The 71,483-nt window shown below is 37.4% G+C and overlaps 5 protein-coding genes across 9 annotated transcripts; 3 read left to right on the forward strand and 2 right to left on the reverse strand.

The window, feature by feature from the left end:
- The first annotated feature begins 2,800 nt into the window (after window positions 1-2,800).
- On the forward strand, window positions 2,801-4,486 carry LOC103708142 (protein CASPARIAN STRIP INTEGRITY FACTOR 1-like). The gene is made up of 3 exons (XM_008792926.4): window positions 2,801-2,993; window positions 3,736-3,791; window positions 4,069-4,486. Exons 1-3 carry the CDS (start codon window positions 2,918-2,920, stop codon window positions 4,207-4,209), a joined length of 273 nt encoding a protein of 90 aa, XP_008791148.1. The 5' UTR covers window positions 2,801-2,917; the 3' UTR covers window positions 4,210-4,486.
- Window positions 4,487-14,213: 9,727 nt separating this feature from the next.
- Window positions 14,214-15,376, forward strand: LOC103708145 (abscisic acid and environmental stress-inducible protein TAS14). The gene is made up of 2 exons (XM_008792928.4): window positions 14,214-14,534; window positions 14,990-15,376. The coding sequence occupies exons 1-2, from the start codon at window positions 14,313-14,315 to the stop codon at window positions 15,179-15,181; spliced, it is 414 nt and encodes a 137-aa protein (XP_008791150.2). The 5' UTR covers window positions 14,214-14,312; the 3' UTR covers window positions 15,182-15,376.
- A 2,218-nt stretch (window positions 15,377-17,594) lies between these two features.
- LOC103708146 (protection of telomeres protein 1a-like) lies at window positions 17,595-26,173 on the forward strand. 5 transcript variants are annotated; one of them, XR_604253.4, is made up of 10 exons: window positions 17,595-17,882; window positions 18,726-18,862; window positions 20,183-20,372; window positions 20,602-20,669; window positions 20,761-20,849; window positions 22,382-22,660; window positions 22,750-22,826; window positions 24,531-24,589; window positions 25,443-25,587; window positions 25,732-26,159. XR_604253.4 is itself a non-coding variant. In XM_017843066.3 (10 exons), the coding sequence occupies exons 1-10, from the start codon at window positions 17,699-17,701 to the stop codon at window positions 25,773-25,775; spliced, it is 1,299 nt and encodes a 432-aa protein (XP_017698555.1). In that variant the 5' UTR covers window positions 17,595-17,698; the 3' UTR covers window positions 25,776-26,173. The 5 variants fall into 5 exon arrangements, 2 of the variants coding, with proteins under 2 accessions (XP_017698555.1, XP_008791152.1); XR_003385914.2 differs by having other exon boundaries at window positions 25,392-25,587; window positions 25,716-25,888; XR_003385913.2 differs by having other exon boundaries at window positions 25,392-25,587; window positions 25,732-25,756.
- Window positions 26,174-38,112: 11,939 nt separating this feature from the next.
- On the reverse strand, window positions 38,113-59,280 carry LOC103708147 (26S proteasome regulatory subunit S10B homolog B-like). The gene is made up of 10 exons (XM_008792933.4): window positions 59,028-59,280; window positions 46,034-46,153; window positions 44,754-44,890; window positions 44,434-44,595; window positions 44,156-44,242; window positions 43,998-44,084; window positions 43,712-43,849; window positions 39,619-39,810; window positions 39,409-39,507; window positions 38,113-38,501 (listed from the first exon to the last, which is right to left on the reverse strand). The coding sequence occupies exons 1-10, from the start codon at window positions 59,125-59,127 to the stop codon at window positions 38,427-38,429; spliced, it is 1,197 nt and encodes a 398-aa protein (XP_008791155.2). The 5' UTR covers window positions 59,128-59,280; the 3' UTR covers window positions 38,113-38,426.
- Window positions 59,281-64,753: 5,473 nt separating this feature from the next.
- On the reverse strand, window positions 64,754-66,566 carry LOC103708148 (myb-related protein Hv33-like). The gene is made up of 3 exons (XM_008792934.4): window positions 65,980-66,566; window positions 65,775-65,904; window positions 64,754-65,677 (listed from the first exon to the last, which is right to left on the reverse strand). Exons 1-3 carry the CDS (start codon window positions 66,110-66,112, stop codon window positions 64,981-64,983), a joined length of 960 nt encoding a protein of 319 aa, XP_008791156.1. The 5' UTR covers window positions 66,113-66,566; the 3' UTR covers window positions 64,754-64,980.
- Between the last annotated feature and the right edge of the window lie 4,917 nt (window positions 66,567-71,483).

Genomic DNA, 71,483 nt, shown 5'->3' on the forward strand with positions numbered 1-71,483 from the left:
GGCACATAGCCATGTTTACAATGGTAAATCTAGACACATTGGTCTAAGACATAGTTATGTAAGGCAATTACTCACTGATGGAGTAATTACCATTGATTTTGTGAGATCCTGTCACAACTTGGCAAATCCATTAACTAAAGGACTCACAAGGGATTTGATGTGGAAAATATCAAAGGGGATGGGACCAAAGTTTATGGAAAATGATCACCAATGATGGAAACTCAACTCAACCCTTGTAACTATAAGGCTTTGAGTTCAATGAGCAAAAATACATCATATCTTGTGATCGAAAGCACTACTAAATTATTAGCCCAAGATAAAAAGTGCTTGGTACCTGTAATGATAAAGTGGAGGTGTACATTATGTACTTAATAGGCTTATAATAGTTTTTCTGTTAAAGTGTAGATTTACTGGGCACTTTTGATAAGCCTACCTATATGAGTGTCAGTGGTGGTGCCGCCACCTATGAGACCTAGACTTTGTCTCTAGAGTAATCATGAAACCATGATATAGACCTAAGGCTAATCCACAGGTCGGTTTTAGAACAACTCGAAGAGGAAAAAAAATTATGTGTGAGATATGTCCGGTTGGTCATAAAGGTTCACTAGTTCAAAGCTTGCCTACCATGCTAACCTGATTAACTTTGACATGTTATCGCTAAGTAAAGGTTCAAGTCCACATGACACTTTTATGTATGCATAAGTTTTTCTATTTTGGCAAAGACTCTTTATAATTTTGAAAATGGTGGAGGATTTTGGAAATTTTCAAAATTATATATCTATATATGTATATATATGTTTTGGGTGTTAGTTTTTCTGAAGGAAGAAGGTGAAAAGATGTGATCCTAGAAAGGTAGTTAAGGTGAAAAGATGTGACCCTAAAAAGGTAGTTGAAGATGAAAAGAGATGACTCTTTGAACAGACACAAATGATGGCTGTCTGAAAAGTGGTGACTATTCAAACAAGTATTGTGACTGTTTGAAGGGATACAAAGAACACTATAAAAGAGTCTTTCTACTGCAGAAAAATGAAGACAACACATTCATTCTTTCCTTCTCAAATTTTCTCTCTTTTTAGTCTTGCCATTATAGCCAAACTCTTAGAGTTTTTAGGTTTGATATTGGTAATGCAAAACGCTATCAAATAAACAGATTTTTCTAGACTCCATTATATTCTGAAGATAAATTTGCTGTTTTCTTTTGCACACAAGTGGTGGCGGCAAATATTGTCTTAAGAAAAACGACGTTGTAACATGCCTTGAAGCGTTTTTCTTTCTTACTTTTTCATTCTCTGGTTCCTACATTGCATCTACACCCTGTAACAAGTATTTTGCACATTGGAAGTCTCATTCACATATCGACGAAATTATAACCTGATTTATACGCCAACTCCTGTTTTGTGATATGCATGCTAGGCCTTGAATGGGTGCATATAATAATAAAAGCAAATTTAATAAATTTAATAAAAAATAAAGCAAATTTAGTTGCAAACCTTTAGATGGGTTGAAGGAGATCGATCCGAAAACAAGAGCATGATGTGCATTCGAGTTGCGACCAGTGCTATCGAGACCAACTACAACGTGAAGTCTCTTGTCACATCTCAGCATTCAGCATATCGACTTTCCGCTTCCAGAAAAATGCATAAAATCTTAAGTCAGTCTTTTCGGTACGTTGATTCGGTGAGCTGCACCTTGTCGTTCCTTTGGGTTGTTAGGTCATTCTTTTAAGGCTGTCAGAGTCGGCCACGCTCAAATGTCATGTTTGAGTGTCAAGTGTGCAAGAATCAACTGGCTGGGTGGTTAGGGAATTCTATTAAGGCAATCAGTATGTCATTTTTGAGTGTCAAGTGTGCAAGGATCATCGCTAATTTTTACAATTATTATTATTATTTTTTTGCCTATCCTCTTGGTGATCGTATGCATGTATAATGTGATGCCTAAAAATTTATTAAAAAAAAGGAGCCTTGTTTTAGCAGGCATTATGTATGCATGTATAATGATAACGATGGTGATAACGGTAATGATAAAGATGTTGGCGATGGACATATTATATATAAAAAAAATTTATAGTCTTTAAAATTAAAACAAATTGATAATAGTAAATATAGCATATTCAAATGCATGTCCCGCTGAAAATTTTTGTATATGTGTTGATAGTAGCCATGCATTGGGGCGCTATTAAGGTAGCAATGGTACTCAAGGAAAAAGGAGGCAGGGATAAGGTTATCACTTCAGAAGAAAATAATATTCTTTATTTCAAGTTCTGTGTTCAACCAAATTTTGAGCAATTCTTTTTTTGAGCAATCCATCGCCACTGAACTTCAGATCTATGCAAACTTCTCAGTCCATTTCTCCTACTCTGCAACTATAAAGCAATGCAAACTTCTGGCAGCATCTGCTGACTGGATTCTTCTCCTTTGATCCAAGATGGCATATCTTTCGATAAACAACAAAACATGACATCTGGGAAGTGCTCCACTGAGATGTAGTGTATGTTGTCATTAACATATGGATGATCTTTTTTTTGCTTCCATTGATAATGTATATTAATCTGGGATGGTCTCATGCAGAGGACCACCAAGGTAATAAAGGTTCATTTTGTTGAGGGGGCACCAAGACTACACCCACAGGCAGAGGACCACCTGTCAAATGACCTAATCTTCTAGGTGTAATCAAGCATCCCACTAAGACTATTGACTATACACTCAGATGCCATCAAGATAGTGCTTCCTGTTCCTTTTTATTTCCGAATTAAACAATCATAAAAACTAGTTAGACCTGTACTGCCTCTTATAAAGAACTGCCCATCCAATTCTCATCGCTAGGACACTCACCCCTAGTCCATTTTGTTGAGCAATCATCCTTTTTCCTCTATGCTCTTTGAAACAGAGGAAGGAACATAGAGGCAAGTCTTCTGAGAATGGGTTTGATGGCACTTAGGAAAGCCACTCTCCTCTTCATCATCTCAGCATCACTTGTATCGTTCTCGCTTGCAGGTTGTTCTTGTGATGCTATTATCAATGTTTGCTTCAGTAGCTAAAGGGCAGTGCAGATGTTTCACTCTTTTATTACTTTGTTTTTAGTTGCTGCAATTCTTGGATATATTTACATAATTCTATTCGTCCGCCAAACTGCATGAATGGAAGGCTAATTCTAAACCTTGTGGAACTAATTTTTGAGTGCCATGAGTGTTTTAACAGTATTTTCAGCCATTTCAAAAGATAGAGAAATGAAATATATATATCTTGGTGGCAGTCAAAACTCTAATTATGTTTTTTTTTAAAAAAAAATTCTAAATATGTCCATTGCATGGGTTGTCTAGAAGATTGGAACACTTAACTATAGTAAGACTTGTGCTGTAGACACTTTTTTTTTCACAGATTACGCAAATATTCATGCTTTGATCAGCACACTTGAAATACTAACTTCTTGTTTTGTTCATAATTAGACTATTCTCTATCATTACTTAAATGATGCCATAGCAGGCTTTGAAATAGGCACTTCTAAGATGTAGAATGCCTTGAGATTACCCCTCTTAATTTTTATATATTAAATAAATAAAATATGTTTTAACTTTTATATATTTGATGGTTATTCTTATTGCATTCATTTTACTATCCTTGAAAATGTCAATACGTTCTCCAGAAAGCTTCTATATTTGCATATCATAGTACATAAAGATCTCCACATAAATACTTTTGAGCTCTTTCCTAATTCTTTGGGACATTGATTTTGCAGGCAGGCAAAAAAAATTAATGGATGAATCCACTGCACAAGTAGGAGATGTGGCTAAGGTGTTGTATAGAGTTCCTAGGGATCAATTGCTTTTTGACTGGGCTTCTTCGCTTCTAATAAATACACTAGATTGTTAATTATCAGGTCCATTCTTAATTCATTCATCAAGACATTAATGAAGTCTAAAAGATCCTGAGAAAATTATCACTTTCTTCTCCTAATTTCAATCAATAGATATCAACAAAACATTTATTACACCTTTTACTTTTTAAAATCTTTTTCAAAAAAAAAAAAAAACAAGATACTTCGTTAAATAACCTAAACAACTCATTGCAGGATGCACCCAAAGAGGCTTTGGACAGTGAAGAAGCCATTGTTGTTCATCCCAGGATTCTCACTGTTAAGACAAATGACTATGGGAGATACGATCCTGCTCCAGCTCTTAGAAAGCCTCCTTTCAAGCTCATACCAAACTGATGTGACGATCTCCATACATAATATTAAGATATAGCTAACTGAGTGCTTCAAGCTTCATCGCTAGACTTATTACATGAGATAGTCACCACCATGAATACTACTGTGATATAGATGTGCAGTGGTGTATAAGCAAGGGAAGAAATTTTACTAACTTTATGTAACATATACCTACGTATGGTGGTTCAACCTTAGACATTTTATCCTTGTATGTGTAATATTATGTATGCCAAACATATAAATATATATAAGGGATTTTGCTTTAGTGTTTTTATTTTCTTTATAGTTCTTCCTTTGAATACTAAATTGCAGCCCTATCTAAACAAAAATATTATGGAGATGGGTTTTTATGAGAGAGAGGGATTATACTATGGTAGAACTTTCAGAATGGGAGATATTTCTGCTGTCCATGGTGCAGCAAAAGCCTTCTCTCCCAATAACAAGTCTTGTACATTTCCGAGGCAAATATATAGTCCATGTGGCCTAGATAACAGGACTTATATCATTACATGAAATATACCACACCTCTCACGTATCTGAAATCATGCAGTAGGCCAAAATTTGGCTTTATTAAAAAAGACTAAATATATAATTATATTAACACCTAATCAACTGGTTTGTTTCACTTTGTATGAACTATGAATTCAATGGTTGCAAATGATAAAGGCGAATAGTATTGCAACAAATTTTCTAAGATTGAGGACTCGTTTTGATCGCAGGAAGATTTTTTTCTTCTCTTGCCCCAGATGCACAGCATGATTTGTCGCGCCCTAGATCCAAAGTATGACATGGCCGTACCACCGAGGGGTACAACTCACGATAACATGAAGCCAACATTACATTTAGCTATCAAATACATATCAAATATAATAAAATAAATAGGAATCTAATTTTATTATTAATTAAATAAGAATCAATATTTGTTTAGAGCGTCTAAATCCAAACTTAAATACTAAACACATAATCTTTACGATTTAGAAAATTACTAATTATAAATTCATAATCAACAGAAGAGCTAAAGTTATGCTTTGCTATATACATTGCCAAGCTTGCTAGCACGAACTCCAAGCTTGGACCATCCTTCGTTTCGATCGACCTTTTTGTCTAGAGAGAGAAAAAGAAATATAAAGGTATATAAGCGACACAGCTCATAAAGTAAACTTTTCACTATTTTATCGGATCAAGCATAAGTTTTTTCATGTCAATGTATCATTTAAGAAAACTAATAGATATTCCAAAATAAGCATTTTATAATACGATATAATAAAACAAGTCATAAGCAAATCATACATGCATAAATCATTCATATTTCATAAACATAGCTCTAAGTTTATTTTTCAAAAAATGCAACAATCGTTCTGCTGCCATTTAGCCATATCATAGTTCAAATTATTGCTCACAGATATTCGCGCTATGGTCACTTTATACCCGTGATAGGGCCAGTATTCGTAATCGAAATATATTCATATTTGTATGCCAACTTTATACTCGTCAGCGGAGCCAATATTCGTATGGATGCTAGCTTCGGATGTCAATTTTTTCAATTCAAGGGATCATATATAGCTATCTAAGAGCTTTTAGAAAACTTATATATTTTTCTTAAAACATACATATAAATAGATTAAAATATACTAAATGACATGATATTTTATAATAAAGCTATTTTTATTAAAACATTCATAGAACTATTTTTTATGATAAAGCACGATTTTCATAACACATATGCTGATCCATAATTTTAAAAAAAGCATAATATTTCCACAAGAAGATTTTATGAACGGAAGATATGATCATAAAGAGTGCAAGATCTACTTACAAGTTCAAAAACTAGTAAGTAGTATAAGATTTACTTACAGATTTTGAAAGTTAGTAAAGAGTATAAGATTAATTTACTTACAAGTTTGAAAGTTAGTAAGGAGTATAAGGTTTACTTACAAGTTTGAACATTAATAAGGAGTATAAGACTTACTTATTTCTTTCGTCTTAGACTGTTAAACTTCACTAGGCTATTCGGTTAACCCTATAAAAATATTAAAAGCAAAAAATAATTTCTATTTGATAATTTTAATCGAATTAAAATAATAAGAAACAAGGACGAAAGTTTGATGATTTCGAGTGGGTCACGCATGAGCAATTCGATCAATAAATCATAAAGCATGGACTCGATCAAGACCAAGATTAATCAGCATGGTTTATCAATGAAAGTTTCAGGAATATTCAACAGGGTTGGGGCGATCGGTCTAGTAGGCAGCTCGGGCACGAGGGCGGAACCAGATCCTTTTATAGGAGTCAACTCAGGTTTGTAGATCAGATCGACATGAATGATACTAGGTTCCTTAGATCTTCTAGAGAGAGAAAGTAGAGAGAGGAGAGAGAAATTAGAGAGAAGAGTAGAGAGAAGAGAGAGGAAATAAGAGAGAGAAAGAGGGAAGGTTCTCTCTCTCCTCCTCCTCTTCTTCTTCTCTTCTTTTCTTTTTTCTTTCATTCTTGGTAAAACAGAGGAAGAAGGAGGCTGCTGGTGGTTATGGACTTAGTGGTTTGACGAGATGGCGGCCGGAGGTGAAGACATGAGGCAGAGGGCGGCCAGTAGCGGTGGCATGCTCAGAAGAAGAGAGTCGAAACAAGGCACCCTATTTCGGATCCAATCCTAGCGATTTGCCAGTTAAAACCAAAGCAAAGTCTGCTAGATCGCTAGGAAAACGAGGGAAGCAAGACGAGGAACATTTACCTTGGTCCGGCAAAGCCTCCGGCGGCTCTTTCCATAAGAAATTGAGGAAGAAAGCTCGAAGAGAGGGCTTGGAATTGGTTGCTATTCTTGATGATTCCGGTGAAGAAAATCCAAGGAGGAGGAAAGTTAAAAGGGCGAAGTCCCCAAGTTCTAGATGAACTCGGAATGCTTTGGGAATGCTCGATTTTCACCGAAATAAGCACACTGGCCTTGGGCCTGGCAGGCCAGCCCAGAGGCCCAAGCCCTCACATTCTTTCCTTAAAAGAGTTTCCTCTTCAAAACTTAACGTTTCTTAATTCTTAAACAAATGGAGGTACTTAATCTTTGATCTAATATTCCATCATGCTTTTGCTGCGCAACTCTGATCTAGACTCTAGAACAATTTGTATTAACTCTAACTTCCTCATCTAAGTGATAAAATTCTTAAACAAAACATCTATAAGGATAACTTTCTTAAAAGAGATGACAATACCTAAAAGTTGATTCAATTCTCCAGATATGCATTTCAAAGAGGTAGAAACTTAGAAGATACTAAGAAATAGAAGAATCAAATTATACATGAATATTTATAGAGTTATCTAGAATGATACCTATCACTGCTTGATCACTTGCACTAGCATCCTGCTGGGTCAAAGTGAACACCCGCGCATTTTCTTTTTGTTTCTAATTGGCTAGTTGAAAAAGATATTGATGACTACGCTTCAACAATTATATCATTGGTATGACACAAAATTACAATGATGGTGAATGTAACAACCCATCTACCCAGCAAATAACTGAATCCTCGTCAAGCTAATAGTTAGAATCTATTCAAATCTAATCACAAGCCCCATGATCAGCCTATGATTAGCTCCAATGGATTCATGCTACAGTGTCCCCTAGTCGACATAGGTTATAGGTCAGATCTGCTCTGATACTATTTGTAACAACCCAAACCTCCAAAAAATGGCTAGTCGGAAGGTTTTATTTGGATTTTTTGATCTTATATAAATATCTAGGATCTATCCAGCAAATAATTAATATAAAACTAAACATACACTGCGCATATTTTCACAGTAATATATATATATATATATATATATATATATATATATATATATATATATATATATATATATATATATATATATATATATATATATTAATGGCGTGGAACCACACTTCCGCATGGAGAAAAAGCGGAAGGGATCAATTGCTTCTCTGGAAATGAATTCTTTACCAGAAGCTGTCATGTAAAAAATCTAATACTAGAAAAATACAAATACCTATAAAAGCACCAATTTATATGAAAACGGCTCTACCGAAAACCGCAACGGAACCCAACCTTCTCTTAACGGAGAAGGGAGAAAGAAAGGGCCCACACATAAGAGCGCCTGTGGGACTTACCCGTTCGGGAAACCACCCGCCGCTCTACCTTCCGGCCTTCTGTCTCTCGCTGGGAGCCATGGCGACATTCTCGTGGGCGTCCTTCTGGTTCCGCACCGGCTGATGAAACTCCTTTATAAGAGCCCAGAGGTTGAGGTTGTGGCGATGGATTGGATTCTGAGGCACCATGGTGTTGGGCTTGGATCGATTCTATTGCTTCTCTTCTCTAAATCCTCTTCGCGGTTAGTTTTTTTTCGAAGCTTTCTATCTATATATCTCCTATCGAAATTCATTCAAGAAACTTAAATTTTCAGGGAAAAAGAAAGGATTAGCAAAAAGAGTTGATCTTGTTCTGAAAATATTGTTATATTTTTTATAACGTAAATAAATATCCTTTTAATATTTTGCATTATTCTTTTATCGACTTTTTTTGCTGGCTGTCATCAAAAAAAAAAAAAAACATTGATTAATGATTGCTGGCTCTACCAGTTGCTTGCGCTGTCTCGATTTTGTTAGCAATTCTCATTTGATGTAATTGTAATATTTTGTGCCATTTTAATATCTAGATTCCCTTTCTACTTAAGATCTCATTTGATATTTTGATGTAATATTTTGTGCCAGTTCTTGTTCTGTTCATTCTTTTGATACTATACGTGAAATTTGGCGATTGCCTTCTTTTGTGGCACTCTGGTCCAGAATCAATAGCTCACCAAATTTGTTAAAGCTATGAGATAGTTTGTTATGGCATAAATAATAACATAGTAAACTGGACCAGAATTTTCCATGTTCTTCTTGAAGTTCTTTTTTTTCCTGGTACTGATGTTCGTCTTGGAGTTTGATGAGAATTTTTTTCCCAACCTCTTTTTACATTGTGGAGGCATACATGATTTTGGTTATTTTGGACAGAGATTCTGTTTCTACAGATGTAGTCTGTGTTAAGATGATCTTTCTCATCAATTCTCTTTAGATGAATTGGTCCTTTTTGTTTTCTTTCTTTCATCCCCCCCCCCCCCCCCCCCCCCCCCCCCCCCCCCCTCTCTTCATCAAGATCAGGGGGAGGGGGGTGGAAATCGCCTTGTTGCCGTTTGAATTGAGTGAATTTCTGCACTTTTCTACCTGTGGTACCACTCCATGATTGTTTATTATTTGAGTCTGCATGAATATAACTTCTTTGGAGTTCTAGCTCCATGTATTAACCTTCATGTTGTTATGGTTGACTGATTTGCATCTAATGCATACAGGAACAGCTGGAGATTTAATGGAGTTTCTTCTCCAAGAATTGGTGCAAATGATGTTGGCTGTAAATATCAAGATTACTTGAAATTATGTGAGGTTCCTTTCACTCTGGAGGGTTTTAGTCGTTCTTTTTGTGGTTTCTAGTTTGAACATCAAGATTATGGGGGCCAACTGTTGTGTGGCTGCTCCAAGGGAGAAACCATTGTTTTCCTGTTACAAGATGAGTGGCAGTCATTCTGCTCATAGGAATGCTAGATGCTCCTCTGGATGGAGCTTTCTACGTGGCAACCGAACTCATATAATGGATGTTTTCAACAACCATTCGGAGTTTTCTCATCACAACAGTGGGAATATTGACTCAGAATTTAAGCATCGCGTAGAAACAGATCATGAAGGTCTTCTAGCTGGGAAGACACCGGTAGCAGCTTCTCAGGCACTCAGACAGCTGAACTCTCCTGATAAATTGAGCATTGGTTGTAGCTCCAAAGTGGCTTTCAAAGGTAAAATATTTGGACTGTGTTCTATATCATTCTTATCTTTGCTTGGTTATCCTTTCTCATAATATTTTCTAGATTATCAGATATTATAGCAGCCTATAATTCTTTTTTCACTGGTTGATTGATTCTAGAAATTATATCTTAATAATTAACCCAAGTTATATGCAAATATCCATTAAATATTCATAACTTATTGAAATATCTTATTAGTTCCTATTGCTTTGCCAATTTTATGGTTGGTCCATCTCCTATGCAAGTTATCTTTTGCATGCATGCACTTGTAAGCTGGTTGCACTACTTTTTATTTGTTCTATTCTCTATGTATAGCTCATCTTGTAACTCTAATCAACCATCAACAGCTGTGTAGCTTGTACATGGAAGAACTATGTTATACAAAAATGAACTGTATATGTCGAAATAATAGCTGGCAATGGCATGTTTATGGTGATGAAGATCTAAACTATAGTTTTTCTGCCTTTTGAGGTAGGGAAGCATCTCTTTTAATAATATTTGCTTACTGTATATTAGGGAAAACATTCTTGTGCTGAGAAGCTTCTATCTATAAAATTTTCTAATAGTTACATAATGTTTTACAATATGAAGAAATGCTGTTATATATAAAAATTTTACCCTAATTTAACAAAATAGCAGAGCGGCCTTTACCTTTAACTCATGAAAGAATTTACAAATCAGTAGATTCCAGAACTTAGAAGTGATTCTCACTGACACAGGTTGTGGCATGTAGTATGGATTTCTTCTAATCCATACAGCTCATGTCTAGAAAGAGACTGCACGAGTTCCACTTATAAATGTCAAATTATTTCTGGTCAGTTGTTCATGCTCGCCAAACTATGACATGATCCTCTTTATATGGTAAATACTATCATAATCTATCGTACCTAGGAAATTTTGAAGAGCATAGCTGGATAACTAATCATGTTTAATACTCTTCTTAACTTGTTTCTGTAGAATAATAAAGTTTCTGCTGCAACTTTAGTGGATAAATGTTTCATGTTAATGCGATCAATGCTGCATAGAGGGTATAATTTTTCATGCACTCTTTGCATAATTCCTCATCTAATATTCTTATTCCTGTAACAGATGGATCCATCAGAAGAAATTTACCCTTCAAGGTGAGCTGGAATAAAATGGAGACATTTATTAAATATTTCTATTCCTTCTTTGCTGTTAATTTTCATGATTGAAGCTCAATTAAGTTTGCTTTGATTTTTTAACATTGCATTCTTTTAACCTAGCATAGGAAAAAGACTCCAGTAGATCACAAGTAATTGCACCATGTATTGAGCCATCAATTTCTCCATCTACATCAGCTTCTAAAGCAGGCCCATCATCTTTGAAGCAAGCCAAACATCAAGTACGATATCAAGACATAACTCTGATAACATAGTTCCACCTGTCAAATCTTTAAATGAGGACAGCTCTCTTGAAGGAAGGCAGTCTTTTGTTCTTCCAGGCAATGACTTATCCAATGATGGATCCCAGGTTGGGTCTTTTGATGTTTGGCCTTCAGTTGATATCTCTGAATTGATGTCCTCTTCCCAAGGAGAGACATGTTCATTTGGAAGCGAACACTCAAGTTACCTCTGAATTGATATCTCAGCTTTCATCAACTTCCCTTTATTCTGATTCACAAATGTGCGGTGTATGCTCAAAGGTATTGAATGATAGATCTTTGTGGAGTAGCCAAAAACTGGTTCTGAACAAAGAAATATCTGCAGTGGCTATTCTGATCTGTGGGCATGTCTTCCATGCAAACTGCTTGGAAATTATAACGCATGCGACTGATAAGTTTGACCCGTCTTGTCCAGTCTGTATGAATGGTGAGAAATTTGTATTGAAACTAGTGGAGAGAACTAATTGGAAGGTAAGAAGCAGGATCTGGAGGAGCCAAGTTGCCAGCATTGATGTTGATGGTGATTTTGTTTTTGATGGCATGCAACGTGGTGCTAAAGGTCATTGGTTGCGAGCTAGCTCTAACATGAAGAGCTCCTTTAGAAGACCCTTCCTAAGGTGGTACGCCTCCACTAGTTCGCAACCTATAAGGTCAGAGTCAGAAAGGGAGCCTTCAAGGAAGAAAGCATTCCGGGTAGGACATAGGATGAGATCAAAGAGCAATGTTCTATAATGTAGGATGTGCCTTCCTTGCTTCTGGTTCATTGGTTATATATAAGTAGTATGAGAATTGATGGCATCTGTTTTAGGCCCTGCAATTATAATGTCTGTAGCTGTTATTTCTGGGACGTTCTGGTTTCTCTTACTTTTATTTTCAAGTGCATAGCTGGTGGTCAGAACGGTTCCCAAGCTTGCAATATTTTGTGAACTCAAAAGTAGGGTGGAAAATGTCCGAATAGTAATTCTTCATCTCTCTCAGGATATGCATTACTCTTGATCCTCAGTAAAGAGTCATCCATACAATACTAGGAATTGGCATTTAAAAAGAGATGGCCAGTGATGAAACCATGTTATTTACCTCCCAGTTTGTGATAGAATTCTTCATGGTACTTATGTAATTGTTTTCAGTTTCTTTCTGCCTTCCTCCTCTAAATTCCTAATCTCCAACTATCTAGTAATTGATTTTGCTATCGCTCTAACAATCAGGAGCAAAGTTACATTAAGAACTCCTGCAATGTTAATCTTTTGCATATTAAATATGATGCATGAAGTTTCATTATTTTGAGTCCTTTTGCTGCTTGAGGGATTTCCGAACCTGGAGATTTTTTGTGAGCGTTGTCGACAAAATGGTTAGAGAACTGTCAAGCGGTACCGGTTCTACTCAACCGTGCCGGAAGCCGGCTAAGCCAGATAGGACGGCTGCAGCATTCTACTTTGAAGCGTGATTGTTTGTCTCCTTTTTTTTTGGGGAGATTTGTTCAGTTTATCTCTACGGTAATACCGGGTCTTACCCGCAATGGGACAGAAACTTAACAAGGCCATCCATCTAGGTCTTTGGGAAAAAGAGGTCAATGAGTCGAGACCTCAAGACGTGATCCTCAATAAGTTGATCCCTCAGAAAGAGGGTTTATTAACAGTCCAGTTTCTGCGGGCGCCCAGGTCCAGAGGAGTTAATTCACTATTAAAGAGTCCAGTCTCATGGGAGCTGAGGCTTTTGTTTGTCCTTGTCACCTTGTTTCTTTTGTATTGTGTTTGCTGTCAGGCTTTTCATTTCATCGTCTCACGAAATGAAATGGTGGATAGTTCCCTTTTTTTTTCCAAAAAAAATCTATAATAATCCATCTTCTTTTATGACGCAATCCACCTAACAATTAGACAAATGTAGATTTATTGCATCATATAACAAGATTATGTCCTTGCAATTGTTTCATTATTTTTATTATTATGAAACATTATAGAGTGCAACCGCCTCAAGTTTAACTACCTCTCTCTCCTCCTCTCGTCATGCCAGAGACTATACCTAACTTGCTAATCCAGAATAAACAAACTAAATCACTATTGTTGCCCTCAAACCCAGCTAATACCGTTGAAAATAGATTAGAAATACGAGTATAGATATGTATCATATGCTACAATTTATATTCATCTTTATTTTAAATAAATGTGGATACAAATTGGATATTAATGCTACAGATAAATGCAGATATAAATAAAATGGTTGAACTTTGATTAAAGATATCATGCATTGCATGAGAAATAGATTAACTTAGCACATTTAATTATTAACAGTAATTTTTTTAAAGTCCTTGAGAGCTATATATGATTAAGTAGAACTAAAAATAGAACCAGATATTCTGGAATGGAGCAGTTTTTAGTCTGCTGTCAAGCTTCTTTTTATCTATTATCTGGTTTTCCATGTTTTTAGTCTGCAATTCTGGACCATCTTTTCTTCTCTTATTTTGATGTACTATTGCTTAGCCTATCAGGTTTCCATTCTCATCTCACGACTTCCTCAAGACCACTAGACACGTGGCCGACACGCCTACATCCATATCCGCAACTCCCACCGCCCTTCCTATTTTTGGTAGATCCACCGCCCTTCTTTAACGTATCCGATGCGCTGCGGACACCACTCTCTCACGCGTGTCACCTCGGTCCGCATGCCCCCACCCTACGTCGTCACGAGGCGCACACGTGTCTGCAGCTCGATCGCTCCCGCCATACCTATCCAACGATCTCCACCTCTATAAATCACCACTCCCTCCCCTCCTCCCTCTCCACTCAGAAGTCAGATCTTCTGCTTCCGAAAAAGAAAAGGTTGCAGTATTATTAGTTTTAGCGGTCGGTCACATACGAGAGAAAGAAAGATGGCGGAGATGAGGGACAAGTACGGCAAACCGATCCCGGAGCATCAAGGTTACGGTGGTGCGGGCACCGGCGGGACTTACGGCACCACCGGCACCACCACCACTCCGCATGGAGTGGTGCATGGACAAGGTGGCGGGCAGCAGCAGCAGGTGCACCTAGGGAAGGAGGAGCCCCACGGTGGACGGCACCACCGCTCCGGCAGCTCCAGCTCCAGCAGCTCGGTAAGCTTAATAATTAACTTTACCATATTGGTCTATAGATAGCTTTCATTTAAGCTGACAGTAAATAACAGATGCTACATAGGGGTGCAGTTCATAGATTTCCACTCTCCACTGCAAAGTGGAAACACGTTAACCGCCCTCCAATGCACACCGGCCTAAATCGTCACAATCTCAAAGTCCGTTATGTTTTGCGGGCAGGACGAAATAGTGGATCTAAATCGTAACACGCTTTTGGGAATTAATCTATCGTACGTAGTAGCGATTTTCCCATGTGAATACTCACCCTATCCCTGTCTTCCTACACACTGTCTTATATTCAAAATTTTGGAATTGTGAGGTTGTTTTTGTACTCTTCGTCTTCTTCCTCTCCTCCGTTCTTGCTATTTTATTCGAACGTGTTATTTATCTTGTTGTGTTTACTGATCTACTTGTCGAAAATATATGTGGGCATGCAGTCGGAGGATGACGGGCATGGCGGACGAAGGAAGAAGGGATTGAAGGAGAAGATAAAGGAGAAGATGCCGGGCGGCGGGCACAAGGAGGAGGAGCACGGGCAGACTGCTGAGGGCCAGCACGAGAAGAAGGGGATGATGGAGAAGATCAAGGAGAAGTTACCGGGACACCATTCGGAGGGCTCGCCGCACTAATGGTCCTTCGCTGTTGTCCAGGACCAGGAATAAGGAAGACACGTGCCAGTGCACGTGACATTCAGTAGTGTTTGTTCTGGTTGTGTGAGTTGTGATGGCGTTCGTGCGAGTCGAGTTGAGGTAGTATTATCTGTGTACCGTGTATGCTTGATATAATTAATAAAATACTTGCTTGCGTATTATCATAAAAATTAATTATGAAGCTCTCTCTCTACATTGCATTTACAGTTTGGATGTAGACCTCAGGTTAAATAATCCAAAGTTTTAGCAGCATGGGCTTTAAGGGGTGGTTGGTATGTAATATAGAGTTAATATGGATGGAGATGATATGATTATTATGTTTGATTGTATTTTACATCGGATGAAAAATGGGTTCGGGCCAGCCCGAGGCTTATCGGGCTGGCTAATCCCTGAGCTAGGTCCAAAAGAGTCGGTACCAAATTTGGATTTAAATGTTGTGGAGTCTATTTATTTTTGGGATCAAATTTGGATATGTCATTGACTCGGCCTGGGTTTGACCTAAGCTCGAACAAGGCTCGAACGGAGCCTGAAGGTCTAAATTGAAGTCCGAATTAGTTTATTCTCTGTATATTATTATTTAGAGAGAATAATGAGAAAATAAAGGATAAATTAAAATGAGTTTAGCCGAAAATAATATATTTTATATTATTTATTTGTGTTAAGGAGAGAGTTTAATTTTTAACTAGTTTATTTATTTGCTAAGTAATATTATGAAATACTAAATTTCAATCAGATTTGTGTTTGATCTATTTTTTGACCTAAATAGGTAATTCGGGCTGGCTCTATCCTAGGTTGAGGCTTGAATTGTTTAAAATTTTTCAGGCCTAATCCCGAGTCCTAAAAAATTCGGGTCGAGTTTTGAGTAGGAATATAGCTTGGCTTGACCCGACTCACTTCTAACCCTAATTATATTAATTCTATAGAATAGTAATTTTAAATTATTTTTATTTAATTATGAGGTTAGGTATCTAAGATTACTAAAAAGATAAAATTTAGAGATAAAAATATGAAATAAAAATATCTTTTAGTAGAAAAAATAGTTGCATCAACATATTTAATATCATATATTAATATTATGTATATCGTAGGTATTATATAATCGGTGGTTTTGGATTTTTATGGGATATTAAATAAGATTATTCATTAATATTAAAAAATATCTAATCATTGGTATATAGCATATTTTTACATGATTAAAAATTAAATTATTTCAGGGTAAGTATCATAATCATCTTGGTGATCCTATTTGGACCACCAGTCACCACCTTAATGTATACTTGGATTATCTTGAAGGTTCTAGGCGGCTGTCGCGTAAATATAATTTATTATTAATACGTGACGGCCCGTGCTCTATATAGGAAGGCCTCGGGCTAGGTTAGTAGCGGTAGGCTAAAGTCGGCAAATCGATTGGTGAGTGCGAGCCTAAGAGAAAGGCTTTGTGGCCTACCCTTTTGATTTCGATGGCAGGTAGCGGCTGTGGGTGGAATTCATTTGGTTTTATGCCATGTGGAAGACTGTTTATATTAGTTTATGTGAAGTATCAATAATATTATTTTTTTCGAAAGAAACTATCCGATAGGCAAATAAGGCTGCAGACTGGATGGCTGCTTACATGGCTAGCCACTCCGGACGCATCTTATGGGCTGGGGAGGGAGAGTTGCTCCGGGCACTTTATGATCTTTTGTTTTCTAATTTTATTAGATGTATCCGTAGCTATGTAATACCCGTTTTAGGCTTAAAAAAAAACACTATCCAATGGAGCATGGTTAAAAGAAATAGCAATTACGGTATGTATCTAAGAAGTCCCTTTTCATATCCATATTACATTGATAAAACCTATGTTTGAATTTGTTTTGTTTAATGCTGAACCTGATTGAAATCCAAAAAATAATTTAAGAGAACCTTTTTTTTTTTTTAAGGAAGAAGGAGACTAATGGGTGTAATTCCATTAATCACCAAATTCATTCAGAAATAAAAGAAGAAAAGAATGTACAGTCAGCAAAAGCTATAGCACATAAGAAAAATAGATGAAAGAGAAATATTTAAGATTAATGGGAACTTGAAACTGCTGCTTCTAAGAGATTTGAACGAGAAATACTTCTCAATAATTTAGTATCTGAGGGCAATCAGGATGCAACAAGTAAAAAGATTCCATAGATGGTTATAATGCTGCAGAATTCCAGATCATAGTTTTTGGTAGATAAAAAACGGCGGAATAAAAATTCCAAAAGTGATGAGAAGGAAAAAGCTTCGTTGGAGCTTGCTAATTTACACCGAGACCAAATCAGGTTAGGATCGGGTCAGGTTTCCAAGTCGGGTTAACTTTTTGCCACCCCTGGTTCTCGAAATAAAAGCTATTAGTTTGTCGAATATTTATACGATCCATATCCGACCCGTTTTCGGCCCATAGACAGGCCAAGATCTGTTACCTTTTTTGAAGCTACTGCTTCCTGTTCAATCCAATTCGCGTTCCTCTCCCTCCTCCATGGTTTTGAAATGGAATCGGGTCGATCTCCTGCGAGGAAAGCTAGCGATTTGGAAGGGGAAATGGGACCGAGAGGACCCTCGACGGCATATTTCTATCTCCCGCTCGCTGATGCGTTGAAGATGATTAACGTGAAGGTGAATCTCTTTGCTGCCGTCTCCGAGATCAGGGAGCCGAAACGGAGCAGAGGAACCGGTTTGTCTCTCTTGCCTTTTGCCCACGCCCCCTCCAGGCGCCCCCCCGCCCCCCCGCCCCGGCAATTCTTGCTTTAATTGGAGGCCTTGTTATGCTTCCAGGACTTTTTTTTTTCCCGCCTCAAATATTCCAGCTTCCTTTGGGTTCCTAGGGTTTGGAACGATGGCGAATTGTTGTAAGGTGTTAGTTTAGTCAGTAAGGAATATTTCAAATCCGAAACTTTCTCAATTTGAAGCTTCTCCTAACCTATTTACTTTTAGGGCACAAGTGACAGTCTCTTTCCGAGATAGTAAAACATTAGTGTGATTATAATTTGTACAGTATATTGAAGCGATATATTTGGATACCTGTATTTTTTTTGTTAAGAAAAAAGAGAGGGATATCCCGCTAAATTCATCAAAATAATGAAGAAAAACCTGTATGTAGATAGATCCTCTCTAATGCCAAATTTTGAACCTCTTGTAAGTTTTATGAGAAATCACATACTTGGAGATGATTTGGTTAAAAAAAAAAACAATTTTTGAATGGGCGGCAGTTTTCAAATGAATATATTGATGTAAAGTTTGAATATTCTGTGCTCATAGTATTGTATTTTATCCTTTGACATTAGACCTTCTTTTGCCTATGCTGAACCTTAACTTAGCATATAGCAAAACTAACCAGAGCTCTTAACTTCGAGTTGCTTGACTCATTATGTATGGCTGAGCTTTTTATCCTTCTTTTTCGGACACCAATAAGCTACAAAGGAGTTCTTTAACTTGCCTGATTGGATGCTTGCATGTAAATTTATGAAAATTCTATGTAAAATATCTTATTCAATTGGTTTTGGATGATCCCTCACAGACTATGTTCTCACACTAAAGATAAGGGACCAGTCTTATTCAGCACCAGGGCTTTCTGTGAACTTCTTTGCTGAGAGTACAACAAAGTTACCTCATGTTAGGTCAACTGGCGATATAATCAGTCTTCACCGTGTTGTGGTAAATCTTAGCATTAGCGCTCTTATCTGCCATTTTCTTTGGCATAATAATCCTTCTTGTTGACGGTGTATTCATCTAGCGTCATTGTGTCGTTTAAGTACATCATTTTGATTGAAATATTTTACGCAGAAAAGATGCATTGGTCTGCATACTCCCAGGTAAGCTGTCCATGAAATATACTGTATATGGTAGACAGTGGGAAGATGTTAGCAAGATGGGGGAAAGAATGTTTCTAGCTAGGGTATCTTCGACTCCCAGAAATTGCTGAAAAATTGGGATACTGGAAAATCACTTTCAGAAGGAATCCAATGCACTGATAATCTGCAAGCTCCCTATTGCATTGATCCTTCTCTACTGTATCACCTTCTCTCTCTCAAACATTTGGTTGTGTGGGACTTATCCTAGAATAGTTTGTCTGGGCATTCAAACAAGCCCTTAATGCATCGAGTATTTTAATAAGATGAAGTTGCATTCTCTCTTTACCCGAATGCGAGATGAAAAATTTCCTCTAATGCTTGCATATGTTGTTTTTTGTTTAGTTAATAGTACTAGATCATTTGACCTAGCGTATAAAATTTATATTGCTAAAGTTTATATCCACAGATAAAATGGTGAAAAAACTCAAAGGACAAAGGGAACAATTAAAAGTCCATGAAGGTTGGAGTACATATTATCTTAAAAGAAATGAAATCAACCCCAATTTTTTATCTAATTCCACAATGTTGGCAACACTCAACCACAAGAATCCTATGTTATTTATTATTGCAATTTTCAGCACTTGCATTTGATTGGCTGTCCTAGGTGTGTACTGATGGCATTTGCCTTTTTTCTTCCATATGAAAACTAAAATTTTGTTTATATTTTGAATTCGCAAGTTTTGCTTATTCAATGTGAATGACGGACAGGAGCTATTAGAAACATCATCACAATTGTACGTATTGAAGTAGTATAAGGTATGCTTAATCAAAGAACATGAGTAAGTATTGCATTATTAAATCTCATTGATTTCATCGTAACCATTGCTTGACCAAATAGTTGGGACCAAACATTCATCTCAATTTTCACATCTTATGTGAAATAACTCTTAAAGGCATGTGTTATTTCTCATATCAGAATTACAATTCTTGTGTATCTATATATTGTTACCATTAATGGTCTTGGTGTTGCATGGATATTTTAAAGTAACTTGTACAATAAGATTGTTGTTTATGACCTCTATTGGTTGGTCACAATTTTTTTTGGCTAAAACATTGGAGTTCATATTTGGATAGAGTGTTTTGAATAACAAAATCTCAATACTTCAATGCATATCTTGTCCAGATGAAAATCCACAATGGAGAATTTTATTGTGTTTGCAATAAGAAATTCTCTTCATTTGCGCTATTTGAAGGGAAAACTGCTGAAAGTTTCCGTCCCTATCAGGCTTCTACAGAGTACAAAGCTACTGATCATGACAATGAATTTTTGTCACAGCTAAGGACATGGTTGCTCAATTATCTGCATGGTGCAGGTAAAACTGTATGGTCCATGGTAATTTTTGTTTAGCTTTAGTTTGGCATTATTAGTTACTCAGGCAAGCAATCTGATTCTGTTAATGCTTGGAATCTTTTTGTTTTCTGCTACAGTATTTGAATCTTTTCACTCATCTTGTTCATGAAAATTGGATAGATTCTGTTAATTTTTTTGCCATCATTACTTCATTGCAATACCAACTCTAATTTCTTAATCTGGTTGTTTAGTTCTGAATGAATACTCATTGCAGCTAAATAGAATCAAGATTGGTCATGTTTTCGATCTAATTTGCAAGGTAAGTCCATGGGTCTAATAATTTATTTTATATATTTGTTCTTAAGTAAGTTTAAATGTGAACAAAAAACATTTTCATGGTTGTGGTGAAGGTTCTTCATTTGTGCGAAACTTCTAATGGTGAGTGGGTGCTCTTTGTGTGGGATGGAACGGATACCCCTCCTGTAAGCTTTACAATGGAGTAAGTATATATTTTCGTTTGATTTTAAAATTTTCTCATGACTTAGTTGTCATAATTGAGTTTTAAAGTTTTGATAGCAAGGTATATAGACCGTTGTGATCATAGGAAATGAGCCTTTATGATATTAACCAACATTCTCTTCTTGTTTTTATGGGTCAGTTACATGAATTTCTCAAATTTTATCATTACTATCTATTAAGAGCAAGGTTCATTGGCTCGGTACTGGATCCCATACCGGTGCCACACTAGCACAATATTGGTACGTTACGGTATGGATTTTTTTATGCCACCCATACCGGATACCGATATCGAATGGTATGGTATGGTATGCTCCATACCGTCTGGTTTGGGCTGGTGCGGTGTACCTTGATTGAGGGTGTGTGCATTGGGCCTAATAAACTTTCAGTGTACAACCAACTTTGCTTTCAGAATTGTTAGCTTCAAAAGAAAATTGGTTTGCTGGGAATAGTTCTGAAATTTTTGACATGACATGAACATGCATTTTGCTTTAGGTGACCTTTTGTGAACCCAACAATCAAATGCAAGTATATATTTATTTGATTGCTAGGTGTTTGACAAAATATTTAGGTGTAAAACTTGTGGTTTTTTCTTGAAAGTTTGTAGCTCTCTCAAAGATTTTTTAAAGGTAAGAAGATAAAAAGGGTGTAGGCATTTTGTTTAAATTTGATTATGGACTCTGGCAAGGATCACACATATCATACACCAAACATGGGCAAAACTTGATGGTTAGTTTATATCACATAATTTGACCATGGTTTCGAATTTGATGGACAATAAATATGCAAAAATATAAAGAAAAGAATTCTATCTTGAACATTCCATTTGTTCTGGAAATAATTAAAGCATAAGGTGCTTGCATTCCATGGAAGGCCTAACTTAAGGCACGAGGGGTGTGGTGGTCAACCTTTAGCTGATATGCATAACCAGCATTATGTGTCATCAGTTATGAGCCTCAAGGTGTTTTTGTAGGGTATTGCCTTGAGTTACAAGGTGAGGTCAACCACAAATAAGCCTTTTTCTCGGTGACCGTTTCTTCCATTTCCAACAAAAAGGTTTGATTCCTTAATCCGACTTGAATTGAAGTGGCCTAGATTTGCATCATGGATAGGAAAGAGCTACCCTATAAGATTGCTGTTATGTTGAATATGTAGTAACTAAGGTATAATATGATTTTGTGAAAAGAATATGTTGAAGGGGCTCGTTTGTTGTACTATAAAGGAGACCTCTACAAGGCGGAGCTTCAATTTGCAGAAGAATCTATAGAAAGGGAAATCTAACAATTTGGATGAAAGTTCTAATGATGAATTGGAAAAGTTTACGTAGGTTATGACAACAACTGAGGTAAAAGCATGCGGTGGAAAGGAATTTCTAGAGCTAACCTAATAGATGAAATATGGCTTGTTGGTTATGGCTCTATAGTTATTGTAGCTACAGTTTCTTTATACGTAAATTTCTGATTTGTTATATGATGAGAGTAATGTGCAGTGTAATTCTGTTTGATGGAATAACAGCCTAGATAATGAAGGGAAAACTCCATCTCCTTTACATGTTGAAGAATTTTCTCTTTCAAGAGAAGTCCTACATGCATTTCCTCGAGGTGGGACAGTCTTAAGGATATTTGCTGATAAATATTTCAAAGAGATTCCGCAATTGCAAGGAGGTGGCCACTGGGTTAAATTATGCAATATAATATGTGAGCTGCGGTCTGATATGTGGAAAGGTGTGTTGCAGCCTTCCAGTAAAATCCATCTTCTATCTGATCAAGATGACACCGTATTACATCGTTTAAAGTAATTTCATCTCTTTTCTCGATTTGGTATAATTCAGTTCTTTTATCTTCGATGGGAATCTTTGTAACAGTATCCATTTTTCAAACTAGGATGTATAATGATCGTATTACATCTAACCCAAAGTGCCAACCTTTTATGAGCTTTCCTCAGCCTTCTGATATTACAGGTATTGGAGTTTAACTTCGTTCTTTGGTTAGGAACTTGCATCAAGCGTTTGCTGTTCTTATATTTGATTTGCTGTTTTTTGATGTGATCATTCATTTTTTTAATTGTGTTGATATTTTTCCTTTTCAGCTCAGAGATTGACCATTGTGGAATTAAGGATTGATCCTCAATAAAACAAAATTTTATTGTTTTTAAGTTTAAATTCTTGCTCTTTCCTGGCATCCTTGGCAGTAGAGATAAATAAATACAGATTATACATGGCCTCAAGTTAAAATTTTGTATGCCTTTATGCATCCTTCATGATTTTTCTTCTAATCGCGAGTGATCTCCTCAGTTTTCATTTCTTCATGTTCGTTTGTGAAGGCATGATGGATGTTTGGCTCATTGCAAATGCATGTGCATCTCCATTGATTTATGAAACTTTATTTTTTAGTGAGTTGAGTACATGTAATGAAGATAGATTTGGGGCATGGCTTCATCAAAACATTAGTAAGTAGGTCATCCCTCCTACTATTTGGCTATGCAATTTTTCATGACTGACCTTTGTCAGATAAAGTTGCCCTTCTAGGAAAAAACGGTGCCAGGATTGATGTTGGTTAATGGGGAGAAAGCAATATAACATGCTCAATCCTTCAGTTCTCTCTCAACTTAGAACTGTGCTTTATAAATGACCTTTATTTGGTGGGAAAAAGGCTTGAATGATGATGATGAGTGTGAGATACTAAACTGGGGCATACAAAGTTTCAAATCAACATCTCCATAGGGGTATATGAGGCAACAATGAGAAACTTGAAACAGTCTTTTCTGAGTTTGGTTATTTCCTGCCAGTTGTGGTCATACACCAAAGGGCCAGCTTGAAGCCCTTTTCTATTTAAACAAGCCATGTAGTAGGATCCATGAAATTTTTGGTACTTGTCTTCTGCAAAATTAAGCAAAATGACTTCACCAGTAGACTTGGCATAAATAATTTTTATCATATTTTTCATGCATTCGATTGAGGCTGTGTCCCCCAAATGCGCTGTGTGTATGTGGCCTAATGCTGCCTTTTCTGTATATGTTGAAGGATTTAGTATCAGTCTCGAGCTAGAGCTTGAGGCTAGTGCAAGGGCGAACATGAAAATAGATCTAGCAAGCCAATGGGGTTGCATATTTTTGAGGATGGTTGTGATACTCATTGCAACTGATTACATAGTCTAAATATGTTATGTATATGCAATCTCACATTAACTTTTTTGGAGTACGTCTATGGCATGTTAGTTCTCTATCTTTTATAATTCTTTGCAAAATCATCTTACTTTTTATAGAAATTATTTATTGTTTATGTGTTTGTTTCGCAGCTAAATTTCCTTAAACAATGGAATTAAATGCATGGGAAATTGGAAATTCACTTTGCCTAACTAGGTTACAATGTTTTGAAGAATCATGCACTATCCATTTTACTGTAGAAGAACTTTGCTTTGCTCCTTTTTTCCCTTTTACTGCAGTCTTGTTTTTTTTTTTTTGTGTGTGTAATTCTCACTTCAACTTGTATGACCGTAGGAAATCATATATGAACATAGAAATCCATATTTCCTAATATTTCTGTCAAAGCATTGAGTGAGGAATATCAAACTGAAACCATAAAAGAACATTTATATCTATAGTTATCTTTTTTTCCAATAAAATTCCCACTTATTTTTTTTAACAATTTATTTTTAACTTTCAGATACAGATTTCAGGCATGCTGCCTTTGCAACATTGATGGATTCGCTCACCTATCCTGAGGTCATGTTGTCTATAGATTTTTAAGAGTTAACTTTTAACTTTTCTTCTCTTATATACATAAAATATAATGACTCCCTAGAAGGAGATATAGATTTACTTTAAAAAATTTAATTGAACTTATGCAACTAGACACAGCAACTTACATATTAATTAAAATTCAAATAGTATAGAAACATGGACTTTAAATGATTCTTCTTGATCATCTTGCCATTCTTTAATAGCTTCATTTTCCAATGCATGTAATTTCCAGTTCCAACATGCTATCTTGTCTGCACACATTTTTAGCCAGCTGTTACCAGGGATCAAGTTATTGACATGTGTATAGGAATGCTTGACAAGTGAAGTGTAACTGTACTGATTCAGTAAACTTGAACAAATTAATATGGGATATCTAAATAGATTAACAATGCATAGTAGCCTTTTTTCCCCTTTTTTTGTAACATGAACTAATTTTTCTTCAATATTATTTTCAACTGACTAAACTACTTAGTTTATATATACAATTACATCTATACCATTTTATTTCATTTTTCTTTTCCTTCTTTTATGTATGGAGATGTTCCATCATCAAGGTTATTTGAATGTTAAAAGTGTTGGGCTCTTAGGTGTAATTTTGTGGAGACTGAAGTATCCCCATCATAGGTGTCTAGGTTATTCTAGCAGCATGGGATTCCTTGTATCTTATAAGGGACATCCTTTGTCAAATTAATGCAAAAGCTATTCCTTTCTTGTAAAGAAAATAATGCATTCAAGCTTTCCGCATAAAACATGCGATTAGTGTTTGACAATTAGTTGGCTGCAGGGGAAAACACTCATTTTAGGTTGGATTCTGAATCTTATAGGCGACACACAGGTGCAAGTGCATTGTTCGAGTGGTAGCGGCATATCCTTGGCGAGCTGAAGACCTCCGTTCTCCAATCGACGGGCACTACCGGATCAGATTGACTCTGGAAGATCCTACAACAAGAATTCATGCATATGTCTACAGAGAAGATGGGGTAGGATTTAGATTCGCTTTTCCCTCACAGTTCAATGCTAAACTTACCTCGCATATCTTTGGACATAGAAAGTATGTGTGCAGTTCGATAATTTTTCAATCGATGTTTGAGAACTACACCCTAATCAGATCCAACGCATGCCAGGAGAAATTTTTTGGTGGCTACCCAACAAACAATGTACTAGCTAGCAAGATGAACATGCTACTGGGTATAACTGATGGTGCTGGCCAAGCCTGTGCTACTAGAGATCCACCATGGGTATGGTGCTGCTTGAAATCTTATTATTTGGACAAAAGCAACCCATGGGGAACCAGGAGGTACCGAATCTTTGGCACCAAGTTAACTGGGTGAGGAAGCTTTTGATCATCCTACATTTGAATCTTGGGATACATGTTTGATGTTTTACATTTTGAACCTCTCTTATCATGTAAATTCCATTTTTTTTAACTTGGAGAAGATTTCCATGCCTGTAACTTGTAGTCCTTTGTGCTATACATGTGTCTGCTAGTTAAGATGCTCGACTTGTTTTGGCACGTCTGCTAGTGAAACTACATTTACATATATTATCCTAATTTTAAATATTTTATAAATTGAAGGCCCATGTTTAAGTTTGTCTAGGGTGGATGCATCCTAGGATTTTCGGAGATGTGCACGCCTAGTCTGTAGCTTTTAAAGTGAGAAGCTTTTAGTTCTAATGGGGTCGAGGGAGGACGTCCAAAGGTGGCGCATAACGATGTTAGCACGAAGATTTACGTATGAAATTGTTAAGACAAGCTATGGCTGATCACTAAACCATCAGAAGGGTTGCTATAGAAGATATATGGGTTTGACAGGATGTTCTTGAATTCAGAATGTTTTTAAATGTAACTTACCAATTATTCATGCTGCAATTTGACTCCTATCTCGGTCGGAAAGACAAAAAAAATCCTATTTTGTTCTCATTAAGCCTGGAGATAACTGGCTTCATATTCACGGGGGTTGTGACGCTCAACTATCCCATCTTCCATAACAAGAGAGGCTAGTATTAAGTTATATCGAATTTTAAAAGTTATTTAATTTTTATTAGACCCAGAATTGCCTCTCACCATGAATTTAGATAAGTATTCTACTTAATAGTATGCCTTATTTATATATGTAATAACAATATTATTTTATAGTATCATCGCAATATAAAAAATTTTCTTTTTTTTCCGAGACAAAAAAAAATCAAGGAAGCAAGTAATTGGTACAATATGAGGTTGCTCTATTATAATTTGAATATCATGAGTACGAAATATGGAAGTAGTGTTTCTATATTATAAGGTTAAAATTTTGCACTATTATAAGCTTACTTTGTTATAGCTTGGGATTTTGGGACCCTTCACTAACTTAAATCCTCTTAATGGTTAATTGCTTAGGAGGGGTTTAGGTTTTAAGTTTATTTTGTGCATATATATGTTCTGTTATATGAACCTTTTTTTTTATAGCTAAGGCGGGAGGATTATACCTGATGAGTACAGATACATCCAATAAAATCAAAAAACAAAATACCTTAGAGTGCCACAGGCAGTTTCCCGTCTCCAGCCTATATGGTACTACTGCTAGAATCCGCAACCTCATAGCTTTACGAAAAATATGCTTGATCTGAAAGGTCCTTCATTTTTTACTAATGTCTAGATGTCTCGGAGCAAAAGGTAGACATAACCTTAATTTCTTGGGCTCTCCCGAATCCTGTTGTATGAACTTTTGCCGGCTTTCTATTTCCGAATACAAACGTTAGTCGGCATCCCTTCAAAGCTTAACTAGAGCAAACGCCGGAAGGAGTAGGTCGGCAACTCGCCTTGATTTAACGGATTTGTTACAAACCTCTATATATAGCACCGTCCACCCATACGAACGTGGGAGCGGGCGGTGAGGCCGAAACCCAAGATGGCGCCCGCTCCCCTTGTCAGGGGTTCCGGAGGGCCAAAAGCAAGAGTGAAGCCCCCTCTCCATCTCTCATTCCTTTCTTTGCGATTCTTGCGTTTTCGATTGATCGAAAGGTTCTTGGGCTCAGTTCTTTAAAGATCTATCTCTCCTTTCTTTCTTTGCGATTCTTGCGTTTTCGATTGATCAAAAGGTTCTTGGGCACCAGTTCTTCGAAAGTATTATCAACTTATCATAATTCTTCATTTGTTTCTTGCGTTTTCGATTGATCTTTGGCTCAGTTCTTTAAGATCGGCACTGTTTGGGGAAGGATTTGGGGCATCACTTCTTGGCGAGTATAAGTGTATAACCACCATGTCAAGATCCTTCAGTTGTAATTCTGGATGTTTGGTTTCCAAAATTTTATTATTTTACCCATCTTCTCCAGCCATTTCGTGAGAACGGCCCGGCTCCAGCTCATCCTCAGATCGTATTCGAGGCAAGGGTTTGGAATTCTGGATTCTTGATATATCATCTCTTCACATTCCTCACTCTGCGTTGCTTCTTCAGGCGGGTGTGAAGGAGAATCTTATCGCTCAGACTCACTGGAGGAGTGCCCTCGGGTTATAATTCCCATTGGACGTTGGAGAGGAAGCACAGGCTCTTCGGTTTCAGAATCGGAAGACGAATCTCCTGACCACGTTGCAAGTAAAGGTTGTGGGCCTCCCGAAGCCGAGTCCTCTGGTGTGGGCAACGCGACCGTCAGGTAGGACGATTCGTTCCGACAACTTCGAACCTTCTCAACCCCTATTCATTCGCCGATCAACCGACGATCGATCGGGCGGGCTGGTTGGGAAGGGGTGATTAGCGGAGAAAGGAATCGCTCTTAGGTCTTAGCTTAGTTGGGGTCTCGCGCAGATCTGGGGGTCAGCCTTTCGATGTCGAAATCGCTGGTCTCGGATATCGGAGCCTTGGAATTAATTAGCAAAGAAATTCCGTGTTAAGGGCGTCGATCTCTCCCCTATTCATACCTTAAGATATCACAAACAGTTCCCGTAGGTTGAGCACCTTTTTCAAGGAAATATAGAATAAGAGGAACATTTAAATAAGTTTGATTCTTTACCGGATCGTAAAAACCTACTTTTCTGAGATCTCTTCCTTCTCTTCGGGATCGAACATCAATTGCAACGATTCGGTAGATGGCTCATTGGAATAGATGTAAATAAACAATGCCCCCCCTAGAAACGTATGGGAGGTTTTCTCCTCATACGGCTCGAGAAAAAAAAGGATTCTAAATTTCTGTATATGTATATAATGGCAAATGGATCCATAAAATCATGAATTAGACTATGATTTGAGTCGTTTTTTTATTCTTCCTTACAGAAAAAAAGAAATCTCATTCGTACTCATAACTCAAGTTGGGTAATTCTGACAGAGTTCGAAGGGAAACCCTTAGACATTTATTGAGCCGTCTCTAACCTCTTTTGTTTGTCTCATCTCGAATCTATTTTTATTCCTCATTCTGATTCAATTGTTGAGACAATTGAAAATAGTGTTTACTTGTTCCGGAATCCTTTATCTTTGCTTTGTGAAATCATTGGGTTTAGACATTACTTCGGTGATCCTTACTCCTTTCAAAAGAGCAGCAACATACCTTTTTGTTTTTTGTTATTTTTTTCTATACTATAGAAATCGAATATGAACGGTAGATTTCCTTGTGATACACTTTTGATCGAAATAGTTTTACCAATTCTGAAGATCCTTATGTTGCGATTCGTAATCCCGTAGTCTTGCCTATTCCGAAGGGAGTCTTGTTATCAGTCTTGAATCTTCTATTGCCGCCTCTATTCATTGGCTTTTTCATTTGGTTGACCGCCCTGCCAGAGCATGGTACAACAATAAATCAACCGTTCGTGCCCGCTTTAGATTTTGACGATCTAAGGCGGACTCTCCATGCTTCTATTCAGGACGGAATAAGTAGTACAGATGTAGGCGGTAATGTTGTCGAAGCGCCGGGGGGAGCGCACAGCGAGTTAGCGGTAGCAAGTCAATCAACTAGGGCCGCCAAAGCTAAGGCCTAGGCCGCAGCGGGACTACCAGAGGAAAGCCCGCCCCCGCTAGCTAACATAGATATCTATTCTCGGTGCGCATATTCTTTATTTAGAATCTCTTCCCGACCAGGCCAGGCCGAATCGGGCCACCACTTGGGATGGGAATGGCTCAGCCCACATGCATCATTTGATGAAAGCACTTCAGTCCAGTCGCCTCCGATCAGTGGCTTGTCAACCACCGGATTTCGTAGAAGAGGATCAGAGTACGCGCGCTACAAAACGCAGCCAGCCAGTTCGACGTTAGTGGAAAGAAGATAGTACTTGAGTACTGACCCCTCCGGGGCCCCCGGTTGCTTTGGCGCGCCCCACCCCAACGTTGGAGTATTGCCTTTTTAGCCTACGCTTGCTGCTTGCAGCATGGATTCTTTAGATCTAAAGAATCCATGCTTCGCTCCGGGGCTCTCTCTCTCTCTCTCTCTCTCTCTCTCTCTCTCTCTCGCTCGCTCGCTCGCTCGCAGGTAGATATCTTATTAGATACTTCAGATAACATACTAGTCTTCCAAAACTTGTAATCTTGACTATTTTTTTTAATGGATTTGTTTTATAGTGTGAACCAGAGATGAATCTAGGGCTGAGATGGATTTTTTTTAATGACTACTGATTCATTGAGACTAGATTTGGCTGATATTCCTTTGTTTCACAATGTGGGTTATGCATCAACCCAATTGTAGGGACGTTTTACATGGAAACTTTGTGCTCTATGCCATTGGATGTTTGTTATTTCTAATATTTGGACGTATGTTCTTGTGCAGATGTTTCTTTAAATATTAGTCATTTTCTAGATCATCTTTGATCTGTTTTTCATGTTGTTTATTTGTTACTATAACAATCTGTTTATTAGAACTGAAGGCTGTATCATGTCTCAATTTGCTTCAGCGGTTGGTGATATTGCATTACTGTTTTTCTTTTAAAGCATACAGTTGATGGAATTTCAAGATCGTACAGTTTTGGTTTAGTAATTCTGTTTATCTGATTGTTTATCTTGTTGTTTTTTTCTCTCTTAATAAGTCGATCCATTATTTATCTTAAATGCTAACTAACTACTTCATAAGCACATTTAATGCACTTGTGCTTTTTAAATATAGAAAAAGAAGAAATATATTAAAATAATAAAAAAAGCATAAGATATATCAATATAGCTAAAGATGTAAATTATATAATGTTTAAAAATTGCAGCTTTAAGATTCCACCTGTTGAAGATCTATCAGGAAAACAAAAAAAAACCTTTTTCAGTATTAGCTTTAAGGAGAACTTTAATTTGAAAATAAAAAAAACCTTTTTCAGTATTAGCTTTTGTAAATTTGAACTAAGCACCTGTGATGCATGATTCGTTTCATAAATGACTGCGAACTTGTAATCTGATGAGATATCGGCTGTTGCAATGCACATAAGTTATATAAGGAGTAATTTGATAGGTTGTTGATCTATCTGAATATAGTTTTATAACTCTATTTTGCTCACTCCGGGAATATTGCTAACCATGATCTGTCTAGTAGGCCTCTCTCCTACCACTTGTTGACCAGTTGGATCAAGATCTCTCTTTCTCTCTCTCTCACACGCACACACACAAACACACATTTCTCTCTCCTTCTGCAGCCTTCATTAGACCTTGATTTTCTCTCTAAAGCAAATATATTACCTTTTATTTGTGCCTCCATAAGTTCCATTCATCTTCTATTTATATTGTGTTGCCCAATCATTGTTCTGGCCATGGATGTGATGCGCAATGTGGTCCACGAGTTTCGGTCTTAAGGATTAGCCTGCCCCATCTTTTCTCGGAGTCATCATCTTAACTATCTATTCCCTAGTTCCACATCTAGTGTAGTAATTATTATAATACAAACTCCTTGGGATGAACATCAGACTCCATGTCTATGAAATGCATGGCTCATGAATACATGTCCCTTAATCTAATTCTTGCTCTCTTTTTATGGGAATAATAAAGATGTTAAGTGAATTAAAAAAATCCTATTTCCATTTTTGACTTCTCTTATCAAAGTCCAATTATTATAATTCATATATGTTTCATCCCCTTCTCTATTTCTGTCTAAAACTAACTGACAGTCTTCATTTGTGATCTCCTTACTGGAGTACTCCCACCCCTTGCTCTTCATTTACCAAAATAATCTGATGTACAATTTCTGCTGATATTACAATCTTTAGTTTGGAAAAGTGTTTGCTATATTTGCTAAGTGGATATTGAAGCAAACTTAACACAGTTCATGCTTATATTTATTAAAAAGGGGCCTTTATAAGCAAGTGTATCATGTTAGTATACTCTGGAAAAGAAAATTGTCGTGTGCTGTTTATAGAGTTTCCTTTTGCAGCTTCTTATTTGGGTCATATTATGTGGAAGCACTGAAGAAAAGTATGTCCATTATTTTACCTCGAGTTATTTTTCATTTGGAGTGTGGTTCTCGTTCTTGCATGTTATGGTTTCTGCCAACAGGAATTTGTAGTGAATTTTGCCACATTTGAAGAATAATCACCCATATCACCATATGGTTATGTTAAATTGCATGAAATTTCAAGAGCATCAACATGAATATGTTTTGATGTAAGAATACATAATTTTTTTTAAATAACTACTTACCAGCGAGTTTTGGTGGATTTTGTATTTGTAAGATTGTAAATTATCATTCACATTTTGGTGGACTTGTGATATCGTTTGTAGGAATAATTTTTTGGATAAATATTTAGCAGCGAATTTTGGTGGTTCTTATATTTGTAGCATTGTATATTATCATGTCACTCTATTGGCAGACCAGCAATATTGTTTGTGGGGCTGAAATTAATAGAAGATTTTTTCAATCAAATGGTGGTGGTGTGCACTGGAGCATAAAACACTGCTTCTTTATATTGTTAATCCAAACTCAAGCATGCGGCAGATTTATCAAGGTGCCATCCAGATGAACTGGTATGTAATGTCAGGATTCACCTTTCTTTATGAAAAATATTATTTTCTATGTTCACCATCGCATTTGGCATGTCAACCATATTTGTTTTATTTAATTGTCATGCAATTTCCTGTTGGAAGCAACAATTTCATGCATCTTGTCATAATCATTGTTATTAATGAAATTAATCCTTCTACTTAAAAGTGTTCCAGTCTCATATTCTTCTTTCATCCCTTCTTCATTTGTGTGTATATGTGATGTGATGGCTGTGTGGATGACCACTTGATGCATTGGCTGATTTTTACATTTTCTCCAGTGTGCTCAATGAAGATGCCTTGGTCAAAATGTTCTTCATGGTGAGTATTTTGCAAGTCTGCAGTAATTCATGCTCACCTCTTCATAACTTCATTGAGGGTAATTTCATGACCGTCGTATTTTCCAGCCAAGTTGGATCTTTTCAGAGACTATGCCATGGGGACTTTGCTCAAGTAAGTCTCATGATCATTGCCTCCAAATTTACTACTTTAGATGGGATTGGTAGATAATGTTTATTTGTAATTTAGAGTATGTCGCCAATCAGTGTTATGTCCAGTCAGTAATTTCTTTTAATGGAAAAGATCAACTTTTCTAGTGATGGTTTCTTGTGCAGAACTGGTGATCCTTGTACAAGGCTTACACAAGGTATTTGGGTTCAGTATAAATCTTATAGCCACTTTTCTTTTTGTCTACCCTCATTATATGCCTTCTTGTATGGTGACATCCATGAGTATGTGATTAGGTTTGTTATTTTGCTACTAATATCAGATGGAGGCAGCAAGTCTCTTAATTGCCTAATCACAGAATTACCCTTTCGAATTTCTAACACTTAGAATAAGTTTCCTCTCTCTAATTTTTTGCTTGTATATGCATATGATTTCTTTTAGCATTGCTGACTTTTTTGTATCCTTCCTGACATTGAAAAGAGTGTTTAGCTTCATAAAAAAAAGATTGTTTGAATTTTGCAATTATTTTTCATGTCTGCCCTTAGGTAAGGTTTAGAAGTCATAACAATAGCAAAGCAAGGTGACGAAGTTGTTTGAACTGGTTTTGGGTACTCTGACCCCTGCTTATTTATTGAAATCTTACGAAGACCAGGTCCAAGTCACACAACAGGAAAAGACTGAGGTTGTCTGTGTGTAAGGCATATGTAATATATTGTAATACATATCTATAATATATATCTTGTGATGAGCTTTCCATTAGCTATGTGGATGCCTGTATTAATGATGAGGCAAGTTAACCAGAGCGGGTAGCAGAATATCTTGGAGAGCTGCAATGCAAATAGGACACCCTAGTAATGATGGGGCAAATTAACCTTGAATGTTTCATACTCTATTCCTTCCAATAGCAGGGAATCATTATGGATATGCTTTCTCGCTATGTGGATTTGAATGTTTCAAATTATTAGTTGAAATGATTTGCAAGAGTTGAATGTTTGGTATTGACTCTTCAACTTATATTCTTAAACTAACAAAGGTGATATTAGATCCCAACCCAATTCGTCGCTGTTTTAAGTGTCCATACATTTAATTTTTTGTATGCAGCAGAAAAGCTTGAATTCTATGTCATTTATTTATTAGAGGACCAGTTGATGCATAAGCCCAGTCGAATTCCTATTCTTCTTGCACTCCAATTGTGTATGGCATTCAAATCCTTTTTGAAAAGCTTGAATTCTGTCATTTATTTACTTTAGCAGGGAACTAGTCCATGAGTATGCCCAGTCAAATTCCTATCCTTCTTGCATAAAATATTATATTTTCATGATTTGGTTCTCTAGGTTGCTGAAGATGGATGTCTGGGATCAGCTGTTTCTGGATTCAATTTAAATTTTGAGGATTTAGTTTTCATTTATCGTGTAAACTAATTGCGTGAATATGAAATTGTTGATTGTACCAGTGTCTACAAAGTGCCGCACCACCATTTCTGTTCTATGAATAATGTGGCTAATTCTAATGTTTTGTCTCAAAAGGAAGAAAATGTTTAAATTTAGAAAAAAAAACTCCGGTTAAAGAATCTATTTGCATGCATATTCATATCTGCTTGTCCTCTACTTTGCAATCCTTTTCACCTCAAAAATGAAATTTGACTGGTCTCTCTTTTCTTTAACTGATTGATTTTTTTGTGCCTTAATGTTAATTTTTGCGATTTAAATGTGTGCCGCATTCTGCAATGCGGACCATTCTGATTCCCACCAAACAGTGCATTTGAGAAGTAGCTGCCAGCTTGAGCGGCTGGGGTCAACTACGCACGATCCTATGCTCTCTCTGAAAGGTCATTTGTACATACCTGAGGGTTTGTGGCGTTATGGGGAGACAAGAAGGTCGCTTGCTGGGGGTAAGAATTCTCTTCTTTTCCCTCTCATCTTACTTCAGTGAGTGGTATTAGCGTTTGTTTCCTAATAGAAAAGCAAACCTTGTGAAAATGTTTTGTGCCGTGGTAAGAAGCTCCAAATTTCGTTACCGAACTTTGCCAATGCAAATTGAGAAAGCCATCGAGTTCGCTTCAAAACACACGTCTTTATTTACCGACCTGACTTGGACCTAAAGTAGGATCATAAACACCAATCTTTCAGTCGAGGCTGTTTCTATATCAAAGGCTGAAGATGTGCATGAAAGAGGTATAAAAGCATGAATTATACTGTTATATGTTAGTTTCAAAGCATTACACTGCATCCAACATATTGCCAATATTGCATATTAAACCTCCCCTTATTCTTAGTTGTTTCAGAGGGTCCTTGGGTTAGCTTAACTCTGACGGATGAGTGGATGGTTTTTTTTCTCAATATTGCCATTGAATCCCAGATCGAAGTCAAAATGCAGCTCGGATGACCTTGAGGTAGGCAGAAGCAGAGCTGGACAAGGTGGTCGAGGTGTCAGGGCTAATCTCCTTAGGGGATGACCTGCAAGAAGTCTACTTGCTGGAGAATTTCTAGTAGCAGATCCTTCGATGCCTAAGTTAGGATAGAGGGGCAAAGTGGAAGGAAGAAATTTCAGCAGATGGGGTTCTTTGAAAGAGAACTGTATAGCATAATATCCGCCTATCTAAGGGCCTCTAGGCTGCCCCTTTATATAGGGTGGTCTGTTTTGTTGTTACTTAGGTTGATACGATGAATGCTAGTGATCAGTCGTACGTTTACGACGTGTGCATTATTTCACGTTGGTGATGTACGATATTGACTGCGCGTCAAATGCAGAGTTACTACAACTATAGGTTGCTAAAAATGTCAGTTCTTGTCGGCACGTGTCGATTGCAGTTGCTCGACTTGGTTTATACCAAGATCAAGGAGGTCAGTTCGATCCGACGTCGAGGTGTCTAATATTTTTCTATCATTTGTCCTCCACTTTCGAGATTGAGTTGCATTTCAGTTCGAGCGACAGAAGTCATATCGTCATCTCGATCGAAAATAGAGCTTTTGTCAGGGGCATTAAATGCATCAATTGGTCTTCTCGAAGCGTCACCATATTCTGGCTATCTTGAGGTGCCGTTATTAGGGGGCCAGGGAGTAGGTTGCCTGTGCCGAGGAGAAGGCTGCCAATGTGGTCAAGGAGTATCTTGCTTCGGAGCAATTCCAGGACGAGACTGTCAAGAATGCGATCGGTGGCTTTAGAAAGGGCTTCGAGGAATGCCGAGCTCAGGTTTAACGGCTCTTCTCGGGATGGACTTCTCCGAATTCGAACCTGACCTTGGTGAGGACGACAGCGATGACGACGTCAGCAAAGGCGGAGGCGGTGAATGCAGCTACGAGGACGAAAAGGGCAGCATCGTCAGCAATGGCGAAGGCGAAGAATGAAGTCCTTGACCTCTTTATTTTTTGCTTTTTTGCTCGGATAAAATGAGCTCGATGTACTTCATTTTTAGCTCGGTCTTTACCGAGATTGATGTACATCTCTTTTTGCTTGGCCTTTGTCAAGGTCAATGTACAACTTAAAAACAATAAAAGTAAAAGTTTTTTCAAAGTACCTATGTTTGGTCTTTGCTTGCATTGTTTATTTTTTTCTTGAGTTTAGGTTGTCACACTGAACTTTCCTTCGATATCCTTCTTATATTTAATTCCGATCAGGGGATCGGCAAGGATCTTTACCCTATCTTGGGCTCCTCAGTTGATCTTTAGATGATTCCAACCAGAGGATCGGCAAGGATTTTTGGTCCATCTAGGGCTCCTCAATTGATCTTCAGATGATTCTGATCAGAGGATCAGTAAGGGTTTTTGGTCCATTTGGGGCTTCTCGGTTGATCTTCAGATGAGTCCGACTAGAGGATTGGTGAGAATTTTTGGCCCATCTAAGGCTTCTATTAGCTTGGGTCAAAAGATGCATAATCCAGCTCACTCCGGTTTTTAAATGTAGGTGCAATTTTTGACCTAGATTTAAAATAATTAATAATATATATATATATATATATATTATTTTTTACTTATTGAAATCCATTCAAGGTTCATGTATATTACAATATTTTATATTTTAATTATTATTTTTATAAAGATAGATCCTTCCTATTTGATAAAAATGTAAATTAAACTTTAGATATTTTTAAAACTTTGTTGCTGAAATATTTATAAATATTAGTAACTTCTATGTACTAAATTTATGGATATAATTTTTCTTACAAGCTCTCTAAAAAATAGATAATTAATGTTATTTTTATTTATACTATAATTAAAGAATAATGATAATATATATGCTGTTTTTTATTTATTGAAATCCATTCAAGTCATTAAATAATCATTTCTTCTATATTATAATATTTTATATTTTAATTACTATTTTTTTATAAAAATAGATCCTTTCTATTTGATAAAAATGAAAAATAAATTTTGGATATTTTCAAAACTTTTTTGCTGAAATATTTATAAATAGCAGTAGCTTCTATGTACTATATTTATATATAATTTTTCTTACAAGCTCTCTAAAAAATTGATAATTAATGATTATTCTTTATTTATACTATAATTAAAGAATAATGATAGTATTTTATAATACAAACTTAGTCGAACGAGTAACTTAGACTCTTTGACCAGGTTGGTCTCCATGTAAGTTTAACAATCATGCCTTAAATCTTTCCTTATCTTCGCATGCAAATGTGAATTATGTTATTGTGTAATTAATATTAGTTCTCATCATTAAATTCTATTAAAAAATTGATTTATACTGAAATAATATTCAATTTATATCCATATTATCTGCTCATGACAAATATGGATAATTCTGATTTATCTCTATATCCATTTAGACAAGTATGGATAACAATTTTGGTATCTGTTTATTTTCTGTATCCATATTCGTTAAAAATTATAAAATATGAATACTAATATCTGATCTATTTTGAACTCTATCCTTGCCCTTTCTCTTGCCTAACTTTTATCTTATATTTATCTTCTTTCATTCCATTTATGAAATCAATTAGGGTCACCTAATTTCCTCTCAGAAGGGAGAAAAATGACCAGATACACCATCCAATTGTTGATATGTTACAAAAAGCCTGAAGTCAACAATCAAGAATTAATATCCTAATTATAGCACACTTGATGGTAATGCATAGCATAAGGCATTGGACAATCGAAGGACGAGAAGCCAACAGATCAAAAATCACTTGCAGACTTGTATCAAAATCTTATCTATTTGATTCTATTTTATTGGAAAATCAAATCACTCATGTGACATATTGCAATATTGTTTCTATTTTATGATAAATATATGACCAGCATCAACATCATCACCATCATAGACAGCATCAGGATGGTTCTACCTTAGGATAAGTGTATGACTATTGTAGCCCTCTAACATGAATGTCAGCTGATGAAGTTGGCTGACGTTTGCAACAAACCACAGGCACAACTTCAACAAACATCTTGCCAGCATCAACATCGCCCCCATAGAAGACATCATCCAAGGATGGAATCAAAATTTTCCTAATCCTTACCAAAATCAGCACTGTAGTGAGAGCTTGACTCCAGCTTCTTTGCCTCATTCAATTTCCTAACAGCCTGAAACAGTAGTCGAGGTAACAAGCATCAGGTCCCAAAAGTACAAAAAGAATCCGAGTCATCACAGCTCATCACGGTTTGAAGGGAGGGGGGGAACAACCAATATAGATAAAAGAATTGCTTTCAATTATATAGAAATATGTTATAGTCACCCTATCGATACTAGATGCTTGGACATATCCACCAAGAAAGAGGAACAATACTATATCACATCAAAGTCAAAGCTAGGATCATTTGCTTAAGTCCTGAACCACTGTGCTGTAAGACCAACCCAAGGGCTTCTTTTGTTCTTGCATATTTAGATAGACATCCAAAGGAGCCATTTTAGGGCATAATTCACTGCAGAAGTTGCTTTCCAGAATGACCATGAGAAACACCTGCTTGATGATCCTAACATAAAAATTGACTACTACAGAATGGACAATCAAAAGTGCAGCTAAAGCCCATGTCAAGCAGAACTCCAACATTCAACCATTCATTCTTGCCTACAGCTGATCCAGGCAAGAGTTTTACTAGTATAGGGTGAGGACTTCAGGTGTAACCAGGCAGGGCATAGGTCAAGACAGGATTACATGATGAATTTTGGGTGACAGGATTGCATTATGAATTTTGAGTGATCTTTAAATAATAGATATGACAGAAAAGGTATTCCACCAAATGGCTAAAAAGCATTTGACACAATGAAGGTATAATAGGTTCAGACTCAGAAAAATAAGGCAGGATTTTGCAGCAAGTTTTACATACATTTTCAGGCAGAGATGGGTTAAAAGAGGGGAAAAAAAGATATGCATAAGAATTAGACGAAACACCAGGCAAGATGTTGAATTTTCACTTTAAGATAGACAATTATTAGTATCCCTATGAAGTGGAGTGCTAAAATATAACACGTCTACAGAATGTAAGTTACCTTCATAAAATCTTCATGAATAACATAATCTCGTTCTGCACGGATTGCTGCCATCCCAGCTTCTGTGCAGACGTTTCGAAGATCAGCTCCATTGAAACCCTGAAAAATAGGATGGTTTTTCGATTTTAGAAACAAAGATTAGGATGAATTAGGAAAAATAAAGCAATGGAGATAATACTGGTTATAGGAAAGAATATGCCATAAACTCACTTCAGCAAGTTTAACAACTGCCTCATAGTCTATCTCGCCATGTTTGGCTATACCAGCAGCATGAATCTTGAGAATTTCCATCCTTGACTGTTCATTTGGCAATGGGATTTCAATCTTTCTGTCTAACCGACCTGGACGAAGAAGTGCTGGATCCAGAACATCGGGTCGATTTGTTGCCATAATCATCTTAACCTAATAATGTTTTGGGAAAAAGAATGCTACTCAATAAGCAATTATCATAAATAATATGGATCAGTTGATATAAGAAAAAATCATGGAATATTTTGTTTCACTTCATACAATATAGCCAGAACCCATTTAAGGCTCACAAAGTACATCTATCCACTGCAATATTGCATAAAGGATTTAAATGATTCTAAAGAAAGTACAAAATGGCATACGTTCAAAAGGGCATCCATCTGACAGTGATATTCCACAACCTCAAAAAATGCTAGATGAAAAATCTTTTATCGACCAAATGTGTCAACCAAGAAAAGGAAAAAAGTTAGTCCAAAAAAATACCAAGTAGAGATACAGAGATGACCATCATCAAATCTCCCCCATCCTGGGATGATTTTCAGACACATCAAAGACATTGTTTTCTTCACCGGACATAGAAGGAAGACAGGATATCGAAGAGTTCTGCACCTAGTGTACCATCTGAGACCTAGTACAAAGCTAATGTTGTACCATATAAGAACAAATCAATGAGCCTAAGAAAGTCCAAATAAAAACCATAATCCTCCTGGATCCACTTGGGATCAATAAGAATTAAGAGCGCCTGTTATATGTGGGAGAGTCTAGACGTCTAATTGAGAAACTGGCCAGATGAAAGATAAGCACAAAAAAAGGGGTTATGGATATGCACATTGCAAGCCTCAGACTAATGTGATCGACGTGACACCAACTCACATAATAATGCAAAAGCAAATCTCATGAACCAACCATCAGTGGTTGACGCTAGAGCCACTCAAGCCAATGTACACAAACAAATTCCAGTGTCCACCACTAAAACAAATTTAAAAATTGGAAAAAATGTGGGACACCTCAGGAAACAAGGAAACCTATTAAGAATTAATAAGGCAGTCATAGTTTTTTGGAGAAAACCACCATGACATTCATGACATGAATAGGGCGGTTATTTTTGGGTAGGAGGAAATACTCTGTAACTTCATAGATGAGAAAACTATGTATAATTATATGTACTTAATTAAAATTAGCAACACCTTCCACAGGTTCATACCTAACAAAGCTAAGGTGGGAAGTAATTAGAGAAGACGATTTAACTTTTTCTTGGCTACAGCCTATAGTGGATAGAATTTCGCAAGAGAATTCTCTCAAATATGTGACAATCACAACCTCATGGCCCTGACCTATTATATAACAATTTCCTGTGCACCCAAGAACAGAGAAGGAACCCCAAGGGACTTGAGTATCGCTATGTTAGGAAGTCGGGAATGTTACCTAGGACATGACAACTATTCTGGAATAACTCTGGAATGTTGCTAAGGTATTTTCAAGTGCTTTGTTACTTTTTTTTTCTTTAAGATTTTTGAGGACATTTTGTTAATATTTTTGCTTCCCTACTTCTGCATCTAATTCTGCCTTCTCACATGCTCCTGTTTGAGTAATTAGAGTTGCAGTCTTCTTGAGAACTTGTGGAAGGAACCCTACTCACAACTTGTGACATTCTTAAGATTACTTATAGGGGTTATGAAGAGGCACCCTTATGAGGGGTGGAAAGATTGGACGGTTAACCTCAATTTCCTTGAAGTATCATGGTTCTAGCCAAGGTTACCTCTCATTTTTCTATACAAAATCAAAACACACAAGTTGATTCTGGATCTATCAATTTTCATTCCAAAGTATCATTAGTTTTTATCTCATGATTTTACAATGCCTATTGTGTAAATTTGATTAAAAAAATGTCCTAATCATATGCTCAACTGCAACTCACAATCCTCATCCATCTCTTGCTCAGATGTCCACTCCAACCCATTCAAAAAGGAGAGTATGTCCCAATCATATGCTCGACCATAACTCCCAATCTCTTTCTTGCATGTCCATTCCAACCCATTCAAAAAGGTGAGTCAGTATCGCTCAAAATCGTAACCTGTCTTCTCTCTCCTTCAACATATTCTTTGGTGTGTAACTGACCTGCTATAATTAGAAACACACACGTTTGTGCATGTAAAGAAATAAACATAAGTGTGTGATATTGAGAGAGAGAGATATGAAAAACAATCATCCTGTAGAAGTATTGTTTGTTGATCAGCAACAGCATATTGAATGTAATGTTTTAGAGACAAAATACAGTATTTTTCTTCCTGGAATTTTGAGTTTTAGTAATGCGCTCGAACTTGAAATTCAGTTATATTCAAACTACTTTTACATCTATTTAGATTTGCTGAAGCCTTCCAAAATGTTTAGATGACATTTCTAAATTTCTATCAAATCTAATAGTATCATCATGGAAGATATATGTAGACTCCTAACCTGGTGGCATATCTGAGGTCACATTCAAGTTATCAAAAAAGATAAGCTTCTCACTAACTGGTCACTGGTGTATGTGGCCTGATTTGCTTTAGCAGTGAGGAGATAGGTGGCTTCAAGGTATACAAAAAAATTCAAAGAAAATATAATCTCATGTTAATTATTTGAGCTATTTTCTAGAATTATGTGTTCTGGTCCCATCATATCTCACTTGTTCAAACTTCTGAACATTGGTATTTCACTATGAAACTCCTTTACTGAATCTGGAGTTGAATTCTTTTGACCTTGGGGAAGTTATGTATATTGTGGACCTTTTGGAGAAAGAGGACCAAAATGCAAAAGGGAGTTGGTATTACCTGTGGTTATGTTCATAGGACTAGAAAGTGAGTTAGCTGACAGACTTGCAGAGGAACAAGTCAAGAGAAATATCCTTTTGTTGATAATCCTATCAATCTTTTTTTTTCAGGTAAATCCATCATTGATGTCTTTCTTTTATTGCAATATCACCTTTCTTTGACCATTAAAAGCCCTGCCTAATCGCCCAAAAAGAAAAGGTAAGGGACAGACTCAAAGTTATTAAAATCACAAGGGCTGAGGAACTTTTGGTCTATGGATGAAGAAAAAGAAAAGGTGACAGATCATCTAGCTAGTCCTGAGAAGAGTGTATTCAGTAGTAAATTTTGAGAAGTCTTTGCTTCTCGTTATAGGCCCATATTGGACATTTTCATAGCTATAGGACCTGTGCAGGCATCTATTTAGTCTCACATTGGTTGTGTATTGGGGAGATCAGGATCTTCTACTTAAGATGTTGCACCCACTTTCATAGCTCTTGAACTAGCATCCAAAGAACTAACTAAATTTTCTGCAAGCTTTGCTTCCCTATTCCTGCAGCTGCCCCTTATACAGAATGAACTTTAATAATATTCATAAGCATATATGTCAAAGATAAAAAGAAGCAATAAAGCTCTGGCAATGATCAAAAATATTCTGCACTTATCCTACAAACAATGGTGAAAACACTGCTGTTAATGCAAACTCAGTTTTCATTTACTGCTTCAAATATTAGGTCTAGCAATAAATGCTATGACTCATGGAAAGAAGCAAATACTACCATACAATAGAGGATATAAAAGCTATAAGCAGAAAGGCATTGGACCATGTTTAATAATGTCTGTGCAGTGATATTCACAGCCATGGGTGTCCTTCCCAATTCACATGAACTATTCCTAGAAATTACTTGGAAAAAGTAAAAGGAAGAAATCAACCATTCATTAACACCAAAACCAGAACATGATCACAACTTCTGTAGTTCTATTACTTGTGTTTAGCATCAATGCCTTGCTTTCACATATATTACTCATAAATCAGTAAACAACAAAAGCAAAGCCAGCTCTCCGATTGATATTTTCCTGTATTAGTATATTGTTGCTGAGGTGAGACAAAGACCAGGTCTAGCACAGTAGAAGCTAAATCAGCTAACCCATATTTTAGCCTTCTGAATATTGCAATCAATAACTATCTCATTTTCAATACTCTTTTCATAAGACAACAGTCTGATAAATACTCTTAGACAAACTAAGTTTAGGGAAAAGAAACTCACCTTCCCAAGCTGATCAAATCCATCTAGTTGGTTGAGCAGTTCCATTAGTGTTCGCTGGATCTCACGATCGGCACTGGTCCCTTCACTAAATCGACGCCCACCAATGGCGTCGATTTCATCCATGAAAATTATGCAAGGCTAGAGAAGGGAGGCCGATTAATTAATATCAGACAAACCATAGCATATAGAGACTGTCAGATGTTTTTATAAAAAGGGATGCTGAGATGATGTCCAATTAACAATAAAAAGCCCAGCAAAAAAAATCCCAAGATCTCTGAGTCCTTACTTGATGATCACGAGCATAGCCAAACATCTCCCGGATTAATCTTGCACTTTCACCTATATATTTGTCGATTATAGCACTTGATACAACCTAACAGATAAATATAAAAAATTAAAAGATGTATAAAAGGGGAGGGTCAGATTATTTTAGATAACACTAACCTTAAGAAAGTTGGCATCAATGTTACTAGCAATCGCTCTGGCAAGTAATGTCTTCCCTGTTCCAGGAGGGCCATAGAGGAGGACACCCTGAAATCATAAAATCAATACCTCATAAACTCATATGACACAATGAATTATTCAGTTTAAATCTCAACTTCCTCAAAAGATAGATTTTGCTGGCCAGACTGCTTAGAATTCGTTGTAGTAATTATAAAAGAACAATTCTGACTCATACTTGAGTTATACATTACAGAATTCAATAATGAGCTCATAGTTACCTTTGGGGGTTTAATTCCTACTCTGAGAAAGAGCTCAGGATTCATAAGCGGCAGCTCAATAGATTCTCTGAGTTCCCTGATCTGGTCAGATAACCCACCAACAGCAGAGTAGCTAACATTGCCAGGATCTTCATGAAGCATGTTATACACAACAGGATCAACCTGGAACCAGGAGATAGAACGTTGGCAATTAAGTTCATCATATTTGTTTTGACATAATTCAGGAAATGAAAAATATAATAGAGCCAGTGGGAGCCCATTAAGTATACATCTTAGATCAGTGCCCCTCCATGCAACAATATACAACGATCATTCAGTACCTCTCGTGGAAGAGCTCGCATAATGGTGAGGGTTGTCATGTCAAGAACCACACGGGTTCCAGCTGTCAGCTTCTCTTTGTCCACCTTACTGCGGCATCCAACAACATACCTTGGGCCACTACTAGCTTTAACAATTACTGGAATACAAAAAAATTATCTGTTAAATAGCTGGTGCTTAATAATTCCAATCTCATAGCAAAGACAATTTTTGGCAGCAAGACAATAAATAACTAAAACCATGATAAAAACCGAACCAGAAGGTACTTAAAAAAGGCATGCAAGTGAAAATAGCAAGGCACATTAAAGAATGGAACTTGGAGCTTTGGCAAATTAACATAGCAAGCCACTTGAGTACTTACTACTTTTCCAATTGCACAAATATATTTTATAGTTTAACATCCAAAATTTTGTCTGCAAAGCTTCCTGAATCATCATGAATTTGCCATCACAAGCAACAAAAACTTCATACCTTAAAGGGAACTAGCTATTGTCTTGATGAGTTGAATTTACATCACGACCAAATTTAACCATTGCAACGCAAAAAGCAGTGGCTAAGGCTAATCAACTGAATATTCAACACAAATCAAAGATACTAGCTTTTCCCAAGCCATTGCTTATGCCTTCTGTCAGGGTCTTCAAAGGCTGATACTGACTGACTTGCTAGGAATAGCAACCAAAGTGGCTCTTGGGCCTCAAGCACATGGGAACTCGCACGTTGATTCCACTATTTGATCAGAGTGAAACTCCAGTTATATCCATCAAATAAGTTAAGGGCAATAAATTATAATCTGTAAGGAGACAGTTATTACAACCTATATCAAGTGTTTTATGACCATAGAGTGATGTACTTTGCCATAATATCAGCACTAATAACACTATGCGGACTTAATATAGTCCAAAATTTGCTGATAAATCAGAGCACCTTGCTGCTGCCCAATGGATTAAGCAAAGCATCCTATGATCCATTGCTGTAGTTTGAGTATTATCATTGGAATAAGTATCTATTTCCCTGATCCTTAGAAATCAAGAATAGGAGTGAAGAGGAATAGGAACTAGACTTGATGAAGGACAATAGATATCTTAATTTCAAAGAGGTGCAAGGAACAGGATTGGGTGTACAGCTAAGAAACAGGTTCAACTCCATATATTAGCCCCCTTAATTTCAAGTCTTAACTACATCAAAAACATCAATTAGGAAATGGCCAATAGTAAATGAATTCATAGAACAGCAAAAACAGAAAGAAACAGCTCTGCAGCTAAAAAGAGAGCAGATCACTTACAGCGTTCATTGTCAAGTGGCCTAAGAACCTCCCCTATAATCTGCCCTACACTTTGGAGGGACTTCAGATCATCTTCAGTTTTGGCAAATTCCTTCTTTGCAGCCCTCAGGTTTTCCCTCACTGCATATTCAGTTTCCACCACGTCAGTTACAGTCACAATGACCAAGATAAAAGACTTTACTAGTTATTTCAGACTATTAACCAGTCAGAAATACAAACAAAGACAAGCAAAAGAGAACTAGTTCAATATCAATGACAATTACTGGAAGCAGCAGGAAAACAAAACAATTACATAAGCTAGCATGATAAAGTTTTGGCATAAAAAATCATGACCATTTTGATTGCAGATAAAAGCTTAGTATAGTACAACCAAGAGTTTTTGGAAATTTTTAACATAGTTTCTTTGACTTCTAGATAGCTTCCCACCACCTTATTAAAGGCTTTACGAGCAAAGAATAAAAATGATACTTCATCTAGCTTGTTCTAAATATTCAAAGTTCATCCAATCTGGTTTGCATAAGTTGGAACCTTGCCTCTTTGACCAGCAAGGACACTCATGGCGGATATTACATTTCCTGTTCTATCATTCTGTCAGGCCATCTTCCTGCCAGTACAGTTTTGATTTTATGAGCCCCACCTGTAACATGTTCTAATATTGTACGGACATTGCATGCGAATAAGCACCTAGATAATCCCTTCATGACATGAACATCATTGGGTGGTTTTCCACCTCTAGGAAAGAAGGATGAAGTGAAAGGGACCAGCCATGCTGTGGCATTGTTTCCATTGCTGGCATTACTATTAACCATCATGGTTATTGTTGTTTGCCCAATTCACCCTCTGATGGTACTAATAAACAACTGTCGCAGAAGTCAGTATTAACTGTTATAACAAGAAGCAACAAGTATTAATGTAAAACAACATTATTTAACCCAAAAAGTGTTAGCTGATTATGATAAACGATCAAAACCCTATAAAATAACGAATACTCATTGGTAGGAATAGTGAAAATAAAAATTAATAGTCATACAGGAAAAAAAAAAAGACCTACCATTTTGTTGATCTTTATGTAACTAGAGCCTCCAAATCTATTAAAATGACCATTACCCTGCTAGCTCAACTGTTCTTTCAAGCTGGCTCACAGCCTCACCATTTCTAATGAAAAAACATCTAAAATTCCAACTCCTAAGCATGATCAAGAAGCAAGAGAGATAAATCGTCAGTAATTTATATGATATGAAAACATTATTTTGTTCCTATTTTACTGCTTTGCCAAATATCCCAGCATAGCTACATAAAAATCATAACTCAAGATTGTCATCGAGTGCAGTCTACGCAGTTGCATATAATCTACACATATGTATGCAGTCCCTTGGCCACCTTAAGTTAAGGTCAATGGCCCTATCTAACTTTTATATGCTGCCGGGCCACATAACACTCATTCAATAGCCAAGTCTAAGAGGCCACGCATAAGGGACCTAGGTATATGCTGTTTGGGCAGAAAATGCAAATCAAGCACCACGCAAAAACCTACCTCCTCCACTTATGCAACTATTCTACCATGATCTGCCTCTCCTCTTGTGAGGACCCGTGCGGGCATGTATTTAGTCGCACATCGGTTATTTGTTGAATAGATCTTGTTACTTATATAGGACTAAAGAACCCAAATAATACCTTTCGGCTAGCCTTTTTGGGTGAGGTCTTGGGTTGTTACAAGTGGTATCAGAGTGGACCTAGCCATAATCTATGTAGACTAGAGGACACTGCATCACGGATTCATTGGGGCTAACCACGGGCCGATCATGGTGCTTGTGATTAGATTTGAATGAATTTGAACCTTTAGTCTGACGAGGACGTCAGGACTTAAATGGAGAGAGTATGTGAGGACCCGTGTAGGCGTGTATTTAGTCCCATATCAGTTATTCGCTGGATAGATTTTGGGTACTTATACAGAACTAAGGAACCAAAAAAATATCTTCCGGCTAGCCATTTTGGATGAGGCCCATAATCTATGTAAACTAGGGAACATTGCAGCACGAGTTCAGTAGGGCTGACCACGGACCGATCGTGGTACTTGTGATTAGATTTGAATGGATTTGAACCCTTAGCCTAACGAGGACGTCAGGGCTTAAACGGAAAAAATATATGAGGACCCGTGCGGTTGTGTACTTAGTCCCACATCGGTTATTCACTAGGTAGATCTTGGATACTTATACAGGATCAAGGAATCCAAATAATACCTTCCAACTAGCCTTTTTGGATGAGGTCATGCGTTGTTACACCTCTCTAACCCCATATTTCCTCTTCATTCTCCTTGCCCTCCACCCTCATCCTCACCACCATTGTTCAGCTCCTTGCCTCCCATCCCCCCTCCTTACCCTCTACCTCCACTACCTCTTTCTTCTCCCACCATCTTTCTGTTCATTCACCTAAGTGCCCCATTAGGCTCCGGATACAACTCAGGTGCCATATGGTGCCCCGGCTACCCATACATTGGCCACTTTTTAGAATCTTCATCATTGGCAATAAAAATGATAAAAAAATTTGGAACCTGTTTCAGATTTAATTATTATGTTGAAAACTATCACTATTAACCTTTATAATAGAAAATCATGAGTAATTATAGCAAAATTAATACCACTAAAAAATAAATAATATCATAAACATATTGATTGAATATGAAAATTGAAACTAATACTATAGATGGTGAAACAATATCATATAATGATATTACAATGGTCATAATATAAATACATATCCCATTATTTTATCTGGTCATTACAGATCATTCAAGTGTAATCAACCAACTATTTTAGGTGCTTGATCTGGCACCAACTATCTGAAGTGGAAGCTCTTTGATTACTTATGAGTTGGCTTGGGTGAATTCTCAAACAATTTTATCATGCCAACAGTGCAACAAGCAAGATTTTGCCATGAGCACCCAGTTTGGTGGTTCAAATTTTAAATATAATTTAAGTTTTTCCTGATTCAAAATTTCAGATTTTGAATGTTAAGTTTTTCTTTCAGGAAGGTGTTTGGCTGCCAAAATGGGAAATATCTAAAATGGAAAGTTATAAGATGATAGAGAGGAGAAAATCATGGACCCAGAAAATTATATTAAACGTAGAAACTACCAATTCCATGATTTAAGCATTGTTGCATAAACATGGATGAGAGAATCAGAATTGGACACATCCAATTTCCTGACTTGATAGGAGAAAAAAGAGGAGATATAATGACACAATGGAAAAGAAGTAATTTTAACAAAAATATCTAGACATACTTTATTTCACAATGTTATATAAAAGAAAGTTTAAATAAATTGATTGTTAAGGTCTTGCAATGTACATTTTTCTTATTCAAACTCCTAAATTAACTTAAGAGTAAATAGAAGATGACATTTCATAAAGTTATTTTAATAGTTATATCCTTCACTAATCTCTGAAAAGAACAAAAGACACATCTTTTGTTGTCATTATGGTATGTTAAAAATCATTGTTTGAAGAGTTGAAATCGCCACCAATCTCTAACTGAAGAATCTGTGGTGCGGACACCAATGCCAAATCGTCCGTCACTCGAGTCTACAGTCGCCGCAAGAGGATGGTCCAACCAATTTGATTTTATTTTGGAGTGATTTTATGTTATTTGGGCTAATTAGGGTATTTTGTTATTTGACAGCCTTTAGGGCTTATGTTGGTATTTCGTTATTTTGAGGATCTGTTGTGAGACTAGTTTCTTTTTAGGGGTCTTTTGCATTTTTCTGAGTCTTATAAATATGTTAGAACGTACATCGCTTAGGGTTATGCTATGAATAAAAATTTGTGATTCTCTTCTTTGAGCCTTGGTGTGAAACCCTAAGCTAGGGCTAGGTGCGAAGCCTAGTTCCCTCCCTCTCTTCTTCCTCCTCTCTCCTCTCTTTCTCCCTCTTTTTTCCTGCTGTCCAGCATCAATCTGATAACTATCTTAATGTTTAATGCATATCCAACTTATATATGTATCTAACATGGATTCTCTGAGGTGGATGTGGTTTTCCATGCAACATAGGACAATAGAAGGGATTTTATGGAACTCTAAAACACAGCCAAAAGCATGGAATTGCAAAATAATGATGTAGTTTCTAAAACCGCAAAACATTGTGATTTTTAGGTACATCCAAAGCCACTCGAAAGAATAAATTGATAACACGCTTAGTTTCAAGCGAGAGATTTACAAAAAAATAGTTCATGGTAGAACTTAGTGTAAATTGTGATTCATGAGCGTTAACAAGTACTCGTCCTCAACATTTGGTTCAGATAGTTTCAGACTAAGTTGTCTGATGGTATTAGTTAGTTTACACAAATGTAGGGAAACACGTTATACACCACACAGTAGACTCTTGTAACTTAAGGGGTTGATGCAAAGGTTTGTGAATATGGATCAAGAGAGGTTCTTGAACATCTCGTAAGATATCCATTTGAATTTGAAGGATGAATTCTAAGGTAGGAAATAGGGAAGCATCTAAAATTAGACATAGTCCTATTTTCTTAAATGTTATGTCATAACATAAGTATGGTGATAGACCCGCTAAGATAGTGGAGTGTCGAACAAGGTTAGCAATCTCGCGTATCAACCTTATATCATTCGTGTGTATATAAATGATATGAGATGTGCTATATATGATAGACCCGCAAGAGTTCAGATTGCTACGATGTCTTTCTTTTTCCTCTTGTATGTTGCATCAAGTGTACAATTCAATTCTGCCATATGATCAAGGATTCTTCATAAAACTGATAGCATGATAATCTGACAAAAAAAAAAATACCCCCCCCCCCCCCCCCCCCCGCCCCCCCGCCCCGCGAAAAAAAAGAGAGTTTGTTTTTCTGGCCAAAGTGATGGCTGCACATTACTCATGTAACATGGGTCCCATCATCTTAGTACACCCCATTAATAGTGAAAGCCACAAATATCAAGCATTGAGATAATCAAGTATTGAGATAACTGATGCAATTCACCGTTCGCCAAGTCAGCCTTTCTGTATGGATCCTAATAAGAGAACTTAATGAAAGTTAATTTTAAAATTCAATATTGATGCAAAATAAATAAAAATGTAGAACAGTTTGTCAAAATCATCCTCAATTTTTCACAACCATCCTCGCTAAATAAAGCATTGAGTGAAATAGGAAACAAATTCTAATGATTTATGTCTATTCCCTTAATAATCCTTGACATTGCAATTAATGTTTGTCATGCACTTTGCAGTGTAACTCTCGTGTCATATTCTTCATCACATAAAATATTACACATTTTCATAGCTTTTTAGTTTCTTGATCTACTTATAGGAATGCTTAGGTGTCTCGCACCTGTGCTACCATCTATTTTGTATAGTTGTTATTAATGAAGGCCCTTACAACTGTTTTGGTTACTTGAAATTAGAGAAATCCAACTTCACTTTCAGCTTTTCAGTCAATGCTCAACTGTCATTTGGCAAATTCATGCCCTAATTATCTCAAGAATTAGGAAACCTCGATCAACATAATGATTTTACTTTGTAATTCTCCAGAACTTTGCACAGATCATCTTTGCCCCTTGGTGTGCAACAAGAGACAGAAGAAAGAGCAAGAGATAGAAAGAGGAATAAGAGACAATCATCAGCATTATTTCACATCTAGGAGGATAAACAATCTATGTAACATAGAACTGTTAACTTTTATTTTCTATAAGTATGGTCTGTAATTCACAATGAATCCTTATAAAGACTTAGCTGAACCCTATAAAATTGATACAAACTACCAGCCAACAATCTAATAAAGTTTGTACGGATAGGTCACTAATAAAAGAATGTGATCACATTCTAATCGCATGTGACCACCCTATATTTGAAAAGCGTATATCCTCCCACAAAGGTTCCAATCATTTTGTTGAACTATACTCTTTTAGAAAGACCACTAAATCTTCTTAATGCAGCCATAACCCTATCCTTCATTAGAAAATGTATAAAGAAAAATGGCATTCCCATAAAAAAAGAGCATTGGTCCTTTAGTCCTTGCCTTATCCATTCCACCCTTGACCTTTTTCTCCACACCATTTCCATTGCCCTACTCTAATTCATATATCTCAACTTAAATCTTTCTATAAGCATTCTCCTCAGCAAATTATGTCTTTGATCTCATTAAAAAATCAAAATTTTACTTCAGTTAATACCCATTACTTTCCTTTTTGTTAATAGGTCTTCTTTAATAAGATTCCCTAATTAAATGTACTTTCACTGTTTGATGGTATATATGTTTTCCTTACATCCATAATCATCCACTGCAAGTTTTCACATATGATTTGCAATTAGACATAGCATGGTCTGATGTGCCGGTACCGAGCACCAGACTGATTGATCCGTATGATATGTGGCTAAAACCTAACAACTCTCACACAGGTGCTAAAAGATTTTTTTTTTTTTTTGAGATATGGATTTCTCTCTTCAAAATCTGAAAGAGGCAATTTTTATTTCTTTTCCACCATATCTTTCTTTTACCATTCTCTCCCCTTTTATAGGCATAAGAGGGCTGAAAAGTATTAAAAATAGCAATTACAACTCATAAAAGCTAAATATAACTTCTCCCACAAGTCTTTCTCTCTACGCAAAACCGTCATCCGTTTTTAGAACCTGAACGGGTTCTAATTTGGGCTGACATGTGAGGCGCTATAGTTTTTTTCAGTTTTGACTTTTGGTCTTCTAACGGAAACGTGACTCTTGGCTGTCCGTTGGACTTTACTCTCTCGTCAGTTACGAGGCTTCATATCCAGGACTTGGGAGATCGTCCCGGATCATTACTCCCCCTTTTATAGGGATTCAGCTCCAACTGGATCTAGAATAGGTGGGAAAATTGAGACTCCCCTATTTCCTTAGTATACCACTGGGACATGCTGGGCTTCTGTCCCTTCTTTCCAATCCGAAAGGTCTCTCAAATTCCCCGTCGTGTCTCAATAGTTTTCTTCTCAAGGATGGTATCCTCGGCCAATTGTTTCTCCTGACTTGTGGATAAATCTTCCACTAAGGGCAGTGTTTCTCCTAGCTCGTCATCTAGCATTGACAGCTCAAAGGGCTTTAAATTCTCAACATTAACGACCGAATACATTTCCATGTAACTTGGCAACTCCAGCAAACAAGCATTATCACCAATTTTTCGGAGAATCTTAAAAGGGCCATAGCAGATAGGTTTCAGTTTCTTTGCTTCTCCCTTCAACCTTTCCTTTCCCAAGTGTAACCAAACAATGTCACGGACCTGGGAATCTCCGTTCACTCGGTGTCGATCATGTCTAGCTTTATACTTCTGCTAGGCTTTCTCCAGCTGCTTCTCCACTTCACTATGCACCTTTTGGATATTCTCTAGAAAACGTTGAGCCTTCCCAACATCATCTTCCACAGTTTGTGTCATTGAACCAACTGTAAATTCGAGATCAAATGGGCTTCGGGGTAGATAGCCCAGGCACACTTCGAACAGGGATTTGCTAGTTGAGCTATGGATGGCTCGATTAAAGGCGAATTGCAGGTAGGGTAAACTCTCATCCCAAGTCTTAGGATGTTGAGCGTTATAGTCTCATTGAAGATGTACGACAGTCCGATTAACCACTTCGGTCTGACCATCGGTTTGGGGATGAAAGGCTGTACTCCTTTGCAGTTTCGTATCCATCATGGACCACAACAATCTCCAAAAATTTCCTATAAAACGGCTATCATGATCAGACACAATGGAACTCGGTAATCCAAAGTTTATCCAAACGTGTTTGAAAAAGAGTTTTGTCGTTTCTTCTCCTGTGACCATCTTCTTGCACGGGACTAGCACAATCATCTTAGAAAATCTATCGACCACTACATACAAGTAGTTGTACCCCCATCATGTCGTCGGTAGACCTCCTAAGAAGTCCATCGAGATACTCTCCCAAGACCTGCTCAGAACGGGCAAAGGTGTGTAGAGCTCGAGCTTCCGATTCGAGGGTTTGGAGATGCTGCACAGTACGCACCCTCGTACAAAGCGAGCCACATCTTGCTACATCCGGGCCAGTAGACATAGCGTCGTACGTTTTGCACCGTTTTGTTTACTCCAAAGTGGCCTGCCACCTTCGAAGTATGCGCCTCTCGCATCCACTGTATACAATTCGCTTCTCTCGGAATGCATAATTGTGACCCTTTGTACAACAATCCGCCTCGTAAGGCAAATTTTGAAAGTCCATCTTCACCATCTCCACTACTTTCCAAAAATCGGGATCTTCGTCATATAAGTAGGCATAGTCGTCATGCACACTTGGTTGTATCTCCATCATTGCGGACAGACAAAGTGCTGCCATTGGAGGCCGAGACAGCATATCAGCCAACTTGTTTTGGACTCCCTTCTTGTACTTAATCACCAGATTGAACTGCTGGAGATAGATCATCCATTTCATATGACGAGCTTGTTGTAGCGGTTTGAAGGTATTGGAGGGGTTGATGATCGGTATAGACCGCCATCTCTTTGCCCAGCAAATAAAGCCGCCAATGTTTGACGGTTTGGAGGGCAAGCAATTCTTTTTCATATGTCGGGTAGTTCTTATGTGCTCCTTGGAACATCTCAGAGTAATAGGCAACGGGTCGTCCTTCTTGCATTAGAACAGCACCCATCGCATATCCCGACGCATCAGCTTCTAGCTCGAAAGGCCGCTGCAAATTTGGCAAGGCAAGAACTGGCGCCTCACATATCTTCCCCTTCAGTAGATGAAATGTGTCCTCATGTTTCTGAGTCCACTCGAAGCGTTGGTTTGCCTTCGTCAAGGCGTGTAGCGGAGCAGCTAACACGGAGAAGTTCGAAATAAATTTTCAGACATACTGACAAGCGCCCATAAAGCTTCGTACCTCCGTCACATTTGTTGGTCTAGGCCACTCTAGGACTTCACTTTCATCGGATCGATTTTCAATTCTCCGTTATCCACAACGAAACCAAGATATACCAAGGAAGCTGGCTGAACTCGCACTTTTTCCCATTTAAGTGCAATTCGTGCTTTTGTAGTAGTTCGAACACCTTCGTCGCATGGCTTAGGTGCTCCTCCCAAGTACGATAGTAGATGACTATATCGTCGAGGTAGACGAAGCTGTCGAGAAACGGTCGTAGCACGTCATTCATCAACCTCGTGAATGTAGCAGGGGCGTTGCAGAGTTCAAACGGCATAACGAGCCATTCGAACAGACCCTGCCTCGTCTTAAATGTCGTCTTCCAAGTGTCATCATCTCGGATTCGTACCTGATGGTAGCCAGATTTTAAGTCCAGCTTCGTAAAGTAACGGGCATGTTTCAGTTGGTCTAAGAGGTCCTCTAGTCAAGGAAGGGGGCATCGCTTCTTCACCGTGATCTTGTTGAGGGCTCGATAGTCAATGCACATACGCCACCCACCATTCTTCTTCGGGACTAAGATAACTGGTGAGCCATAGGGAGAATTACTTAGCCTGATTACTCCATTCTCAAGCAACTCAGTCACCTGTTTCTTTATTTCTTCGCTCTCCACCACCGAATAGCGGTACATGCTGAGATTCGGAAGTGGGGAGTCTGAGATTAGCTGGATGTTGTGTTCCACCTCTCGTTTCGGCGATAAGCCTCGAACTTCCGGAAAGAGGCCCGAAAAATCACCACACAATTTTTCTAACTCATGTCTCTCAACGGACATAGGAATATCCGCTTGAGGCTCAGATTCTGAGAATCGTATGAACACCAATACGAACCTCTGTGAGGCATTAATCATTCGTTTCGCCTGACAGGCTGTGATCAAATCAACGCCTTGTTTTGTCTTTTCACGCGAGAAGAGGTATTTCCTGCCTTCCTTCGTGAACTGGTATTGTTGTCGCCGGCGATAATATATAGCATCTCGGTCCCAAAGGTAAGGGCTTCCAAGCATCACCTGGCAAATATCGAGCGGAACTACCTCGCACGTCACCTCATCTATATACTAGCTCGTTACAGCAAAGCAGAACGTGCATTGTCGGTTGATTTGGAGCTCTGTATCCTTATGTATCCAGCCCAACGGGTAAGGTTTTGGATGAGGGGTAGTAGCCAAACCCAACTTCTGGACTAGTTGTTCAGAGATGAGATTTTTCTAGCTTCCAGTGTCTACGATGGCACTGATCACCTCCTACTTCACTTGGATCTTTAAAACAAATAGCTCCTTTTCGTCAAACTTGGTTTGGGGTCCCAAGGCTATCTCCTTCGGCTTTGCCATCAAAGATAGACTAGGGTCCGCCTTTTGGACCTGGTTGCTACTATGGCTTTGGTTCCGACTGATGTTGCCACTGTCTTGTCCTTTTGCCACTTTTTGGGGTACAACTCAGGACGAAGTTTCCAACATTTCTCCTTCATATGGCCCTCTATCTTGCAGTGGTCACAGTATTTCTCAGTTCGTGTGGCTGAGGACGAGGTTGCAGTGGCGCTCGTATTTTTCTTTTTCTTTCGGTTGGACGAGCCTCTGAAAGTACCTTTGGAGGTTTTATCGCCACGAGCATTCTTCTTCTCGATGGTCATGGCTATCGCGCTTGCACTAGACACGTCGTCCACCTTGTAAAGAGACAACTTCGTGCTGATTCGAGTGTTCAAGCCGGAGGTATATTTCATAAAGGTCTGAGGATTGTCTATCGAGACTCCCAATGCCACCGCCTGACACCGGAATTCAGTTGTATAATCTTGCATTGATTGGTCCCGTCTCTGACGAAGTTATGCCACTGTCGCCATCTCTCCTCAGCATAACTTATCAGATAGAATTCTTTCCGGATGAGTTTCGTGAAATCTCTCCATATAATCACTTCATCTCCATGGTTGCGTAGGTAGGCATTCCACCATGCCAAGGCATGACTTGTAAGCTTTAGCCTGGCTAGCGAAACATTGTCTTCGCTACTATACCCGTAGAGGGTAAAGTATGTCTCCAGCTGGCTGATCCATGCTTCCAGCTTCTCTGCATCAACCGACCTGTCGTAAGTTGGAATCTCAATTCTAGCCTCCACCTTGAACGGTCTCGGCTGCTTCTCCTCATCATCCTCTGCACGAGAGTTCTTTTGCTTCTTTGGATCTTTCTTTAGAGGGGGACCCTTAATAGTCTCTATGGAAATGTCATCCTCCTCCTCCTCTGACTGAGAAGGATTTGAACGCTCCAACCACTCCATGACCTTTGCCATCTGTTCAGATAGAGTAGCAATTTGTCTGGCCAAATCAGCCATAGTAGGTTCTTTAGCCATTGTTGTAGGAATGACGCTAGTGGCTTTCTTGGGAGGTCGTCAGTGAACTTTGAGGACAGATAAAGGTTAACCACTCTTTGTTAATACCATGCACAGGAGAACCTAGGACCTATGGGATATGGGCCCACCATGCTTCCACTGCACCGCTCTGATACCAATCTGATCCATAAGATATGTGGCTAAAACCTAACAACTCTCACACAGATGCTAAAAGATTTTTTTTTGAGATATGGATTTCTCTCTTCAAAATCTGGAGGAGGCAATTTTTATTTCTTTTCCACCTTATCTTTCTTTTACCATTTTCTCCCCTTTTATAGACATAAGGGGGCTTAATGCATGAAACTGAAAAGTCTTAAAAATAGCAATTACAACTCACAAAAGCTAAATATAACTTCTCCCACAAGTCTCTCTCTCTACCCAAAACCGTCGTCCGTTTTTAGAACTTGAACGGGTCCTAATTTGGGCTGACATGTGAGGCGCTACAGTTTTCTTCATTTTTGACTATTGGTCTTCTAACGTAAACGTGACTCTTGGCTGTCCATTGGACTTTACTCTCTCATCAGTTACGAGGCTTCGTATCCAAGACTTAGGAGATCGTCCCGGATCACCGGTTGCCGACGACACGAGTTGGTACGAGTCCGCCCCATATCATATCGGGCCTATATCGGCACGGTAAAGGAGACGGGAGAGAGGGCGAATGGGAGAGAAAAAAAGATAGAAAGAGAGAAGGGGGAGAGAGGGAGGGAGGCCGGCGTCAAGGCAGAAGGCGGAGGCCGCGGCAGTGTGCTCTATTTCGTTTGAAACAGAGGTCTGACCACTAAAAAAATTCGCAAATTTTAAGTGAAGTCTGCCACCCTTCGTCAGCCTCCCTCCCTCTCCCTCCACCGCTTGCTCTCTCTTTTCCTCTCTTTCCTTCTCTTTCTCCCCCTCCGGCAAAGGATTTCATTCTCATTACTAGAACCATCCCAGTTCGCCGCTGGGACGGCTTAGTATGACCGGAACTGCCTAGTTCGGGATGGTTCTGCGGACCCTGGGACATAGCATTTCTTTGATACTCCGAAACCAATGAAATTGGAAATCTATAAACTCTGGTAACAATTGGGTCCTTCAAAATGCTAGACCAAGTTGATCTGTTTAAGTTAAGATGCTTATGGATAGATACATCGTGCTTCCTACTTAGTTCAAACTATTACCAGGAAAAGTCATGTTTTTTACAAATTGCCTTTCCCTGTGTTCTTAAAGGCAAACTAGTTTGCATAAAATCTCGCCATCGCTCCCATGTCATTACTACAACCATTCAAAACATTCGCGATAATTCACTTTCAATTTTCTGTTCGCAACAACTCTAACCGTACTAAAATACCAGGCAACGAGACTTTCCAAGCTCTTTTCACCCATAGAAATCCATATAAAAGTTCCGGTTGCTACCAAAACGGCATTGCTCCAGCAAATTCCAAACATCCATTTGCATCTCTTATGCATCATTTTCCTTCATACCTTGCCTTTCGGTAAAATCTACAACATGGTCAATCCCCAATCCCATCACTAACAAGATCCCCGATCTCAACTTCCAATGCCTTCACGATTTGAAAGAAGAGAAGCAGGAAAATAACGATGAAAATAATGGCCAAACCCTAAATTGAATATTAGAATCCACGGACCCGTTACTTGGGAATGGAACCCAATTCACGACATAGAAGCAAAGGGGAAAAGGAAAGGGAATAGGGCGTTGGATTGAAGAGTGTGAGAGAAGAGACGGAGGAAGAGGAGGCACCTGTACGAAGCCTGGAATCGAGCTCCCTGTGCTGGAGGAGCTTCTTCCGGTACTCGTTGACGGCGCTCCGGCGGCGGGAGGCATCCTCTCCGTCGTTCATCTTCTTCGGTTAGATCCCGACGTAGCGTCGTCGAAAGGTTTCGGCTCGGATCTGGTATGTGCATGTATGTGTATGTATGTGATGCTCACCAGCCGTATGCCGTATTGCCGAAGCAACGCACCATGGGTTTTCTTTTGTACAAACTAGGTGAGGTTCGCGCACCGGGCCTTCTTATAAGCCTAATATCTTTTAGCCTAAGTTGCGGTCTGAGCGTTGGGCGTGACCTGCATTGGCGTATTGTCCAACTCCAATAGCTCTCTTCTTTTTCTTTTTTCTTTTTTTTAATAAAAATGACAAATTATATAGCTCTAATGTGAGTACATCCTACCAGATTCAATAGCTCTTTTTGGGGAGCTGTTAGGTTCCAATTCCGTCTGTGGAAGCTATTGGCAGTAGAACTTTTAAAAGTGCAGCTTTTGAAAGTATAGCTTTTATAAAAACTATAATATCTATAATATATAAATATACGATATAATATAATATTATTATAATATAATAAATATTATTATAATATAGTAATATAATATTGTATACTGTAGCATAATAATTTACATAATATTAAATTATTTAACATAACATATCAATATATTATGATATAATATAATATTATATTTATAGTATAATACATTAATAAAGATATAAAATATTATAATTATTAGCATAAATTGATTTTCTATAATATAACAAATTTCTTAGCTAGGTGATAAAATTGGTTAAATAATTATTAAAGGTCCATTTTGTGTAACTATTATATTTTATCACGGATATTTTGGTCAAAAAAAAATAGCTTTCCGACCGGGCCTAAAAGTGCTTTTCCGAAAAATTTCAAAATAGTGCTTCTTCCAAAAAGCTATTTTTAGCAATCTGAAAAAGGTAAACTAGCTTTCCGAAATTTTTACCAAACACCCCTATTTCATCTAAAAGTGCTTTTGGAGAGCCAGAAAGTATTTTTTGGCCCTCCAAAAGCTCTGCCAAATGGGGCCTTAGTAGTAGAACTTTTGAAAGTAGAGTTTTTAGAAGTAAAGCTTTCTGAAGTTGTCACACCCCCGACCTGAGATCGTAAGCCGGGGATTGCGTCAACCGCCACACACCCGTTGGAAACTCTTCCCACAAGCATACAAGGCATCTTAACAAAATATCTCAAATATATAACTAAATTCATTCAATTATTAAAATGCAATCTTATTCCATTAACTAATTCAAATTAGAAAGTGTCACAGTTCTAAATATGCAGCAGAACAATAAACTACTAATATGTAAAACTTAATTCTTTAAATAACAAAACCTTGCAATGTTTAACAACCATAATAATTGTCCAAGATAAAAATTCAACTTAAATAAATCCTAATCTAGGACAGCTTGTGTCACTATCCTTCTAGTCGATCTCCCATTTTGAAATCCTGATAGGCTAGTTCTCGGAATCTGTAAAACAACAAAAAATTGTATAATGAGCTAAATAGCCCAATAAGTAATGAACACTCTAACTAGATAAATCAGACAATAATATGCAGTACTAAAATAGAAATTCACATTTTTCTTAAGTTTTTGAAATTATTTTAACGAATTCGAGTTCTTTCAAATGTTCAATTCATCTTGTCGATCATGAACTATGACCACATGTTCTCTATGGCAGGGTCATAACACCGACTAATTTTTTTGTGGTGAGTCCTTCAAGACGGTCAATTGCCAATGTATCTGCCCCCATTAGCGGGATCCTCAACATAACCAGGCCGAAATTCAATTAGTTCTCTATTTTATATTTCAGTTCTGAAGACATGCAGTGTCAAAACCCAAATATTGTCCATAACTTAATTTCCTTCAATTTATCAAATTTACTCAACACCTAGGAACTATGACCACATCATCCTGTGACAGGGTCACATTACTAACTAATTATCTTGCGGTACCAATGTATTAGTCCACATTGGTAGGGTCCTCAACATAGCCCGACTGCGAGTCCGAATCTATTTCGAGTTATTATCTTTTCTTATATTATGTTCAATGTTCCAAACCAAAAAGAATACGATATTGAATCAATCAAATACATATTAATATCAAAAGCAATATGTTCAATCAGAATTATGCAATATTCTAAAAATAGGCATATAACACCATGCATCGAATTTGTAAATCAAGAATAATTCGACTCAAGAAAATATTTATAACTTGCCGATAAATCTAGAAAAATGTTACATTACTTACCTTGCGAACACCATCCCAACAAATTCAATTAATATCCAAAAATCATATTGTTCTTTTAAAATTCATCACAATATATATATAACTTAATTTTAATATCCAGCGGCTCTTTCTCTCCAACGATAATGGAGGAAGAGGACTTTTCGAACCGAAGAGGACCGGGCTTCAACGGCTATCTCTCTCTCGGGTGGAGCATGAGGAAGAAGAACCCCCAAACCAGAAGCGGGGTTTGGCGGCTCTTCTCGAATGGCCTCAAGGAGAAGAGGGAAGAGCCCTAAAACCAGGGGATCCCGACTTCTTCAGGATGGATCCCCCTCCTCACCGTGCGCCCTCACGTGCGACGCACGTGAGACCAGAACTGGTGGCTGGGCTGGTCAAGTGGACTGGGCCCAATCCTAGAGTCTTAAAAAAATAGAGCTTTTATAAAAAGTTGTTTGTTGTTTGGTAACTACATTTCTAAAGTGACGTGCCATTTTAACATGTGTTTGGTAAACAAACTGAGAAAGTACTTTTGGCATGATAAAATGACTATAAAGGACATTGCATAGTATTATACAATCGAGCATAATAAACTATAATATGTATCAATACATAAATACATGATATAGTATAATATTACTGTAATATAATATAATATTTTATAATATAGTAATATAATAATGTATACTGTAGAATAATAATTTAATATAATATTAAATTATTTAACATAACATATCAATGTATTATGATATAATGTAATATAATATTATATTTATAGTATAATATAATAATAAAGATATAAAATATTATAATTATTAATGTAAATTCTTTTCTTATAATATAACAAATTTTCTAGTTAGATGATAAAATTGGTTAAACAGTTATTAAAGGGACATTTTGTGTAATTGTTGTATTTTATCACGAGTATTTTGGTCAAATAAATTGTTTTCCGACCGGGCCTAAAAGTGCTTTACCAAAAAGCTCCAAAATGGAGCTTCTCCCAAAAAACTATTTTTAGCTTTCTGAAAAAGCTAAAATAACTTTTCGAAATTTTTACTAAACATTTTTTTCATCTAAAAGTACTTTTGGAGGGTCATAAAGTACTTTTTGGCCCTCCAAAAACTCTCCCAAACGAGGCCCGAGGTATATTGTGTTGCGTATTGTCCAACTCCAAACATGAAAGTAGGTCGGATAATATTCATCTGAATCTAACTAAATAGAGATAAAAATTTAAACATTTAATTAATATATATCCATATCTGTAAAAAAAAATAGACAGATAACTACTTGTTGAAATCACTACTTGTCCCAAAAGCTTAAGCTAATAGGATGAGATAGATTTATTTATATATTTTATATTTTCTTACACTCCCCCTCATATGTGGGCCGGACTTTTCTTTAATAGGGGAGCCCAACATGTGAAATTTTTAATAATGGGGCTAAAGAGTGCGGAGACAGGATTCGAACTCAGAACCTCTGCTCTAATACCATGTTGAAATCACCACTTATCCCAAAAGCTTAAACTAATAGGATGTTAAAATCACCACTTGTCCCAAAAACTTAAGCTAATAGGATGAGATAGATTTATTTATATATTTTATATTTTTTTTACTACTCGATCTGTATCTTAATATTCCATTCTATTGGTAATCATATATAATTTTATAGAGTACTCATGAATTTTTAAAGAAAATAAATGACTACATTAACATACTATTAACTTAATTTACTTTCCATTTAGTAATATATTTAATTTTGTAGTCAAAAAATTTAATTATCCAACTTATGTCCATATTTATTTTCATATTCTCAATATCTGATTTATATTCGTATCTCCTGAGTACAAATATGGATATGAATTTTTGCATCCGACTAACATTCGTATCCATATTTATATTTGTCAAACAAAACAAATATGGATATCGTGATGCTAGTATTCGACCTGGTTTTAACCTTACCTAACTCTGTTTGACAACGAGACTGTATTATTAGCCTACTATATCTCCCTGCCTAGCTACTGAAGGATGGGGGTTCAAATGGTGCGTGGTGATCATGGAAGCAAAATCAGGAGTCTTGGTTTTAAAGCAATAAAGTATAGTGATCACAACCCTATAAAAATCTATTCAGGCGCCCATGGCCTAACGAATGAAAATGAAAGAGTGGAGACATGGAAATGACCGCCTCTAATCTTCATAAATTCTCCATTGCTGTTAAAATCAGGGAGAGAGGGATGCAAGGAGGCACAGTGCAAATGATCTTTCACTGTGCTACCAATGAACCTGAAACAGCAATTTCATCAGTAGCAATTTGTTCATTTCAGATCCTATGTTGCTATACATGCAACAATGTTTGAAGGAAAAAAGCTTGTTAGAACTGCTAGTTTGAGGTCCAAATTCATGTTAAAAGAGTGCAATTAATCTACAAGAAAGACTTATTAGTGAAGTCCAGTTCTTAATCAGCCAGGCTACATATACAGGCTTCAAAGGCATTTATAGCAAGTTCATTTACTCTTTGGCTCGTTCATCCATCACCAAGTGGAGCCTGAAATCTTTTTTTTTCCTCTTTTTATAATATCTACATTGAACTTCAAGTTATAATGAATAGTGATACATGGATGGACTTCATGATGTGACACATGAACAGAGCTTTCCTGATGAGCTAGCAGTATCTAAGGGCCAAATCCACTTCCATACACCATGACATACGGTGAAGGCGATGTGCTGTCTAAAAGACTGATGTTACCCACTAGATCTAATCACCTCTGGAGTAAAACCATGCATTTTAAAAAGTTCTGATGAGCTGATGTCGATGGTAGTTAGAGCTACTTAGAGGTTTATTTATGCTTCGGAGTGATCAACTAAATCATGATCCAACATGAACTATATGGTTTTGATGTGCTCTCCTGTTTTCAGCGAGGATAAATTAAGGAATAGCTAAGTCCAACGGACACTGTGGACGAGTAACGTGTACAGAAAGCAGCTCTGTAGAATACCACTGAATGCAAGAATGTTCTTGGGCTAGGAAAAAGCTCATAACCGGATGACAAGGACATCACATCAGCAACCTTGTCGCAACTTGATCTAGCTCATTACTAACAAACTCCTCATGAAATTTAACCTTAAATGCTCTTCTAACCAGCACAAGAGTAGTTATGTACTTACGTATGGCTATCATATTGCAGCGATGACAGAGCAACGAGCAACGACTGTAGAAGGTGGTGAGTGATATTTTGAGAGCTATTCCGGGTTGCGATGCTTCCCTTATCATCAAAAAAAAGAAAAGAAAAGAAAGATATTTTCAGAGATATCTTCTCTCTTGTGGTGTAAAGCATGTGTAATTCAAGAGAAGGAAAAGAGGTAGGACAAGAGTAGAATTGTGATGAGGGTGGTGGTGTTGATGATGAACTCATTAAGAAAATGCTTACCAACTCCAGAAAAACTGACAAAGAGAAGGGAAAATTGATGCTTATGCTGAAGATCCGGTAACAAAGTAGGAATGTATTCTGATCACACCGCTATAACATTATTTATTCCTCTATGAACCATAATACAGAAGAAAAGAGTAAGAGAAAATTGAAGCAAAATACAGACAAAAAAGTTCGATCTCTATCTTTCACAATTTTTCAAATATTTTGAAAGTCTGCAAGAGAAAGGAAGGCAGTAGAATGTCAAGAACTCAAAAGAAATCCACATTGAATTCGCTTGCCAATTCCCCTCGAGGTATATCGAGGCAGGCTTCCGACAGGTCTCGAGACAGCGACCTGATTGGATAGCCATTGTAATCTTGTGTGCTCTGTACATGGTTCTGTTTCTGATGCCATGGACTAATCTTGTGTTCAAAAGTTTCCACCCCATTGTTATGCATCTGAGTTAATGAGTCTACCTTATTGTTAGAAACCCAGTTCAGAACCTCATTCCCCAGCACGTAGGTGGTATCTGTTCCTATATTGCAGTTCCAATTACTACTGTTACTCGAGCTCTCCCCGCAGCCATAATTCTCCGAAACATCCAGGAGACTGCTATAATCGCAAAAGCCCGAGCTGGTTAACAGTTCATTCTGATTGAAAGGCTTAAAAGTTTGCTGAATTTGGCTGCAAAGGTTCGAATTAGTCTCCATTGGATCAACACCCGCCTGGATATCAATCAAGGGGAAGGGATCAAAAGCTGGCTTCACTGGCAGATGCTCTATGGAGCTCCTGCTGCTTGAATTGTTCAAACCAGGCTCTTCTACTGGTGCTTCTATCTCGCTCAAAGGCTTGTGGGTGCTCGGATCAATTCCCCTCTGCCGAAGCTTCTTCTTGAGGCATGAGTTCCAGTAGTTCTTGATCTCATTATCTGTTCTTCCAGGCAATTGCGATGCAATTTGAGACCACCTGCAGTTCCAAATAGGAGAAGGTTCGGCAACCAAGAATTGGAGTATTTAAGATGTAAATGTGGTTGCTAGGAGAAGTCCCAAGGTTTGGTTTGTACCTATTGCCCAAAATCTCATGCAGGCATACAATCAAGTCCTCTTCTTGCTGTGAAAAGCTTCCCCTCTTCAGGTCTGGCCTCAAGTAATTTATCCATCTCAGTCTACAGCTCTTCCCACATCTTTGCAACCCTGGAGAAAGGAAAGAATGATATGAATTATATGAAGAGAATGACGAGAAAAGGCTGTTATAGAGCAAAGACATACCTGCTAGCTTGGGCACAGAGCTCCAACAGCCAACCCCATAGCTCATGATGTGATTGTAGAGCTTCTCATCCTCTTCAGGAGACCACAGGCCTTTCCTTAGCTTCTGCTTGAGACAGCAGGAATGCCGTCCCATTCCTCTGATTCGACGACCGAGAATTCTGGGGGACGGGATCTGCGGCGGAGCTTCGATGTGGAGTGCTCTGTGATGGTTGGAGGATTTAATAGGCTGATGAATGTGAGAGGGAAACTCTTAAGTAATTTAGCAGCTGAATTGTATGGGATGCAATTCTATGCTTGAGACTGAAGTTAGATGAAGAGAAACAGGAGAGGAGGGGGGAAGAGAGAGAGAGAGAGAGAGATACACCCAGGCAGAGAGAAAGAGAAAGGAGCACAGGAAGGTGAAACAATCAAGTGGTTTTTAAGCAAGGCTTTGATGTTCTTGCATTGCAATGGATTGGGATTTAAGGTATCTTCAATTATAGGAAACGATTGAATAAAAAATTCTGAAAAGAGGTTAGCAACAGTAGGGGAGATGGGGGACTCAAGAGTTAGGAGGGATGGAGGGAAAGATAAAGCCTTTTGGGTTGGTTGGGGGAAATGACATTAGATTTGAAATCTGCTTCAAGTGGTTTAAGGGCAAGGAAGCTTCATACTACTCACACACTTAAATAAACTAGAGTTACATCTACCTGCATTCAGGAGTTCATTACGTTTGGTATATAACTATTTCATAACTATATCATTTCCTTGCACAAAATTAAGGATTTTTATTTATGGATGATAGTAGAGTACTGATCATTCATCAATCTCAACAACCACAGACACCATCAGTCTGCATCTTTGTGAGTGTTACAAGCATAGAATTCTGATGTAAAGTCACGAGGTTCAATTTCCCATAGATCTTCATGTCGATATGAGCAGATACTCTGAATCGTATTTTCACGACCATAGATAGATTCGAGAATTGACCTGCACCTCAATCTTATTCTCAGCAAAGTAGATGACTAGTTAACTACCAAAAGTAGTAGTTCTTTCTGAGGGAAGCCCCCAGCCAACCATGTCAGTAATTCCAATGACTGTATTTGAGGTTCAGAAAAAAAAAAAAAAAAAAAAAATTCATTCATCGTTTTCCCTTAGATAAGCAGTTTTAATCAGAATTAAGAATAACAAGAGCAATGTTTGTGTTGTTACATTTCTGTGGTATTAGAAGCTGTTCCTGAGAGTGGGCTTAAAATTAAGTTGGTTCCCTAGACTGGAATCTTATTTAAGCATTAAACATTCTAATGTTCGGTAAGAAAGATTGAAAGAAAAAAAACTATATTACTAGAATTGGATATTATTTACGAGCTGGTTAATTAAAGTACGTCATGGGGTCTGCTGAAACTTACAACATCCAGCATCAAATGATGCTAACTCCTTAATGTTAACCAAACTCTAAGAACTGTAGTTATTGATCTAGAAGGAGCCAACTAAGAGAGCTTAGAAAGCACTCAACCAGGTTGGCCCATAGGCGTCCCTTTCAATTACCAGATCACATCTCTCTCTCACACACACACGTAACCTCACACGCGCGCACATAAACGCACGCACAAACGTTCTTCCAAGTAGGATACTCATATTGCTAGCCTTTCATAAATTATAGCCGATTATGTTCCTATCAACTTCGATCGCTACGCTTAAATATTATAAAAAATTGAACGATGATCGCATATCATACAACTCGAAAAAAAGATCAGCAGCTGGTTCCTTCAACATCAAGAACTATGCTTTGGAATAAATACAACTACTCTTATGATCCTCTCTTCATTTTGCATTGATTATTTTCTTTTTATTTTTGATTTTACTTTAAAGATTGGTAGTGTCGGTGGTAATTAAGCCGACTTTTGGAAGAAAGTTCTATGAGGTTGCCACCTGTCTAGTCCAGCATTTTGGTAGATATTTTTTGAATTAATGAACATTGAAAGTTATAAAGAATGACTTAAAAATGGTACAACTATTATTCATGGGTTATAGTACTACTTTTAGTGACAAGTATATAAAACGCTAATATGAAAATAAATATCAAAAATTCAAATAGTGGCTATAATCACAAGTGCACATTGCTTATTTCATATATAAAGGCAAATTAGAACAATGGTTTATTGTTTTAAAACGTTTAATTCTGAAAGAGAAAACTACATAACATTGATCATGAAAAGCGATTATCCCAATTGGCACCCGGGAAGGCAAATTTAAGAATAAAATCAAGTCCAACCATCTATAATTTAAAGTGGCCACTTTTAGATTTTTTTTTCTTCTCCTTTTGTCTTTAATATATATATATATATCTCCGGAAAACAGAAACGTGAAAGGGTGTCACGGTCATTGGAAGGAGCCTTGGTTGTGGACTTAAAGATCTTGCGTCCTACGTGAGCTTGACCTTGACATGCCTCCATGGGAAAGGAAACATCATAGTGGCTCCTCTTTCAAGTTATAGAAGCTGGATCGAAGGGAGGGGGGGGGAAGAGCGTAGGCAAGGCATTATTTTAACGTGCTTTGGTTGTTTAGAGCCTATGGTCTATTATGAGATTGCGTAAGATCTACTTGTCTTATTCTATATTTTGAATGATCTTTTAAAATGTTAAACCATGCACCAACATGCAAGTATTTTTATGATGACTCGAGAAGACTTGTTTTGGGGTGCATATATATCATGAAATTTTCTTTTTCTATCAGGAAGAAGATCATCAAAAAAATTGAGAGCTAACAAGTAGATAGATAGGAGATGGCTAAACTTTATAGCGAAATAAAAAGCAACCAAAGGGCATCTGTGCAATAATATGCATTTTTGATAGTCTGCTGCTACTTTAATTCATCGAAAAAATTGCATTATTAATTAATGATTATAGTTTTAAATGATGGTTCATTTTTATTATAATCTTCCTGCTACATATAATGCCTGATGATATGCAAGAGAGAGTCCCCCACCAGAGCTTAGTCACCTCATCTTTCTTTTGCTATGGAATTGGTCATTATCAATTTTTTTAATTGCTAGAACTAATAACAAAATCCCACCAAACTCGCTTCTTTTCTACATTATTAGCTATTGATACTGCAGCGATATTATTCCTTTTTATCTTCTCTCCTCTCTTTTTTTTCATGATGTAAGTTGGTGCCTTCAGTGTGCCACTTCAGAAATAAAAAATGAGCTAAGTATTTTTTATTTATATAGAACAAGGCTTCCTCCAATGCAACGGTTCCACATAATACTTCATAAAGGCGATTTTAACTCAGAAGTGTCCCAAGGTTTGTTGAGCCAGACTTGGTATTTAAGTCAATCATTGCAGTATAAGGAGGAGAATTTTCTAACTTGTGCTCAAAGATGGTCCTGTTATTATTATGCTGGTTGACACGTTGTTTCCTTGTCATCTCTCATTGATGGATTGGTGATTGACCTTTGTTTTGCTAACTAAAGGTGCCCCTCCAAATCCAATCTTCCATGATGGAAAAAGCAATGCCATGGATGAGAAGTGGAAAGGTAAAACAAAGAACACAAATGACCCCTTGACAGATCAGACCATTTCAAGATGTAAAGGAAGGAGAGAATTTTTGCTTGCTAGTTGTTCTCCATTATTGAATCAATCCTCCTCTACAGGACTAGGAAAGACCATCAACCATATCCGAGCTTCCTGGCTGCTTCTTGTTTGGAGGTTTTCAATGCAATCTTTTGCAATCCAACAGGTGGAGACTGAACAATGGAGAGAGAGAGAGAGAGAGAGAGTTGAGCAAACAGTAAAAAGGAAGAATAAAAGTCAAGGATTTCATGCACTCTTGCCCACCAACACTTACTTTCTTCATTGAATTATTTAAATCAACTCCATTAACTGTAATCCACTTCTTGCATAGATATTTTACAGCAACGCGTAAGCATCGATCATTTTCTAGGTCCATTAGGCATGGAGATTAAAGAAAACTAATCTGCATCAAGTGACCTTCGGTTAGCTTACCTTCTCTCAGGAAAATAATCCTCGATTAACTGACTTTTCTCAGAATGATCTCTTTCCAGATTCTATATATGAGAAATATTAAAGTTCTAATTTGTCTCAAAAAACCTCCTCTAAACATTTATACACTAGCAATTGATAGAAGAGAGTACAATAAGAAATTTTGATTAAATATTTAGTTTTATTAAAAATATAGACAATGCTAATTAAAAGAACAATAATAAAAATTTGGCAGTTAAGTTGTAAAAAAGCAACACAATGAGTCAATAATCTTCTTTCACTTGTTGTTAAAGGGAAGCATGATACAAATGAATCACTGATTCAGAATTTTTTTCCGAGAAGCGAGAGCTCATTCTTTTAGGAAACAAACCAAGATAAAACCTCATGTTTATGCCAGCAGACACAGTTATATTCGTATCTAAGCTGAAATCCTTGCAGGATCTAAACTCAAACCTCTACTCAAATCAAAAGATGTCCACATAGGCCTTGTATATATGAATATTCTTTAACAGCATAATTTTTTGATTAAGTGGTTGGTTAACATGAATCCAAGTCCAAGCAGTCCAAAACTTGGCTCCACTCAGACCGAGTAAAGAGGTGATCATACCCTGTCGGAGACCTTGTCTGTGACGTGTAACCATTTCATGAACAGCGGGAACGATCTGACTGCAGCGTCAATGCGTTGACCCGCGGAGCGTCGGCACAAGGGGAGGAGGCCTCTCGCCTCCTTTGATCATACTTTTCCAACTTCTCCTCTCCAAAAGCCGAGACCCCTCTCTTGCCGAAAGATAGCATTCGGATGGTTACGTCCCAACAGAGTAGCCAGCCTTTGACGCGTTTTGACATAGCGCCCCCAAACATGAAGTGTGAGGATCCTTGCGGACGTATATCTTGCCTCACATTGATTATTCGCCAAAAAAATCTTGAGTACTTATATAGGATTAAAAAGCCCAAATAATATTTTCTGAATCTGACCCATAACTTATATAGAGTAGGGGATAATACAGTACGGATTCATTAGTGTTGACCACAAACCAATTGTAGTGCTGTGTGATTAGATTTGAATGAATTGGAACTCGTACACGGAAGGAGTACGTGAGAACTGGCTAGCCATTTTGGGTAAGGTCATGGGTTGTTACATACAGTCTCCCTGCTCGTGCTAATGAATTTCTATCTGATTTGAGATAAAATGCAGACTAAAGTTTTGGATTTATCTTTTTTTTTTTTTTGGAGAAAAACTTTGTTTTGGCTCTTTGAGAGGTTGGCATTTTGAGCTCAGCCCGAGCTGCTATTTATTTATTTATTCAGCACGTGCATTGCAGCTACATGAAAAGAAATGTTTAAATTCACAGAATTCTGTCTTCAGCTGGTAATTCAGCTAGTCGGTTGGTATCCATCTCTCTGAACCAAAGTGATCAGATTTTTTTTTTTGTTAATCATTCCTCATTTTGATTATTTTTAAAATACTTTTCTCATTGATATGTGGAAGAATAGATGATGATGGCCATGTTTCTATTATAT

This window comes from Phoenix dactylifera, chromosome 4 (genome assembly GCF_009389715.1).
Source record: "Phoenix dactylifera cultivar Barhee BC4 chromosome 4, palm_55x_up_171113_PBpolish2nd_filt_p, whole genome shotgun sequence".
Taxonomy (NCBI): domain Eukaryota; kingdom Viridiplantae; phylum Streptophyta; class Magnoliopsida; order Arecales; family Arecaceae; genus Phoenix; species Phoenix dactylifera.

Excerpts from the sequence above, each read along its gene's own strand:
- LOC103708146 (XM_008792930.4), top strand. The coding sequence starts at position 17,699 with ATGGAATCGGGTCGATCTCCTGCGAGGAAAGCTAGCGATTTGGAAGGG. Across the intron at positions 18,863-20,182 it reads TCAGTCTTCACCGTGTTGTG|ATGAAAATCCACAATGGAGA; the intron begins GTAAATCTTAGC and ends TATCTTGTCCAG. Across the intron at positions 20,373-20,601 it reads CAATTATCTGCATGGTGCAG|TTCTGAATGAATACTCATTG; the intron begins GTAAAACTGTAT and ends CTGGTTGTTTAG.
- LOC103708148 (XM_008792934.4), bottom strand. The coding sequence starts at position 66,112 with ATGGGACGGCATTCCTGCTGTCTCAAGCAGAAGCTAAGGAAAGGCCTG. Across the intron at positions 65,905-65,979 it reads CTCTGTGCCCAAGCTAGCAG|GGTTGCAAAGATGTGGGAAG; the intron begins GTATGTCTTTGC and ends TCCTTTCTCCAG. Across the intron at positions 65,678-65,774 it reads CATGAGATTTTGGGCAATAG|GTGGTCTCAAATTGCATCGC; the intron begins GTACAAACCAAA and ends TTGGAACTGCAG.
- LOC103708147 (XM_008792933.4), bottom strand. The coding sequence starts at position 59,127 with ATGAACGACGGAGAGGATGCCTCCCGCCGCCGGAGCGCCGTCAACGAG. Across the intron at positions 44,243-44,433 it reads TAGGAATTAAACCCCCAAAG|GGTGTCCTCCTCTATGGCCC; the intron begins GTAACTATGAGC and ends TTATGATTTCAG. Across the intron at positions 44,085-44,155 it reads TTGATGCCAACTTTCTTAAG|GTTGTATCAAGTGCTATAAT; the intron begins GTTAGTGTTATC and ends TTTATCTGTTAG.
- LOC103708145 (XM_008792928.4), top strand. The coding sequence starts at position 14,313 with ATGGCGGAGATGAGGGACAAGTACGGCAAACCGATCCCGGAGCATCAA. Across the intron at positions 14,535-14,989 it reads GCTCCAGCTCCAGCAGCTCG|TCGGAGGATGACGGGCATGG; the intron begins GTAAGCTTAATA and ends GTGGGCATGCAG.
- LOC103708142 (XM_008792926.4), top strand. The coding sequence starts at position 2,918 with ATGGGTTTGATGGCACTTAGGAAAGCCACTCTCCTCTTCATCATCTCA. Across the intron at positions 2,994-3,735 it reads TGTATCGTTCTCGCTTGCAG|GCAGGCAAAAAAAATTAATG; the intron begins GTTGTTCTTGTG and ends TTGATTTTGCAG. Across the intron at positions 3,792-4,068 it reads AAGTAGGAGATGTGGCTAAG|GATGCACCCAAAGAGGCTTT; the intron begins GTGTTGTATAGA and ends AACTCATTGCAG.